At 41.9% G+C, this 60,948-nt stretch overlaps 9 protein-coding genes across 16 annotated transcripts in view; 3 read left to right on the top strand and 6 right to left on the bottom strand.

Annotated features, from left to right (window-relative positions):
- The window catches only part of LOC102707372 (uncharacterized protein At4g37920), a 3,826-nt gene extending 3,535 nt beyond the window's left edge, over nucleotides 1-291 (bottom strand). The window contains exon 1 of the mRNA XM_006647120.3: nucleotides 32-291. Coding sequence (XP_006647183.2) covers nucleotides 32-161 — 130 coding nt within the window. The 5' untranslated portion in view covers nucleotides 162-291. The remainder of the gene's footprint in view (nucleotides 1-31) is intronic.
- Nucleotides 292-5,693: 5,402 nt separating this feature from the next.
- Nucleotides 5,694-6,314, bottom strand: LOC121053478 (exocyst complex component EXO70A1-like). Its single transcript, XM_040520434.1, has one exon. The coding sequence runs from the start codon at nucleotides 6,312-6,314 to the stop codon at nucleotides 5,694-5,696; it is 621 nt and encodes a 206-aa protein (XP_040376368.1).
- Nucleotides 6,315-9,184: 2,870 nt separating this feature from the next.
- On the top strand, nucleotides 9,185-14,130 carry LOC102707647 (GDSL esterase/lipase At2g42990-like). 3 transcript variants are annotated; one of them, XM_015833342.2, is made up of 5 exons: nucleotides 9,185-10,301; nucleotides 11,554-11,780; nucleotides 12,362-12,486; nucleotides 13,045-13,537; nucleotides 13,690-14,130. In XM_015833342.2, exons 2-5 carry the CDS (start codon nucleotides 11,588-11,590, stop codon nucleotides 13,893-13,895), a joined length of 1,017 nt encoding a protein of 338 aa, XP_015688828.1. In that variant the 5' UTR covers nucleotides 9,185-10,301; nucleotides 11,554-11,587; the 3' UTR covers nucleotides 13,896-14,130. The 3 variants fall into 3 exon arrangements, with proteins under 3 accessions (XP_015688828.1, XP_006647184.1, XP_015688827.1); XM_006647121.3 differs by having other exon boundaries at nucleotides 9,186-10,301; nucleotides 11,554-11,849; XM_015833341.2 differs by having other exon boundaries at nucleotides 9,186-10,290; nucleotides 11,554-11,849.
- Nucleotides 14,131-18,293: 4,163 nt separating this feature from the next.
- LOC102707930 (E3 ubiquitin-protein ligase SINAT5) lies at nucleotides 18,294-22,190 on the bottom strand. The gene is made up of 3 exons (XM_006647122.3): nucleotides 21,663-22,190; nucleotides 19,109-19,495; nucleotides 18,294-18,913 (listed from the first exon to the last, which is right to left on the bottom strand). Exons 1-3 carry the CDS (start codon nucleotides 21,948-21,950, stop codon nucleotides 18,551-18,553), a joined length of 1,038 nt encoding a protein of 345 aa, XP_006647185.1. The 5' UTR covers nucleotides 21,951-22,190; the 3' UTR covers nucleotides 18,294-18,550.
- Nucleotides 22,191-24,086: 1,896 nt separating this feature from the next.
- On the bottom strand, nucleotides 24,087-32,966 carry LOC102708211 (CLP protease regulatory subunit CLPX1, mitochondrial). The gene is made up of 15 exons (XM_006647123.3): nucleotides 32,370-32,966; nucleotides 32,088-32,149; nucleotides 31,897-31,997; nucleotides 31,403-31,482; nucleotides 30,873-30,923; nucleotides 29,991-30,065; nucleotides 29,830-29,907; nucleotides 29,064-29,120; nucleotides 28,168-28,238; nucleotides 27,983-28,082; nucleotides 27,774-27,878; nucleotides 27,137-27,199; nucleotides 26,908-27,030; nucleotides 25,125-25,280; nucleotides 24,087-24,368 (listed from the first exon to the last, which is right to left on the bottom strand). Exons 1-15 carry the CDS (start codon nucleotides 32,850-32,852, stop codon nucleotides 24,294-24,296), a joined length of 1,680 nt encoding a protein of 559 aa, XP_006647186.3. The 5' UTR covers nucleotides 32,853-32,966; the 3' UTR covers nucleotides 24,087-24,293.
- An 8,012-nt stretch (nucleotides 32,967-40,978) lies between these two features.
- Nucleotides 40,979-43,585, top strand: LOC102718150 (UV-stimulated scaffold protein A homolog). The gene is made up of 2 exons (XM_015833371.2): nucleotides 40,979-41,306; nucleotides 41,379-43,585. The coding sequence occupies exons 1-2, from the start codon at nucleotides 41,043-41,045 to the stop codon at nucleotides 43,296-43,298; spliced, it is 2,184 nt and encodes a 727-aa protein (XP_015688857.1). The 5' UTR covers nucleotides 40,979-41,042; the 3' UTR covers nucleotides 43,299-43,585.
- A 385-nt stretch (nucleotides 43,586-43,970) lies between these two features.
- Nucleotides 43,971-44,714, bottom strand: LOC102718431 (zinc finger protein ZAT3-like). Its single transcript, XM_006648494.2, has one exon. The coding sequence runs from the start codon at nucleotides 44,712-44,714 to the stop codon at nucleotides 43,971-43,973; it is 744 nt and encodes a 247-aa protein (XP_006648557.2).
- A 1,065-nt stretch (nucleotides 44,715-45,779) lies between these two features.
- On the top strand, nucleotides 45,780-46,834 carry LOC102718714 (microfibrillar-associated protein 1A-like). The gene is made up of 2 exons (XM_006648495.2): nucleotides 45,780-45,876; nucleotides 45,957-46,834. The coding sequence occupies exons 1-2, from the start codon at nucleotides 45,780-45,782 to the stop codon at nucleotides 46,832-46,834; spliced, it is 975 nt and encodes a 324-aa protein (XP_006648558.2).
- Nucleotides 46,835-49,079: 2,245 nt separating this feature from the next.
- Nucleotides 49,080-55,483, bottom strand: LOC102718991. Of its 6 annotated transcripts, none has more exons than XR_005811150.1 (4): nucleotides 54,131-55,483; nucleotides 51,344-51,408; nucleotides 51,129-51,241; nucleotides 49,080-49,316 (listed from the first exon to the last, which is right to left on the bottom strand). XR_005811150.1 is itself a non-coding variant. In XM_015833074.2 (1 exon), exon 1 carries the CDS (start codon nucleotides 55,433-55,435, stop codon nucleotides 54,206-54,208), a length of 1,230 nt encoding a protein of 409 aa, XP_015688560.2. In that variant the 5' UTR covers nucleotides 55,436-55,483; the 3' UTR covers nucleotides 54,058-54,205. The 6 variants fall into 6 exon arrangements, 1 of the variants encoding a protein (XP_015688560.2); XR_005811149.1 differs by lacking the exon at nucleotides 49,080-49,316 and adding an exon at nucleotides 50,615-50,886; XR_005811148.1 differs by lacking the exon at nucleotides 49,080-49,316 and adding an exon at nucleotides 50,615-50,886 and having other exon boundaries at nucleotides 50,998-51,241.
- Nucleotides 55,484-60,948: the final 5,465 nt, after the last annotated feature.

Genomic DNA, 60,948 nt, shown 5'->3' on the forward strand with positions numbered 1-60,948 from the left:
CAGATGAACCCCAAGCTGGGAACACACTAACCTTTGGAGGCGGATTGGGCGGCGGCAGGGAGGCGGAGGCGGCGGGTGAAAGGGAGGAGGGCGGGGGGCGGGGTGAGCAGGGGGAGGCTGGTGGGCGGCGCCTGGCAGGAAGGGGCGGCCGGCATCGCCATTCGCCCGCGGCCGTCTCTCGCTAGGGTTTTGAGCGAGCGAGCGAGCGAACAAGCGGGCGGCGGTGGCGGCGGCGAGGGGCAGCGGCCGCTCGGGGGATAGGACGCGACGAGGCCGCGTGGGGTGTTTCCACCCTCGCCTCAATTTGGTTTCGTTTTGTCATCTTGTCGGGGTTTGGTTCTGCGATATACCACCTCCCTCACTACTCCCCGAAATATGATCATTTTTCGTTTTTCCGTGTCTAACATTTAATCATTCGTCTTATTTGAAAAAAATTTATGGTTAATATTTTTGTTCTTACTAGATAATAAAATATGAATAGTACTTTATGTGTGACTAATTTTTTAAGTTTTTATACAAATTTTTCAAATAAGACGAATGGTCAAACATTAGACACGGAAAAACGAAAAATGATTTTATTTTGGGACGGAGATAGTAGACCCTCAAACTTAGCAAGTTTACCGAGAGAGTCTTCCTCGCAACAAAGAGCATTCTGCACTCCATCCTATGAAAAGATAATTATATCTAGATATAATATATTCTAGGACTGTAAGTTTAGATATATAATTATCCTAATTTGTTCTAATAGAGATGTAGGGTTTATTAAGGACTGTCTATAGAGCAACCGGCTGAAAATTTTATAGGTTTCAGCTGAATTTTGGATCATCAGATCAGACACGTGTCGACCATCCACTGCACTTGCTCAGAGCGCGTGGGGAGCAAACTTGCAAAGCGCGCGTGTTGTCGACTGATATTTTATACGACCCATTTTGATGTTTAGTCCTTTTTACAGGCTGACATGCATGGTATGTTTTAAGCCCAATTTCACATATTTAGACCACTAAAACTAGGGTGTAATAGGCCAGTTAAGTGGGTAACTCGGTAGGCTACCCGGTTAATTGGCCTATAAACGGACTGATGGGCCAGCTCACTTATAAAATGACACATGAACAAAAGCACAGAACTGAATGTAGTACATATCCAAAGCATGAATTATATATTTCATAAAGAATTGATCACTGCATTATGTAGAACTGTTGTTGATACTTGATAGTTCAAATGTAGTGTCATGCTAGGTGAAATTTCGACACAAAATTTAGTGAACTTAAACTAATCATACTAACCGCTAAAGTAAGAACTTCAATTACTGACCAAATACAGGCTAGCTGAAAATTTGACAAAACTAGTCTATGACTGAACTATTCAGCACTTAAATTAACTGTGTTATTCCCAACTTTATTATGGAATACAAGTTCCCCATCCAGAAAGTTTATATGTTAATTGTGGAATAAAAATTTCTCCATTCAGAGATGTTATATGTTAGTTCCTAGTCATCCAGAGAACAATTAGGTCAGATTAGTTCAGAGTGAAAATTATGGTTTAGAATGTTCAGAAAACACAGGAGCTAAGCAAAGAATTGTATGGACAAGTGCCACACTGAAATGCATGAAAGGAGAATGAAATTATGGTTTTCAGAGTGAGAGCACCAAAAGAAAAAAATACTTACAAAATAGTTATACTCACGTTGCTATAAGTTGACTGAGGTAAGGTGAAATTTAGCTCCCCTTTTGCTCACCCTCGGCTGTTCCACGACGTACAATGCTTGCATTCTAAATAAAACACACCAATTAATTGTAAATCTAAGGACATAAAATAATACAAAACAAAACGCAAAACTATGTTGGATGATTTTTTTAACAAAACATCATTAAGTCATCTGACAAAACAAACAAAATTACAAGTGAATTTAAAATAACTACATAATTTAGGAGCCAACAAAAATAACAAAACATCAATAAGTCATCTGAAATAAGTATTATTAGAAGCTGTCATAGATGAATCATTTTTTATTTTCAAAAAACAAGCTCACAAAACTAAGCACTTTTAGAAGTTGTTGGAATATTTCGTTCAAAACATAAAACAAAACTAGTATAATTACCTTCTCGGCTGCCCTATGAACAACCTGTCTTGACTCGCCAACAAAACTGGCGTATATATTTGCAATAGGCACCAGCTAATCTCTCTCTCTTTGTGGGAATGAAGAAAATGGGATCCGATTTTGCACTGTAGCAACAAGGTGTGTTTGGGGTTGGAGACAAGGACACGGAGCATACGTCTGCGCCTCTCTATTGGATCCAGGTGCACGAATCTTTGAGACATATCTAACGAACCTAAATTTGGCTGAAACAAACAAATAAAATAGCCGGCAACCGTATAGAAATTCTCTAATTTAGATTCATGTCATTATAAATTTGTCAGTTTTGAAATATGTCATTACTATTCGATTAATTGTAAGGATGTCATTTTAATTTCTGAACTATTTGAAATATGTCATTTTTGGGCCAAATTGCCATTTGCACATAACAAGGGACAGTGAATAGCAAAGGGGTAATATGGTCTAGATATTTTTTTTTAAAAAAGTACACCGAAAGGGTACGGAGTGGCATATTTCGAATAGTTCTGAAATTATAATGGCATCTTTACGATTAGTCGAATAGTAATGGTATATTTCAAAACTAGCAAATTTATAATGATATGGATCTAATTAACCCTAGAATTATGTATCACATTTAGTACTAGATTAATTTTTTTAAAGGACAGAAAGTACTTAACTTAGCGGAGATTCTCTGTAGTATGATGTTGCACGATAGTACTAATTACCTTTGAAATTTCTGCTCCCCCATCTACTTCCTCCCTCTCAAGATAAAATTTATTTTGCCAAGAAGCAAGGACTTCTCTTTAACAACTCATAGTACCTCGTTTTTAAAACGTACTAAGCGTGTTCGGTTTGCCACCACTTTCAACCATACAAATTTTGGCATTGTCAAATTATGGCGAGTTGGTGATCCAAGCAATTCCTAAATACTCTATCGTGCCTTATCATGCCAAAAATTGATGATTTTATAGAGACTTCTTTTACATAGCACCATACAAGAATAACTGGCAAGGTAACAAATCCCCATAACCAAATTTTGGCACTACCAAACTTGCCAAATTTCAGAAAATGGTTAATTTTGGTATCAAACTGAGGATCAGTCATGTAGTTCTAATAATTTAGCATTTTTAAATAGTTTTTATAAATCCTCTCTTTGTGTTTAAGTAAATGATGTAGTTGACATTTGAACATGATGTTTGAGCATTCCTCCTATTCATAAAAAGCTATACAAGCACTGCTATTTTGTTAGACATGACTAATCTTTTATATTTATATAAAATCTTTAATACAAGATAAGTGGTCAAGCACTATGTCTAAAAGTTAATATTGTTATCTATTTAAAAGTTAATATTGTTACTCCCTCCGTTTCACAATGTAAGACTTTGTAACATTCTTAGGTTCATATATGCTAATGAATTTAGATTCATATATAAATTATATACATCCATCAAGGAATGAATTTAGGCAAAGTTAGAAATTCTTACATTGTGAAACGGAGGTAGTATCTATTAAAAATATAGAGACAGTATGACTCTTCTCATATATATGTTCCTGAGTTTTTATCTTGATCGTCTCTATACCCATTTATATTAGTTGTCCATCAATTGACCGTTAGATATTTCTAAAATAACTATATTATTCGTCTCTCGTACTTATTTGTTACCTGCTCCATATATTTTTATGTAAAAAGTTTTTAACTTATACTAAAGGATATGATCATTTAATGCTAAACTTAAAAAATTAAAATTTTGAATTGTAAAATTATGATTAAATCCATTCATTAGTTTTACCATAAAATTAAGTACTAGAACCATGCATTATTTAGGTTTAAATTTTTGGGAAGACGTATGAAATTCATGAAATTTTATATTAAATTTATTTAAAAAATTTAATATGTTTTGTATTGGTGATAACATGATTTCATCTTTTTTTACAATGAATCTTTTTTCACTACATTTTCATTGAAAAGTAACTTTCAAATTTGATGCGGAGCTACAATAAATCTTTTTCAATGTCAATGAAATTGTGTTTCATTTTTTCTAAAATTCATAACAAATATTTGGTAATTTATCTCTTGTTACTTTTTATAACCCAATAATTATATATCAAACATTTCTAGCTTTTAGCATTATAAGAAGGAACATAAAGTCATTTTCTACATTAACTATGGTCAAACTAATGATCAATTCATGGAAAGAGTTAAAATAAAAACTCAGATGTATATAAGAAATCAAGAAGATCTTAGAGGCTTAGAAATGACGGGGTAAAATTACGTGAGCATGTAGCGAATTGGCTCGTAACTAAACTATGGACACGCTTCAAATGCAAATCCCAACAAACTAAGATTACACGTACGCTTCATGGCTAGTATTCCAGTTCATATTTAAATTCAATAGAAAAAAAAGTCTCATATTTGTTTGTCCATCAGGCGATCAGAGCAATGGAGAACGATAGTGATTAGTGAAAGGCGGAGGACTAGAGCCTGGAGGAGGCCGTCGGCGACCCGCGATGTCGTCAAAGACGGCGACCCGGACTACGCCGACGACGCTGGCCGCTCGGATGGCTGGTATCCGGTAGGAGGTCGATCGCTACGCGCGGGCGGTGAACAAGTTCCGGGACCAATCAGACGAGCTCTGCCTGCGACCAAGTCGGCCAAGTCGAGGATCAGCTCTGGGACCAAGTTGACGACGACGACGGTGACCACCATCGCATCTCCATCAGCATCGAAGACGACGCCGACGCCGAGCTGCTACGATGGGGCCGTCGAAAATATAAGCACGTAGGACCCAATTACAATACCTATGTACGACTGAAATATTACGACCATTGATTAGACAAAAGAGGTCAAGTGAGTGGGACTGTGGTCGTTGAATGGTCGAGTCGTACATAAGTCAGATAATTGAGTCATACACATAGCAATTTCCATGATTTAATCTATCCCTTAAATAAATCATGGTATTGTATAACGAAAGCATGACAACAAATGGATCAACCAATATTAATAGATTAAATACAATAATCGAAACATGTATAAAAAAGTTACACTCAAATGGATTAAATATATACAATATTAGATTAAACATAATTAACTTGTATCGAAGGTTGTTCTGAGAAGGAGGATTGGTTGCAGCACAGACAACTCGCGGCAGAAGATGCAGATGACTGACGAGCTGCAACCAGCGAGGAAGAAGAGCCGCAGTGGATGAACAACAAGTAATCGCGCGGAATACTTCCCAAAAACCTTATTCGTGCTCTCCCAGTGCAATAAGGACAATCGATGGGAACGTAGTAAAGAGAAAAATGCAAACCTTATATTTTTTTTCACCCACCTTGTGAAGAGATAGCATATAAGAGGTGTGATCAGTATGCCTTACGCATCACAATTGAACTGGATAGGCCACGTGTAATTAAATATATATCCACAAGTCATCCGTGTTAAACATCATTAGCCAAAGATAGCACTATTTTAGACTGCGCAAGTTTAGCGCAGTATCTACCAAATTAACTTCAATCTGTAAAACCATACTCAAAATCCATCTGATCGTCTCATCTAATCATCCACGAATGCAAGTTGTCACCGAAAACATGCACGCCCTTGTCACCCTTCATACAGCTCCGACAGCCGCTCCTCCATCTCCTCAGCACTAAACCTGACAAACTCCGGGAGAACCCTCCGGCGGCGCTTCTCCAAGAACTCACGGTAGGCCGGAACGATCGTTCCCGCCACGGCGCGTCGCATGCGGTCGCGGAGCTGGCCGTCTTCCACCTTCCATGCCCTATGGATGCTCCACGTCTCCTCGAATTCCACGTTGAATCTTGTGATCATCGTCCGCGCCGCGGCCGCCGGCGACGGCGACGACGACGTAGCTCGGGCGCCAAAGCAGATCAGAGGAATTCTGGATGTTCCGGCATGGTGGTCTCCGTCGTCGTCGTCGGCGGCTTCTTGGAAGCAGGACAGGAGGGGTTCCCACGACGCGGCGAGGTACCTCGCGATGTGGCCGTCCAGCTGCTCCCGGCGCTCCAGGATCCAGCCATGGCCGAGCAGGAGCCTCATCGTCTCTGAGCTCTCGGCTTGTTTGAGCACGTGGTGCGCGTTGCTCGCCATGAACAGCCACTGCAGCCCTTGCTGCTGCTGCTGGTGCTGCCGCCTCGATTTCTTGTGCAAGGATGCGTCCAAGGAGGAGATGAGGGAGATGACTACGTCCTTCAGGCTCTCCATGCCTCGCTCTGGGTTGTCGCCGACGAGGATCATGCTTAGCAAGCTGCTATGACTGAGCAGCAGCTTGATGTAATCGAGGAGATATCGGGTGATTTCGTCGACGCCGCCGGCGGCGGTTGATCCGGCGTGTTTGGAAGAGCGAGCAGAGATCCTTGCGACGAGCACCGAGAGGGTGGTCTTGATCGTCATCCTCAGCGCCAGCAGCGTGCCATCGAACCGGGCGGAGAAGCTGCCTCCGCGCTCGACGGACAGCTGCTCCAGGAGGCAGGAACGACGCGAGGGAGAGGTCGAACAGGTCGGCAAGCGGGTCGTACATGCGGAGCAGCAGGAGGAGGGTGTCGGGGTGCGGCGTGATGGTGGCGTCGGCGATCTGCGTGATGTACCGCAAGCCGAGATAGGCCGCCACCGCCCTCGGCCGGAAGAACGCGGCGTCGGCCGGAGACGGAGAGCCGCCGCCACCGCCGCACAGGGACGTGATCTCCAGGTGAACCCTGTGGATGGAGTCGCGGAGCTTGATCAGCTTCCAGAACACCACCCTCGGGTCGGGCGAGCCGAGCAGGGAGCGCAGCGGTGCCTCTGGGCTCGTCGTCGTCGACGCGGCCTCGCACGCGCGGCGGAGGCGCTCGTCGACCAGAGCGGCGTAACCATCCGGCGGCGAGGCGGCCGCCGTCCGTGGCGGGGTCAGGTGGAGACAGCGATACTCCAAGAAGGTGACCAAGCTGGAGTAGGTGCTGCGGATGCCCAGGGCGGAGGTGGTGTCGCTGTCGCTGGTGGGGAAGGCGAAGAGCACCGGCGGCGAGTCCTTCCAGGAGATGATGCTCTCGGCGGCGGCCATGCCTGGCTGCTCGATCGGTGCTCGTACTCCACCTACTAACTAAGACTATGACTATCGGTCAAACTCCCATTGCCACCGATGGTGGTTTATCTTCTCAGCACGGCGTGCTTCATCAAAAAGAAAAGCGAAGGGATTGACTATTTGTCAATACCCCTGATTTCCTTTTTAATAAGAAATTGCATCTTTATATCACTAGTGCACTCCTTACAGTTGTCTACGTGCCGTTTAGAATCAATCAATTAAGTATAGGTTTGTACAAGTATATAATCCTCGTCATTTTGGACAACCTTTAAGATTTCTATTAATATATATTTATATATAAAAGTAAACAAATGTTTAATCTTATAAAATATTTTTTATGACTCGTCTAGTGTTTTTAAACTAAATATTTTAAAGTTATTACTGGTCAAAGTTTAAAAAGTTTGACTATACTATATCCAAAACAACTCTTATCTAAAACAATAAAGAATTATGAAACTAATTGGAGGAAGTAAATTGTTTTCTACCGCCATTAAGTTTCCTTCAGCAGCTTTAACCATTTTAAAATTCCGAAAACTGAAAATGATCAAAAGTGCAAAGACATGGTAGCCGAGCTGGTGACAATGGCCGGGCCCAGCACAAATGATCATAAGACCTTGTTCGTGCCGGGCCGGCACAAAGCTCGGTCCAGGCCACAATCGCCACGGGTCGTCGTCGTCGCCCCACTCTGATACTCGCTGCCGTGCCGGCAGTCGCCATGGATCCTCAGCAACTCCGGGCTCTCGCCGCGACGCCATGGGTCGAAGAAACCGCTCTGCCTCCACGAATTGCCGACAAGCAGAGACCGCGCGGCGCCGCGCCGCCCCTCGATCGCGCGTGACGCGCTGCGTGGAGACAGGCGGTCATGGCCGAGCCGAACGCCGGCGACGGACACACGACCCGACGCCATGGCCCCATGGGCTGCTCGTGAGGAAGCCCGACGAGCTCGCTGGTTGGCGGTGGTTGCGCTAAAGTCAAATGCAAATTTGCAATACCAATCGTGTCTCCGTTGTTAAAGGAGTGGTGCTGTAAGCATATCCCAGTGCTATAAATATTTATTGAGAGAATCCGGTGCCACTAAAATTATACATTATACCCGGTTCTTACTATGTCATGCAAAAAATCAAACTTCACTCTATATCATTCACTTAATTTTTTCTTCTTTACGTGCCACTGCGGTTAAGTTTTTCATTCAACTCTATTAACTTTTTTTTGCTTCCGTTACTTCTATGCCACTGCACGTCAAATGACCCAAAACATGAAATTGAAAATTGATATTTTCGAATAAAATTTGAAATTACGACAGTAGAATTGAAAATTGATATTTTCGAATAAAATTTAAAAATTGATTTTTTTCAGATAAATTTAAAATGACCCGCAATATAGAATTGAAAATTTAAAAAATATCAATTTCCCTACTTAGAATTTTTTAGAGATTTTGTGTCACTTTGTTTACTCGTTTATTTTTTTCAGAGATTTAAAACTATTTTAGTTTTTGGAATTTTTCAAAAGGTTTAAAAAAGATACCCAGACTGTGATAGTTAGAGACTGAGGTCAAATATTGCTCTTTAGTACTTTTCAAAGTAGAGAAATTGACATTTTTCAAATTTTCAATTCTATGTTGCGGGTCATTTTAAATTTATCCGAAAATATCAATTTTCAAATTTTATTCAAAAATATTAATTTTCAATTTTGGTGTCTTAATTTCAAATTTTATTTAAAAATACCAATTTTCAATTCTATGTTTGGTATGTATAGAATGAACGTAAGCAAAATAAGTTAATGGAGTTGGATGGAAAACTTAACCGCAGTGGCACGTAAGGAAGAAAAAATTAAGTGAATGACATAGAGGGAAGTTGGATTTTTTGCACGATATAGAAGAAACCAGGGATAATTTTAGTGGGATAGAGGAATTCTCTCTGTATATGATGATATTGAATTCAAGAATATAGACCTTTTGGGGCACAACGGCAAAGCTTAGATGGGCCGGAAGCGTGATACGCTCCGTGTCGCTGTATTTCGGCCCATCCCGCTGGATTTGGAAGCGTGGCCGTGTGGGCCCCGCACGCTCGCCGTCGAGGTTCCTCGTCTTCTCTCGCCACCGTCTTCACCGCCACCGCCGGTGCCGCCGCCGGCCGGGGCGGGGGGCAGGGGTGGCGGTGGGAGCGGCTTCCCTCGCTCTCCTTCTCCCTGCGCCGGCCGGATAACTCCACTCCGCGCCCATCTCCGGCGGTCGTCGCGCGAGATTCCGGCAAGGCGGTAACCGCGCGCCACTGGCTTGGGGTCGGAAGGAGTGGGCGGCAGCGGATGATGCGGCTGCTAGCGTCTTCCACTCCAGGACGCCCTCCTCTGCGAGCGCGCGCGGTGCTTTCTCTCCGGACCAGTACCATGACCCTCGGTGGGTCGCGCGAGATTCCGGCAGGCGGCAACCTTGCGCCACTGGCTTGGGGTCGGAAGGAGTGGGCGGCAGCGGATGATGCGGCTGCTAGCGTCTTCCACTCCAGGACGCCCTCCTCTGCGAGCGCGCGCGGTGCTTTCTCTCCGGACCAGTACCATGACCCTCGGTGGGTCGCGCGAGATTCCGGCAGGCGGCAACCTTGCGCCACTGGCTTGGGGTCGGAAGGAATGGCCGGCAGCGGATGATGCGGCTGCTAGCGTCTTCCACTCCAGGACGCTCTCCTCTGGGAGCCCGCGCGGTGCTTTCTCTCCGGACCAGTACCATGACCCTCGGTGGGTCGCGCGAGATTCCGGCAGGCGGCAACCTTGCGCCACTGGCTTGGGGTCGGAAGGAATGGCCGGCAGCGGATGATGCGGCTGCTAGCGTCTTCCACTCCAGGACGTTCTCCTCTGGGAGCCCGCGCGGTGCTTTCTCTCCGGACCAGTACCATGACCCTCGGTGGGTCGCGCGAGATTCCGATCGGCGGCAACCGCGCGCCACTGGCTTGGGGTCGGAAGGAATGGGCGGCAGCGGATGCTGCTGCTGCTAGCGTCTTCCACTCCAGGACGCCCTCTTCTGCCAGCGCGCGCGGTGCTTTCTCTCCGGACCAGGAACATGACCTCTCCCTGGCATGGCAAGCAGCTGGAGGAGATGATGCCTTGCTGCAATCACCTCTTGGACTCTCGGTGGGTGGCTGGTAGGTTCAGGCGTCTTGCGGTTCGTTCTCTTGTGTGCTCATGTGATCCATGGACGGGCAGCGTGTTACATTTGATTAAAATCTAGGGATTTCAAGCTTTGCTCATTAGATTCTCTGCACAAACTTTTGTGCTCTATGGGAATTATCAGGCTCTTGGCTGAAATACCTGCTCCTGTGTGAATGCTGCTCTTGAATGGTACAGAGGCCAGCTAGTTCTACCTCAATTTGATTTTTCTAATTCTATTATGATTTTTGAAATATTCTATGTAGGCCAAGAGATTGAGGTTAGAGTCATATTCAGCTGTGCACTATGGGAATTATTGAGCTCTTGGTTGACATAGCTCTTATGTGCCTATGCTGTTATTGTAATCTAGTAATGAGGCTGCTAGTTCCACCTCAATTTGATATTCTATTCTGATATCTTGATGAACAATGGGATTTTAAATTTATAATTGATTTATCAAATTTTGTAGCTCCAAATTGATGGTTCAATCTGAAAGTTCAATGTCTGACGCAATGCCCAGTACCCATTTTTTTGGATCAGTAAAAATGCACCTTGCTTCATAGATTTAGCAGTGGGTGTTACCAGTAATAGGGGGTTATTATTTTACTGGTGTTTTTGGTTAACCGAAAAAACTACAACTCCCATGCGGGCTCTTACTGGCTTACACTGTCTTAGGCATTCATTATACGAAAACTACAAATCTCAACTACTACATAAAAGTTCTATTTGAAGGTAGATACACATAGAACTTCATAGTTGGTCTTTCTCTAATGCAATCTCTCCCAGCACTCAACTCCAGCCGTACCTCTGTGGGTTCCTCCACAACTGTAAATGCCTTGCTTCTTTCCGCTGGAAAGACTCAGCTCATAGTGGATGTATTGATCACCCTTAATTTAACTCCCCATGCGCTTACCCTGAATAAATCAACTTCGACTACGTGGGCCAAGAGATTGAAAATATAGCTATACGACTTAGCTTTTAAGGTTTGAGGTTGCCGAATTTTCACTCTGAAGCATGAGCCATGTGATGAGGAGTTACTGAAGAAGTATGTGTCATATCGCCATACTTGACTTTGACTTTCATGCCATCAATTTAATTAAGACCATGAACTTTGAATCTTTGATGATATACTTTACTCTTTGTTTGTGCATATAAATACCTAGCTAGCTGTACATGTACTTCCTATCAATCATCAGTTCAATCATATATGTTTGTTTTACATTAATGTTGTATAACAACATATTGCAGTAGCACTGTGCCTGAGTATTAGTGTGTTCAGTTGATGATGATGATGGAGCACTTCAGGATCAAAGTTCTAAGCCTTGTGATAGTGACATCCTTTCAAATGCCTGGCCCTGTTCAAGGCCACAAGACAGTGGTACCGGCGATCTTTGTGTTCGGGGATGGCATGCTAGACGTTGGCAACAACAACTACGTGCCGTCCGATGCTCAACAGGCTGACTACCCCTACTATGGTATTGACTTCCCTGGCTCCAATCCCACTGGAAGGTTCAGTAATGGATACAACATGGCTGACTTCATTGGTAATTTAAGTGATTTTGATCGATCATACTTCCCTCGTTTCTTTTACACATATGCCGTCATTAAATTGTATTTTGTGTCCCAGTTTTTTCATATAGTGATTTGTCAATTGGATGTGCAATGATGGTTATTATACCTTTTTTTTTTGCTTTATAACAGATTTTTGAAGTGTTTATAATTCAATTCTTTTCAAGCAGTTAGAATTAATGTTAATTTGTAGTGCGGTTGTTGCTTTATACCGCTATTGACTGTCACAAGACAGTAGCAAATTAAAGGTAGTAGTGTTTTTGTGGTGTGTATACATACCATGAATTATGGTACAGAAATACTTTTTGTGGCAAAATGTTTCGTTTTATTTTTTACACATGATGTATTGCTATTACATTGATATGATTCTATATTTTGAGGATGCTAGGAGCACATATAATCAAGTAATTCTTTTATCTAAGAAAAATACCCAAGTTAATTTTTGGTGGATGCATGCAACTTTAATTGGTTTATGCCATACATGCAGCAAGGGATATGGGATTCAAGATGAGCCCTCCAGCCTATCTGTCACTTAACACATCTATAAAAATGAATGCCAATTTCACCGGAGTGAACTATGCTTCAGGAGGTGCTGGGATTCAGACCATCATAGTAAGTTCACAAATACATGCTTACATGCAAATTAAACCGTAACATTAATTGTGAAAGCTACCATGGTATCAAGAAATGTATATTTGCCAATTTAGTAGTGTAGGCATAATGGAATGATTGCATATCATTAATTATCAGAAGCAGGATATTTCCTGATGGCTAATTAATGATAATGGCAAAAAAGAGAGTAGTTTGAGCTCGTCGGGGTTGTACTTTTCACAAATTTTCTGATGGTAACATAAGGAGATATTAACACCAATTAATATCATCTCTGACAGTCAAGTCACTGATAGCTTCATCTTTTGCTGGGCCATGCCATGGGCAATTTACAATTTTCGTTTTGCTAAAGAAAATAAGCTCTTTGCTATCAGGAAGATTCTCAGCATTACTACAAACTGATGAATTTCATGGTTATACTGTACACGCATGATAAGAATTTGGGTTGTCGGATCTGCTAGCAAAAGAGTTTATAAACATTTGGAAGGCCATATAACTGATGAAAAATATTGGGTTCTCCTTGGACATAACCTCAATTGATGCTATAATTTAAATATGCAGAACGATGAAGCAACGATTCCATTCCATTACCAAGTGAGCAACTTCAATGACACGGTAAGCCAGATGGAGGCTAACCTTGGTCACCAGAAGTTGAGCAAGCTGTTGGCCAAATCCTTATTCCTGATCAGCATTGGCACCATGGACCTATCCGTAAATATCTGGATGCTATCAAGACATTCCCCTAGGCCATCACCGTTCAATATTCCGAATACTCTTTCCTCCTACAAGGCCATAATCATGCAGTTGTATGGCCTGGGTGCAAGGAAGTTTGGGATCATCAACATCCAGCCCTTTGGCTGCCAGCCATGGGCGAGGCAGAACTCGAATGACCATGTCCAATGCAATGACACCATGAACAATCTTGCTAGGGAATTTAATGATGGCCTCAAGCCCCTCTTTTCCAATCTTAGCTCTGAGCTGAGTGGTTTATCCTACTCCATTGCCGACTTCTACGCCTTCTCAAATGCCATCTTCATGAACCCATTGGCTTATGGTAAGTCGACCAAAATTAATATTGAATATCTTTATGGGGTTGGGATAGGATCATGAGATGGACTGAATTACCGAGACACCAAACATGATAGTACCGATTGTGATTATACTTTTAACGTGCATATTTATTGTGTTTATATTTTGTACGTGCAGGGTTTGTGAACGTCAACAGCACATGTTGCAACCCTCCCTGCACACCTGAGAATGAACCACCCTGTGAAAACCGTAAACAGTACTGGTTTTGGGATCTCAGTTACACGACGGAGCGAGCTGCTAAGCTAGCCTCCTGTGCATTTTACGACGGCCCTGCCCGGTTCACCATGCCGGTTAACTTCAAGCGATTGATTAAGATTAAATGATTTTGCATCGATCGTATTTTTCTATCTTGCAAGTCCACTGACGAGGAGTTCATCAGGTTGTTTATGTGTGTATGTGCTATATCCTTAATCTTTCATCTTCTACGTATGTTTGGATTGGTGCACATCTTTATCATATGATACATGGTATGAATTTGAGTAGATGTATGCATGCCGTTGATCGAGAAGGATAAACTCGACTATATATGACGAACTTTTATCTTGGTGTTTTGTTTCAGTGAGAGTTGTCTTGGATATTTTGGTTTCAGTAAGTTTGTTCTCATCATGTCATCTGTGGCATTCAAAATGTGATTTGAGACTCCAGAAGGATATGAATGAGCCAACGCTGTCATACTAGTAACATGATCTTTGAGCCAACCATACTGGAGTAGTTACACATTTTTATTATTTTTGGACCATTTTTTAAAAATTTGAAAGTAAAATCTTCCAAAACTTATTTTTAAATCTATAAAAAAAAATTTGCCACACCACCATGCCTAACATGATCTAATAACAACGCGACGCTATGATCATTTGGTGAGGTAAAGAGAACATTTTTGCCACGCAACCGTGTTTGGCATTACCAATTAACACACATTATGATCACAGTGAGTGAGATACAATAGACCATTTTTTTACCATGCTTTCGTACCTGATCAAATAACAATGCCACGCTATGATTAGCTGGTGAGGTGGAAGAGAACATTTTTTTTACCGCACTAGCCTGGCATGATCAAATAACACCGCCACGCTATGATCAGTTGATAAGGTAGAAGAGAACAACTTTTAGCAAGCCACCGTGTCTGGCATAATCAAATAACATTGCCATGTCATGATTAGAAATGGCAACGGATAAATACTCATCGGGTACTGATACCCTAGACCCATACAAAATTTCGTACCATCAAAATATCCATACCCGTCACGGGTACGAAAATTTTTCCATGTCCATACCCGCGTGGGTAAACCTTACCCGTCGGGTTACCCATATACCCACAACAATTTAAAACAATCTAAATTACATAGTTTCCATACAGTATATTACAATAGACGCTAGATACTAAAAACATCACACATTCATATAGTATAGTGGAAAATGTATGAATTGTTTAAATACCTATGGTTTTGGTTAATTTAGCTAAGCTAATTTGATATTGGACCATGACGCGTATTTAAACTTGCAGGTATTTATTATCCATGGATAAACGGGTATAGGGATCATAAGAACGTTTCCATACCCGCGTATCCATCGGGTGAAGGTATTTGCCCGATTACTTACCCACGGGTAATATATTTAGTTCATACCCATATCCTAATAGAGTAAATACCATCGGTCTCGGTTCGCGGGTCCCCGTTGTCATCTCTAGTCATGATGTGTTTGCATGCTTGTATTCTTCTATCAGCCAAACTAGTGTGGCCAATATTTTTCTGTCACGCCACTCTCGCTAGCAGGATGAAATAACGTTATGTTTAGTTTAAATATAAAAAGGTTTAAAATTAAAATTTCAGTGGTTACTAGTAACAGACTCGTTTAGAAGAAAAGTAAAAAAAATATATATGCTCACCCCCGGAGTAGCAAAGTGCAAAGATGAAAGAGAATGACATTCTTTAATTTATAAGTACTAATTAATTATTAAGGAATTCGTCAGTTGCGTGGGGAAAAAAAACCAATCAAATTTTGGATAGCTCAGAATCTCAGATCACGCCAATATTCATCTCTTTCGCCCATGAGTTCATCGTTATCTTCTTAGTTAGGCCTGTTCAAGTCCAGTCCAACCAAAAAAAGCCCGAGCCCATCCTTACCCCCACCATGCACCATCCGGATTTTGAACGGGCCTATTCTCAGTTGCCTAAAACCAAAACGAAAATCAGTCAAAATTTGGATGAGTAACATCGTGCCAATCCTCATGCATCAATGATAAACATCATCTCTTTCACGTCCGCCATCCTCCACACCCTTCGTCCTCTCCTGCACGAGCCATTACAGCCCCAGCGTGCCACCTCCTGGGCTTCCCGCACTAACGACCCTGTCAAGCTGCCCTCCCCTATTCCCATTCCCTTACCAGTCTGACTATAGCACGGCATGTCGTGCGAACAAAAAAGCATAACGGCATGATGGCTGGTCTTCAAAAAAAAAAGAAAAAAAAAGCCACCCGCCCGAGCCTCCAAGCATCGGTGCGCTGCCACATCTCGCATTGTCGTCTCCGACGCACCGCTTCCTCACTGTGATAAATTATAAACTAAATGATACGGATTGGTACCATCCAATATCATCGTCGTTGCGCGACAAAGGCAACACGGATAGCGCGACGGAGTGCTGGGGAGGCACAGATGACAGACGGATATCAACGTTGGCGGTGAGGCGAGCAGAGGGAAGCAACGTGGACGGAGATCAGCACCGGAGGTGTTGCAAGCAAAGATCAGTGCTGACGGGAGTGGCGCGGCGCGGAGATGAGACGCGCGGGGAGCAGTGTTGGCAGCGGCAACACACGAGCACTGGGGAGTGCCGGTGGGGAAGGTGCAAGGAGAAACAGTGTCGGCATGCATTGGAGGAGAGGGGTGTGGCGCAAAGGAGCGACGTCGCCGGCATGAAGACGCTCCTGTCTAAACGGACCGTCGTAAGCTAGTATTTTTGTTCCCTTATCTATGTTATTAAACATAAACATAAAGGGAAGATTTATTAATCTTAGTCAATTACATTAAGATGATATTATTTATAATATCATTTTTACCTTTGAATTACTAGAATATACTCTCTCTGTTTTAGAATAAAGCATTGCTCTTTTCATCCAAAATATAAATGTCCTTAATTACCTTCTTAATCCTCTCCATGGCATACTCACCACCCTGACAAGCTTAGGTACGTAGGAAAAGAAAAAAAAATGAAGTTCTCCTGGATGTCAAAATTTCTGACGTTCTTGCTTTCAAACGCAGGGAAAGGGAACTTTTTCCTTTAGTTCTCCTTTGCTCCATTCCTCCTATCCAAACGGTGCTAAAGTAAAATTTCCTGCGGTTTTCAGATTCTTTGCTTTTCCTCCATTTCTCCCCAAATACAAACAGGTCCTAATAATAATCATTTCTTCCTGGCCATTGCATTTAGAGATGCAGTCATAAATTACAGATAACCATTTAGAGATGCAGTCATAAATTACAGATAACTAAAGGTGTGTTTGGTTGATGGTCAAGGTGAGATAGGATATAGCCATTCATATTTTAGAGATACAATTATCTAAATTTATGTTATGTTTTGTTTAGTTGGATGGATGGGGGACATATTTAATTTCTCATAAATAATAATATTAATTAATCAACATAGATTTTATCCTAATTATTACAAATTAACAATGAAATATATCTATCATCACTAATTAGCACTAATTTAAACAGGGTAATTACTAATTAATAACAAAACATGCTAATTATCCTTAAACAATCACTAATGATCACTGTTAGTGAAGGTGGATGAGCTCATCCAGCTAATTTGGTTGGATATATCCATCTAGCATCTTCATGGAATATTTCCTTCTTGGGCCATCCAATCTAGCTTCACCTATAAACCAAACGCATGAAAAAACTGGACGGTCATCTCTCATCTAGAGATGTTCTCTCCACCAAATATACCCTAAAGTATTCAAAGTATGGTTACTCCCCCTATATGTCACATAGATGAAACCACTACAGAGACTATTTCTTTTACAGTGAAAGCCACTTTAAATAAGACCCACGATAATTTTAAATGGAACCCACAACCTCTCCCTCTCCCCTCGCCGTTCACTCCCTCCTCCCTCTCCCTACCCCTCGCCGCTCCCTCCCTCTCCCAGCCGCTCCCCCCGCTTATCTCTCTTCCCGTTGGTCTCTCATCACCGCGCCCTTCTCTCTCCCCACAACGACGACGCCACCACCGCCGGCGCAGATCTCATGACACCATCGTCATCGGCATGGATCTGGTGGCCCTTGTGACAACGATGACGATGGCAGCCCTTGCGACGACGATGACAATGGCGTGAATCTTACGGGAGGGCAACTGAGATACACAGCGGGGAGACGAGGTCATCCAGTGCACACCCCTAGCGGCTCCCTCACCAAGCTCTAGGCGAGGGTGCCCGTCCCTCCGCCAAGGCGCAAGGGTCTTAGCAAATATGCTCGGTTAGCACTCTCTTTCCTCCGTGGTAGGCTGAGAGCATGCACCAAATCAAATAATCAATGCATTGTGAATGGTCTAAGTAGCAGCAATCCCCAAATCAACAGGGTGCATGTCGGCTGGGGGATGTACATACTATTAGAGACAATGAAACAGCAACCACCTCAGTTTCACCATTTCGTCATGCTCTACTGATCAACGGTTGCAAGTTACAAGGACGAAGACATAATGCCTCACATCTCAAAATGTGCACAATGCAAAGAAACAATCGTGAAATTTCTTATCATGTGAAGATCAATCAGAACCCACAAAGCTCAAGCCGTACTTTTCATGGTCCTCACACGTCAGCCCTAACTAATTTAGGGCAAGGCCACAACAGCGACGTGGAAGAGTGAAAGCAACACAAACAAATTACAGAAGAAGCACAGGGGGAGGGCACGCACAGGTGCACCACCCACACACATCAACCAAATATTTATACACCTAAAACCGAATCCTTCTCTCTTGTTATTTCAGTTCAGCTGAACAGGTTGGGAATGCAGGCTCCCGAGTCAGGATTCTGCTGTTCCTTCCAGATGCGGCCGGTGACCCGCAGTTTCAGCTCTTTCCTCTCCCCACCTGAGAAGAACAGCGCCATGTTCCGTTGGATTATGAGGCCGTCATGGCTGTCCCGAACCTTACGGTGGCTGTCCCGAATGCTGCGGGGAGTGCCCTCCCAGATCATCTTCCGCCCATTCGCGCCGACCTCGAGGCTATAGCTGTAGTTCCTGGCGTCGTTTTCGTCGCCCATAAACCGAAGGAAAGCCATGTAGACTGGCGCAACCCCAAGTTGGAAGGCCTCGAAATGCAAGCAGAAGTACTGCCCAAAACAGTGGAACACCTAAAAAAGGAAGAATGGTAGCATCAAATATTTGCTTAAATATGGATAAAAGTCTTGCAGTTAACTAAAACCGTATCAACCACATCAATATACTGAAGTAAGTTAATAGGACTAGTGCAAGTGATAGAAGGCAATAAAGACAACAAGAACTAGGAAAATAAATACAACAAAGTGCAAACAGAAGTAAACACTTACAGTTAACATCCAAGTAGCATTTTCAACCTCTCTTGGATTCGATTTAACATAGCGATGGTTGAATGTGCACCCTGAGTGCATATCAACTTTATGGTCATCTCTAAGATGAGCAACTAGGAAAGGAATATCCCCGACAACTGAGCATTCAGAACCAGCATAAGGGCAGTTGTATGGCCTGAAATTGCACTGTGATTCATGCTTGAGTTTGCTGTAGTATGGAAAGATTTCTGGGCAGCCTAGTGAATAATATTTGCAGGGTAGCTCAAGCGATTCAGCCACTTTCTCCAATGCTAGGCATCTAATATCACCAAGCTCCTGTCGGCAGGTTGGGCAGCGGTTGTGCACCCGGGTTTTGCATGTTGAACACAGAGTATGACCATTTTGGCACTGTAACATAGCAAAAGTACTAGTCAGTTACCAATGAATTATATTGAATTATAACTTATAAATACTGTATTTAGAAGAATTCACTTCATGCAGTGAACTGCTCACCATGATGTATAGTTCATTAGTTCCATCCACAAATTTCTACAATGAGAGTTATTACTTTCTAAGCAAAGAACTGGAAAAGGCATAGTTATGTATTCTAACAAATTGCTAGCTCTGTTTCACAATATAAGACTTTCCATCATTTGCTAGAATCATAATGAATCTAGACATATATGCAAATAATATACATTGATCAATAGATAAATCTAGATATAGCCAAAACATCATATAATATAAAATGGGGGAAGTATAATTAAACGTAAAGGGACAAGACAACACAGGATGAAAGATATAGAGAAAGTACCAAAAAGATTAAAAAGAAAAACATGTACTATAAATCAATGTTTTTTATTATACCATTGGTACGAAACTTGCATAAAAATGATACAGTTTGGTTTTGTGTCTAATGGCTTCATGATTCATCAAATATTATACAGTTCTGTATAAATTTGTAGGTAGGGCTTGGGATATGATTTTGTATTGTCATTTCCATATGCGATTATTTTTTTGAGAAAGATGGTTCCTTTCTGGCATAATAACATCATATTCCACATCAACTACCTGCTCTATAAGTTGTGACTAGTGAGGATGAGCCACCGAGATGATTCATCAAACACATTGAAAATTGTTCATTGGCATCTGATTATTGTGCCATATGTTTACAAAAGGACTACATGGTCATGCACAAATTATTGAATTTAGCAACAATCTACTGTGTTTGATCCTTGTCAACAGCAAATATAAGAAAGACCATTCGCTGAGATCTGCCCTTGCTAGTAGAAAGATACTTAGCCTAGCATCTAACTGGAACAGAGGAAAAGCACTAGATAATTTCAAAAGGCTCCCACAGCAACCTGGCTAGCAACACAAATGCACAATAGACAACAAATACTGCGTGCAATTGCTTTAAAAAATGGTAATATTAGTGAATAGAATGCTCCATATCCTTAATATAAGGAGTGTAATCTTCAGGTCAGTTAACAGGCTATGCCTTCGTTTAAAAATGTGATATCATATCATTATAGTCCACCAAGCAGCAATACAATTCAGACTGAATGTGGGGAAAAAAATTAATACGTGGTATTCAAGACAATACTAATTAAGAAGCTAATATGATTTCTTGAAAATAAATTTGAATTTAACAAAAAGATAATAAGCTGCACAAGAACCATACAGCAAATGAATAGCAGGTAACAAAAGAACAATTTGATCGCCTTAAACTACATGGCATTTTCCAGGTCCCAGTTCTTACCTTCCAGTTGCATAAGGGCATGCAAGCATGCATACAGCACATCCCCTAGACTACAAATAGAAATGCACTCGTTTATTGTACAAAAAAGGTTGGAAATGAACTGTTCTATAGATTATAGAACCCGAGACTTCTCTGGCATATGTGAGAGTGATCATTCTTGCGCCCTAGTGAGGCGATTTCCACTACCAAGCATCTAATACCATGAAGGGGGCTTCAAAGTAAAGACTCAGGGGATTCGCGAAGTGACGTAGCAAGGCAAAGGTAGACGAATCCCCATCGCCAAATGTTGTGCTGCACATGCTGATTCCAGACACAAGCATATATTCACAAGAGATACCAGATTCCTCTCTCTTGAAAAGAAAAAGGGGAAGAGGAACTAGCTCAGCGTAAATCGTTGGTTTCAATATGTTGTAACCTACACGGTGTTGATTAAACCAATTGCATTAAACTATATAGGAGAATGCAATGATGCCACTAGTCAATCACAACAACAAAATATGTGCTAATAATGCAAAATCGCTCAATCCTGCAAGCCCGTAACTATAACTTTTTTTGTGTAGATAGACTGCGTCGCGAATTGAAATGAGCACGCTGCAGCAACCATCGTATTTCCCTGAAATGGAGCGAGCACGCCACGTCTCGTGGCGGGGAAGGCAGTATCCATGAAACCCCACAGAGACACGCAACGAAAGATCCAGCCTTTACAGCGCCGGATCACGCAATTCCCACCCAACCGACGACGAAGACGACGACGACGACTTAGGGGTGACCGGAGAGATCTTGGAAAAAGGAAGGCAAGAACGTGTGGCGGACCTGGTGGATGGGCGGGTACATGGAGTTGGTGCAGACGGGGCACTCGAGCAGCTCGTGCACGCTCGTCGCCGGGGGCACGGCGGGGGCCCCGAGCGGCGGCGGCGCCCCGGCCCCTCCTCCCGCCGCGCCCCCTCCGCCGCCGGAGGAGACGACGACCACATTGACGGCTGCGGCGGCGGAGGAGGGCTTGACGAGGATGGGACGGGGCAGGTGGGAGACGCCGGCGTCGTCGTCGTCGTCGTCCATGCTGTCCGAGTAGGAGACGCACTCGATGCTGGCCATGTCCATGGCCGCCGCGAGCAGATCGAACCGAATCGCGCCTGGGCTCTCGTCGCCGCCGCCGGCGGGCGATCCGTGATCCGATTAGCGGGCGGCGATTGGGGGAGCTAGCTAACCCAATTGGGATTTGGAGTAGGAGAGGAAGAAGAGGAGGGGATTGTGGGCGTGGGTTTGGTGGTGGATTGCGCTGGGCGAGCTGTGATTGGGGGATTGGCTCGTTATTACGCTTGCTTCTTTTTATTTTAATTGCTTGTGCGCTTTTTTGGGGGCTCGATTTTTATAATTATAACAAAAAAAAAAGAAGAACGTGATGATGCGATGCGACGCGAGCGAGGTGGGGAAGTGGTGGTGGGCCCTACTACTAGTGGTCTGGCTCTGTAGGTTCAAATTTTAAACCGAGAATGGAGGGGGGACTCAGGGGTGTGCTGGTGGTGGCGGCGCAGTAGCAAATGCGACATGTGGCGTGAATTCATAGCCCGCGGGGCGGAGGAGCTAGTACCAGCGACTCAGCGAGTTCGGTTCGCGCGTGTCACTTTTTGACAGACAGTCTTTCTCCGTGGCATACCAACGTGCCGAGAGCCCTACAACAAGCGAGGCCTGGTTTAGTTTGAAAAAAAAATTTACAGAAACATCACATCAAAACTTTATACATATATTTGTCTATTACAAAATAAATTTCAGATTCCGGCTGAAAACCGCGAGACGAATCTTTTGAGTCTAATTAATTTATCATTAGCACATGTTGGTTACTATAGCACTTATGACTAATCACGTCCTAATTAGGCTCAGAAGATTCGTCTCACTATTTCCTTCATAACTATATAATTAGTTTTAATGTTTATATATATTTAACGCTTTATTTAGATGTTTAAAAATTCGATGTGATGTTTTTAGGAAAAGTTTTTGGAAACTAAATACCCCCTGTACCCCCCCTGAAGGTCCTTTCTTTTCTCCTCTCTGGTTGTATTTGCGCTGATAGACCCGTTGTCAGAGCATTCCTAGCGTTACATCCATCGTATCCTCTGTCTTAAAAATAGAAGATGAATAATAAAAAATTAAGCTCCAATAAAACATCTATCTCATACTTCATTTTTAAGAGCAAGTTCAATAGTATAGCTAACTACTAGCTTCAATTGATTTATAGGCAATCTAATAGCCAATTTATACAATAGGTACCTCCAAAACATTAATACATGGTCTCACATGTCATACACATATTTTATCCTGTGTGCAGCTGGCTACAAATTAGTAGCTCACCTCTCTTCTCTATCCGCTCTTATCTCTTTAAAATATGCTTATAACTAACTTATAGTCTACTATTGTACCTGCTCTAAATGTCATCCATGATAGTATATTTTTAAATGTCATCCATATTAAGAGAAAAAACTTCATATTTAGATGTTCTCACTTCATTCTCAAAAGAGATATGGAAGATGTTATATATAGATGATTTACTGAAGTACAAATAGATATGAAGAATAAAATTATTTTAAATAATCATCTGAATAAAGATATGAATAACATGAGTACTCTCACATCCTCCTACTCAACTCACGTTGCTCACACGTCATCGGAGAGCGTGGCAACAAGCCTAGCAGAGAATTACTATGAAGGCATCTAAAACTCATCGGAGAAAAAGGCAAACGATATATTTATACATAAAGTTTTACTATTAACACATAAGTCTATAAAATAAACTTTATAAAAAATTATTCTAAAATCAACTCTAAATTAAATGTTAAAATTTTAATTTTATTTTATAAATATAAGTAGGGACGATTGATCCTACTTTAAAAGCTAAAACACGAAAACATAAGTTACATACAAGCGGATAATTACCAGTACTGCCATTACACGTGGCCATCAAATCGGTACCGTGGTCAAAATTCCCAGGCCAGTAACAACCGGGCAGCCTTTTCAATGATTTTTTTTCCTTCTGGTTCTTCAAATTATAACAACTTTGATCAACATTCCTCAAATGCTTACTGGAGTACCTGCTAAAGCCGCAGTAACCATAGCAACCACAGCTGATCACTGATCAGAGTACCTGCAATATATTGTCATTATTTTGATGTTTCTCTCATCATAATGCATTGCTCGACAGCTTCCTTCCAGGAAATAAACAGGAGACGTAGAACTTCATCATAGCCATGCTAATCTATTCCCCTTTTACTTTTCCTTTTTAAAAAAATGTCACAGAAAAAGGAGGGTTTTGATCGCCAAGATAAATAACATCCCCGACATGAACCTTATACATGATGAATGTATGAGGAGGATGACTTTACATTTGAATTGGCTACAGTCACATGGCCGATAACAAGTTATATACATAATTACGCTTATCAGCAAACCCTACATGCTGGCCACTCTAGAAGGGGCTTCTGTATCAATGTCAGGTTCTCCATCCAACTTCTCCGGCCGTCGTGGCTGCAACATAACAAGTACTATCATTTAGCAGCATACAAACAATTGGAGCTAGAGAGATCACCAGAAGCACATGGGCTCGTCTAAGTAATTCAAACTACTCCTTCCAATTTGATAATTGTTGTCATTTTGGACATCATAGTCTTCTAAATCTATTTTAACTATGATTTTTCTATTAATATATATATATAAACATAAATGTTTAGTACTCTTTATGACTCATTTATACAGTCTTAGTGTCTTCAAACTAAATATTTTAGAAGTTATTAATAGTCAAAGTTTTAAAAGTTTGACCACACCCTCGTCCCGACAAGAATTATGAAATTGGAGGGAATATATAACACTATCATGATTGATGATGCAATTGTTTGCTTGTTCTCCCAAAAAGAACAAAAATGTCAATCATCGCCATTTCTTTACATTACAACTACTTGGTTTTGTCACAACTAGCGTGTAGGGGAAATGTAATGGTTGATTCTTTCTTTTATATTTTGTAATGCATGTTTCTAACAAGGGGTAACTGAAAAATAAACATGCCGATAGAAACTGCTTAATTAGCAGTCATCTCCACCCTATTTCTAGCCATTGAACATAGCAGGATTAGCATGAAATGCTGCATCCTAGAGCTGGTTCACAAATCTCAATAATAGTGCTGAACAGTCAAATCCAGATAAAAAAGGACTTTGAGCCAAGTTAACATTTGGACAAAAGCTTCAGCAGTGGTAGAATGTATAACAAAATGATAATAATGATGCTCACCGTTGATTCTTTATTATGTTCATCCAGGTAAAGGTCCAATGCTCCTTCTCCACAGAGAATCTTGGCTCCAAAACCATGCTGATTTGTTGGTCCAACAGACTCTTCGTCAACAACAACTGCATCTATTTTATCTTTTCCAGTTCGTGTTTCTGGAATCTACAAGAAATGAAGAAATAGCAGCAGAACTTTTATTTAACTTTTTTTGAAGGAGCAAGGATCCTATACAACTGAAGGACTCCATGAGTGAATGGTTTTCATGTTTTTATTTTAATTATATGAGATTGTGCTGCCAGTGTTTATAAACCTGCAAAGATAACCTCAGAGCAATATTCAATAGTTCTAGAATCATTTGGCTTCATTGGACAATCCGTCTTTTGTGTTGATGTTAGTATTACAGAAAATGGCTGCTGGTTCCAATTGCATATGCATCAAATATTGTGTTCAATTGTATTCATCATTGCAGGGTTTTACAATTAGACATATATAGGAATGTCATGTGAGCTGTAAGCTTTATGGTGAAAATCATGCAAATTTGATGGCAAATTGCATTTGTAGCTGTTACTCTGATAGATCTATTGGTCCTTTGTTTCATTTCTACACGGATGAAACTACAGTGCTGCTTGAAGGACTTCGATTACAGATGCATAATCTAGCATATACAGTTATTCTTTTATTAGGAAAAATCATTGGAGAGTATCACTTGGCCATTACTGTTTGAAGCATTTTTGCAGATGCCTGCAATTTTGCATATTGTGCTTTTTACTTGCCATTATACTGGCCTCTGCATGAGCTTGTTTGCTTTTGAACACTTGTATTTTCCATATTACTTGATGTACATGTTTAGATAATTCAGTTTTCTTAATCATAGCATATTACAATAACAAACTAACTGAATGGCATGTTTGCAAGCTCATTTCAGTTTCATGGATTATGTGTGTTGCAGTGGTGTATATATTTCTTGGAATTTTATGGTTGTACTTTTGAGAATGGAATCAATAAATATGAAACTCGCATATCCGTTAATAGATGGTATTTGGTCAACTACTGTGGGTTGTGTAATTTTAGATATTCTAAAGAGCATGTTATAGTATAGATGATATTTCACTACGCAGTTTGAAAATATAAACATAATTATGTGCTTCGTTTTATTTCAGGATCAGAGCGTACCTTGCACATGCACAGTTACTAGTTAGGATAGTTAAAACAACAGAACTTTTGGCATATCAAAGCTGAACAGAACCAATTCAACAATGTAATGGAACAAACTGGCAACCAAAAACGTAACTCAATACAAGATGATTTTGCTACATTTGGTTCCCTGTGTAGTAAAATATATGTGCCACCTAATTTGAAGGTTTACCCTTCTGTAGATTTAACATTCAAACACACAGAGAATCACAAGGCAAGAATTTTAGCTTATGGTGGAAATAATATGGCATTATGGCTACATTTCCTTAATAAATTCGTGGTTGGATATCTAGGGCATTGTGCATTGTTTTTGGTTCCTTTATAGGGTATGTCTCTAAACCAGTCATGACTCATTAATTCAACCAATTAAATACTGCTTGTGATTTGATTTGAATCAAAAACAAATGACTCGCTTTGTATCATTCTTTTTTGTAGATTCAATGGTAGGTTACCCTACAAAGCTAGAACTGAATAATAGTATAATACAAAAAAACAGTATTCCAGGATCACAATGCTGTTCCAAATTGATATTCCTAGAATGCTAGAAAACCCCAATTGAAGATTTTCAGCACAGCAGGAAGGGAAGAATATATACCTCATACATTGCTTCAGTCAATATACTTTCTAATATGGACCTTAAACCTCGAGCTCCGGTGTTCTTCGCTATTGCTCTTTTGGAGATGAGACGTAAAGCCTTCTCAGTAAAATGCAGCTTGACCTACAAAACAATGATGCAATATGAGAAACTACTAAATGGTTATACTTCAGAATATTATGACTGTAAACAGCGTTCTAAAATTTGTGAGAATGCAACATCCACTTACATCATTCATTTCAAACAACTTTGTGTACTGCCTGCCTAGGGCATTCTTTGGTTTTGTAAGAACCTGCAGTGAACAAATATGTTTAGAAAGATCAATTAATCCATCTATCTAGGACCTAGAATGCTTAAAAAAGTACAAGGAAGTAACACTTGAATGTTGCTATGTCTTAGTATACATCGCATTTCATATAGATAATGCCTAATGGAGCATATAAGCAATGTTTTTCAAAATCAACCTGTATGAACAATGTGCAAAGCTTTTGCGGCCATACGACAAACATAAAGTAACCGTATTTTGGTAATACCACATATAACAGAGACCACTGGCTAGTAACATAAGTATGTCTCACCAACTGAAAAATATGGTAGCATGCAAGCCAATTTTTGTTTGTAGCAGATGATGGCACATATTACCCAAAACTTATGGTTGAGTTAATAAAAAAAAATATGCAAGACACCGCAAACCAATTTGAACATACTACTAATAAATGCTTATAATGTATGCAGAAACCTTGAAGAAAATTAGGATAGACAATAAAAATTTGAGTGTGACTGAAACGATAATAAACTGAAGAAACATATGCCCTTTAACAGAAAGAATAATTAAGGAGACAATACATGCAAGAAAAGCAAGTTACCTCAACAAGTTGGTCTTCACTAAGGGAAGATAGACTAACAAGAATGGGAAATCTACCAACAAATTCTGGGATCAATCCATATGCAATGAGATCACCACTTTCAACCTGCATATATTTCGACAAAATAAGAACCTAAAATAGTTTAAAAGGAATCTAACATGCAAGCACACCAAATACAACTACATATATTCTTCTACTTAATCACTCACTGATTCGAGTAACGAAGATGTGATCTCAGCATTTATGACACCCCCAGTTCGCATATTTGAACGAATTGGTGCTTGGAAACCAATGGAAGAATCATGCCTCCTGTCAAAGATTCAGGTGAAACCTAAAGTAAGAAAACTTGAAAAACTTTTCAGGTAAAACATAAATGATGCAGGATATTTGAAACCTTTCAGAAATAGTCTTCTCCAAATCAACAAAAGCACCACCACAAATGAAGAGAATGTTTTTCGTATCAATCTGCAATGCAATACAAAAGAAAACAACATAAGATCATATTGAATAATTAAACAAGAACAAATTAATGGTTCGAGTAGTGCAAAAGCCAACTGGTTGAAACCATGTTAGGTGCATAAATAATATATTGGTTAACATGACACAGCTAAGCCTAAAGCGGCAATTACTATTTTTATTGCTCCTATGGTGGCCAAGGCATTGCTATAAAAGGTGTTTATAGAATTAAAGTGAACAATAGTAATAAAAAATAGTATCTTTGTTTCAAAGTGGAGATCAGGAGGTATCAGAAAACAAATGATCGGTTTTTAGATAACAAATTATTTTTTTGATCAAAGACAACAAATTATTCAACTCAGGGAGTTGACAATCTTCTACTAAATCCATGGAACAAGGCCCTGTTTGTTTCCACTCAAGATTATTATAATCTGGATTATTAAGAATGATCTAAAACAAACAGATAGATTATTGTGATAACTTATTATAATCTATAAGCTAGATTACTATAATCTGATAAGCACCTCCATAGGTGTTTTTTTCAGATTATTGGTTGGATAAAGACCCACTGCCCTTACCCCCAAAATAGTTGAGGGCATTCCAGACTTTAGCCATGCAAACCCAGTAATCTAGCCTATCCAATAATCTGATAAACAAACAGATTATAGCTTATTCTCCTCCAGCTTATTGTAATCCAGCTTATAGTAATCTAGCTTAATAATCTAGCTTACAATAATCCTAAGTGGAAACAAACAGGGCCTAAAACATAGCTGATCTGGTGTCAGACAATTATGAAACAGAAAAGCAAAATGACAAAAATGGCTTATAGGATACCTGGATATTGTCACCCCTTGGATGCCTTCTAGCCCCTTTCTCAGGAACACTAACAACCTATCTTGACAGCATAAAAACAATTGTAAGATCAATAATTAAATATCGTCATGCATCATCAATTTTTTTAAAAAAATACTAGAGAAAATCAAAGCGTACTACCCATGAAAAATTAGCATGGTAGACATTTATTTTTTTTAGGAGATTAATCTATACCTATCAGCACAAATTAAAGGAAAGAGAAGCTTTATGAGCTCTACAAAACAGCCAAAGAGCGCAACAAAACCCTTTAAATAGAATTCAGGTTATTCCATTTGAATTAAAAATATATTGATACTGGCACTCGCAATAGATTTTACATGATCAGAAGTAAATAAGTTACTGTCTCAGTGGTTTGTACAAAATAATGTATTTTGCAGGTCGCAACCATGCATACATGCTGGAAAATCAAAAGGCAGTAGGCTATCAATAAAATATGCAGTACATAGTCCATGATAACAAAAGATTATGAAGCCACCAATAAATTTTAGCAGCTAGGTAGAGCATATAACTAAAAAATAGCCTTGATCAACTCATGCACTACTAGCAAAGCATAGCAACAAACAACTTTGTGCACGTGGTTAAGTTATGTCATTCGCATTCTAAGTTAGCAATCCATCTGAACTAAGATTTGGCATCACCAAGCTGTCAAATGTCCTGACTGACTGTTCCTTGAGTAGAAATTGGGGTGTAGGAACAAATTGGAAACAACAAAGAACAACAAGCTCACCGTTCCCTCAAGCATTTTTAGCAGTGCTTGTTGAACACCTTCACCTGAAACATCTCTACTAAGGTTGATACTTTCAGCCTGCAAGACCCTAAAAACTTCAAAAATACAACCAATAGATATATGATGACTTGACTATAGGTTCATAGTTCCAATATCAGTACCTTCTTTGTTATTTTATCAACTTCATCAATATAGACAATCCCTTGCTGAGCAGCAGATACATCAAAATCAGCAGCCTGGGGATTCAAAGAGAACAAGTTCTATGAATTAAAAGGGTATAGAATGCTACCAGCAGAAATGGTAGAAATAAATTTCAAACTCACTGTCAGTGTTTCTGTAATGAACTTAATGAAGCACTACTAGAAAGAGCATTTAAGATAAATCTAAGCTTCCTCCACATAAAATATCAGAAGATCATCTATGCTTAGTTGCTTACTAAAGAAGTCTTTACCCCAGGTCCAACACATAAGCCCGAATAGATAGTAGCTAGATGTTACAGCACACATGAAATCTTGCTTGGAGCCTCCGAGAACTAAAAGGGCATAAATATCTTATATTCTTATCTGAGTAGTGAAATATTTAGTTCTATGGTCTATAAGAAAACATAGTTAGAATTTTCATGAATGAATGTCATTACAGATCTTCCCAACTATCATAACTGCCAATGTTCAAAAACAGCTCATATCCAAATTTCTTACAGTTCCCAGATTTTTTCAGGTTCAGGGGGGCCTTGTTTAACTCTCTGTGTCCCATAAGAGCTCATGACTTGGAGGCAAATTCAAATGCCACATATGGGTTATCTTCACTTCGAAATATCAAATAGTTATAGTGGCTTTCAAGATGTTGAGTTTTTAATTCTTCGCATATTTAGGCACTCGACTAGAGAACAAGGGAGATACATTATTCTAATGGTTTAACATTTGCACTAATGGTAGAAGAAAAAACATGAGGTTCTCCAAGCAACTATCACCAAATATAGTAAGTATAAAGGAAAGACAATAGGCCACGATGTCAGTGGCTCAGAGCAACGAAATTAACCATACCGCTAGGAGCTTATACAGGATAGATTCAACATCCTCACCAACATATCCAGCCTACAAAATGGAGATATATGGTTAAAGAAAAGGTGAACTCCAGAGCAACAGTATAAGCACTTATTAAATCAAGCTACTATACAGCACTCTCAAACAAAAGCATTGCATTTTTCAGAATATGATAAAGTACTAAATGAAAAATGAGCCACTTAAGAACACATTACCAGTAACAAAAGTAATGGCACAACAAAAATAATATTTAGAACATATATACGGCTATGAGTATACTAAGCACTTTATGGCCAACAAAAATAATCAAAACCTCTACAAGACAAGAGTTATATAAAAAATAAACATTAAGTACATATCACATGGATCCAACTGTCATATGGTCACTGCAGCACCCTTTTTTTTCTAACTTCATGGTATTACTCTCCCTTACAGTAAAGCAGAACAGGAATGGAAAAAATTGGATGCCATATTAGGAAAAGAGAAAAATGCAAAGTTAATGTTTGATAAATAAAGATAATTCATCTAACCTGAGTGAGGGTTGTTGCATCAGCTATAACAAATGGCACATTAACAAACCTTGCAAGGGTTTTTGCCAGCAATGTTTTCCCTGACTTTGGGAAAAGATTTTAGAATCATATAAGTAAAGCATTCATGTCATAAGAAATAAATAATATCTACCATCATTTTATTCATCGCATAAAAAAAAGATCTGCATGAGAGAGAGATAAAGTGCATATATAGTACTATTGCATGGTCTGTAAAATAAAGTGAGAGTTTAAATGGTAAACCAACCATAAATACTGCTATATTAAGAAAATTACAAATGTGAGGCTCATCTGTTGGTAATTTGGTGCGATCAGAAGTGCTTGTACAATACAGTAATGTTTATACGATAGCATTATTAGTAATATGCATGCCTACTATTGATCATCAAAATCATGTTTAGACAAGATTTTTTTTACTCCGTGTTACAAATATTGCAGCATACAGAACTAATATAATGAATGATCAGAGCATGTACCCGAGCCAGTCGGACCCATCACAAGGATGTTGCTTTTCTCAAGCTCCACTCCATCAGTATCACTCGAGCAAGAATCGGTTTCACTACAATCTCCAGCAGACCTACAGTCCACATTTGTAATCGACTTTACCACATGACACTACCCACGCAGCAGCTCTAGCCAAAACTGATATTTACAAAACACCACCAACCTGCTGGAGAGTAAATCGCAATGTATCCTTTTATAGTGGTTATAAACTGCTACGGACAGCACCTGCCAAAAGGCAAAACAAGTTTATTGTTACCGGACAAAGCAAACAAGATCATTACTATCAGATAGGTATAAACAGCAAAAACCTAACTTACAACAACAAAACTAGAGTAAGAAATGCCGTTTGGCACAAACTACTATTGCCCACCCACAAACCTAATCCAGCTCCACTCGGAGACTTGGAATGGAAAGCACCAAAAAACACTCAAACACAAAACTTCACCTTCTTGGCGCGCTCCTGGCCGATGACGAACTTATCGAGCCCGCGGCAAATCTCCTTGGGCGTGGGGAACCGGCGCCCCAAGTTGGAACCACCCCACCCCGCACCACCCCCCTCGTTCCCATCAGACCCATCCCCACCACCGCCACCCGCCGCAACCCTAACCACATCGATCCTCCCAACTTCCGCCCCGCGCGCGCCGGCCTCCCCGGGCTGCCGCCAGATCTCCGGTGGCTCTCCGCCTCCATCCGACGCCCCGGCCCCGCGCTCGGCGATCACGTCCCGCAGCGGAGGCGCCGCGACAGCGCGGGGCAACGACGCCTGCTGCTGCTGCTGCTGCTGGCGCCGGCGGAAGTACGCCCAGGGGCGGCGTAGCCCGGGGCTCTGGCCCTGCTCCTCGGCGGCGGCGGCGCGGCCGGCGTGGATGCGGCGGGCGGCCGTGACCGCGACGGCGGCGGCGCGGGAGCGGGCGGCGGCGGCGGACATGGTGGGCGTTCCGTGCGGGGGAAGAGAAGCCGGGGGTGCGTAGGAAATAAAAATATCTGTGGAACTTTGGAGGAGTGTTTGTTGCTTGTTGGGATGGTTGGCACGGTAGCTATCCTTTTCCTTGCACGTCTGCAACGACCCAACGATGTGTTTATATAGAGTACTGTTAGTAATCACTGTTGACCAAGGTGACTATCATTAATTATTAGAGATAATTGCATATTTGCTGATGGTTTAAAATGTTACTGTAAAATTATTATTGAAAAATTGTAAAATTGTCACTAAAAAACTATAAAAAATATCACTAAAACTGTCATTTAAGTGGCATCCTTACAATTTAGAAAAAAAAACGGTGGCAAATTTATAAAAGCCCCTAATTATTATTAGTGTGCTAAATATAGTGTGGTGCTTCATTGCTGATTATTACTACTCTGGAGTGGGATATAACTGTTGTTCAGCGTCATAGTTCCGCTATTTGTGCTAAGTGTAGTGTTGTACTTTATTACTGTTTATGCCTATTTTAGGGTAGCCAATGACAAAATCTCTATGTCATAAACTTCTCTAAAAACCTGTGAGAATTTACTGTTGTATGATCTATAAAATGGGCTAGAAACTAGAAGATGAGCAACCTAGTTTTTTCGTATTCTAAGAATCTAGTTTTTTGTCAGTCATTTCATAGAATTTTAAACTTCACATACAAGATATATCCTTTTATAGTAATAATAGTAATTAAAATAGTTTATAGGTAAAACTTTTTCCTACATATATTATTATCGTTCTAAAAGCAAATGTTATAAAATAAACTATAATTAAAACCCTAAAATTAACTTCAAAATTAAGATTAAAAATAAAGTTTACCTTATGCTTATATGATGTTGCCAAAACAATGACACCCGTTGTTTGTGCCTCTCTAAATATCTATTTGACTAGCTTAAAAACATTAGTTTGTCTTTCGTTCCAACGGCTTCTCAATTATCCTCTCCAATGTGACATTGTGGGTTCCACTTGTTAGTGTAGGATCAAGATGTCAACTGAAGGGGTGATTCGGTGATCTAATCAAAACTAATCTTAAGTTGTTAGGTTTGGTGAGGAGAAAGAACTAATTATTCCCTCTGTTCCATGTTATAAGACTTTCTTGTATTACCTAGATTCATATGTGTACTAATGAATTTAGACATATATATTTATAGACGGATGAATCTAGATAAACCTAGAAAGTCTTATAATATGAAAAGGATGGAGTAATTAACTAGATTAAGTTTTGTAATCCTAGGGTGACAATGGCTAAGTAATCTCTATGAAAGTAAGTTGCAAAAAAGTAAATGCAATAAGTAAAGCAGATAAGAGATGTTTTTTCACCTGAGGTTCGGAAACTCGTCGGTTTTCTACTCTTCATTGAGGCGAACCCAACTTCACCATTCGAACCGTGCCTCCAACCCCTTCGTCAAGGGATGAGCAACGCGGGAAACATCCTCGAAGTGGCTTTCTGAAGCCTCAATCACTAGTAGTAGGCTGGTAGCTCTTCCTCCACTCTAGAGGTGGTGAACTCCAAACCACACACAAACACACTGGCCTCCTCCACATTCTTCTCAGAGAGGTCACCGGGCTTCTCATCCAAACTGTCTAGAAGGCAGCAATCTCCTAGAGTAACAAATAACAATCCTCGTATGGAGATGATCAAGTGTCACACTAGCTCAATCAATGATAAAATGCATTAGTTCTTGGCTAAAACTACCCTCAATCACCCACAAATGCAAAGTAATGCTAAAATGGTGTTAGAGTGAATGGTAGGGCTCAAGTCAATTGAATGAGATGCCAAGAGGAGTCCCTTGTTGCTGGCATAGGGGTATTTATACTCCCCCCACCCCCCCACACACACAAACTAGTTGTTGGGATAAAAATACCCCAACTCAGTTGCATTCTGATATGACTGTCATGGGATGGCTGGTCAGATCGGGCACTAGTGCAATGGTTCAAAAGATAGAAGTTGACGGGTAGAGTGTTATGGGACAGTCGATCAGACCACCCTTGGTTTCTGTTTGCATGGAGTTGGCTTCGATCAAACCAAAATCCTTATGACAACTTTGTATTGTCAGGCCAGAGGAGGCAGGTCAGCAGACGGTTGGCTAGTCTGACCGACTGTTCCGTGTGTAGTCTTGTTTTTTTAAGACGTGTGTAGTCTTGTAAAAGAAATTGGTGCAGGTGGCAATTAATCTTGCATTCCACCTGCTCCCTCTGTAAAATTTGTAAATTAGTTCTTGAACTTCTTAATAAAAAAACGATCAAGTATAAATAGATAGTTACATATAAAATCAAACTAGTTAGCACCCCACGCTTTACCACAATATATATATATGTTAAAAATCACATGAATAATGGTAAATAAAAGAAATAAATAACTAAATCACATACATTTTGATGTACGTTGGACATCAAATGAAAAGTTGCAAGGTACTAGGCTAGAGGCATATTATAAAAAAAATAACCTGATTGGTGGTTGAAACGAAAAAAGAAAAAAAAGAAATCAATGACCTTGGCAACTCGGTACTGCTCAAAAACCGTCTCTACAGCCGAACCAATAAAAACCTAATGAATCAGATGGTTTTTTGGTGAACCAGTGAACCACGGCAATTTCGAAGAATGGAACCAATTTTAAATTTGTCATATGGCGGTATGACATTATTAATGTATTATGTTACCATTATTATTATTTGATGTTATAATGGCTATGTAATAATAGATATAACAATTTACTTATGCATATTTTTACCAATTTATAATGATTTTATATTAAAAATAATATAAATAAAATATTATATAGATAAATAAATGAGTAATAGTTAACGGGTGAGTCAGTGAATCAACCGATGAAACGTTGAACAGACGACCAAAGCGGATCAACCTCGACCCAATCTAGTTTTTTATACTATAGCTGGAGGCTAGATCAAGATAGAGGACCAATAGCTATTATGCATGGCGATGGACAGATCGTATAGTGAAAATAAACAAACTGTAGTTGCTCCCAGCGGTACTAAGGCTGGGTTTAGATCCCAAAATTTTTTGGATTGAAGGTCACATCGACGCGTATGATTATACATTTGAGGTATTAAATATAGTTTAATTTCAAAACAAATTTTAGATTTCGCTTGGAAACCGTGAAACAAATTTTTTGAGACTAATTAATCCGTCATTAGAATATGTTAGTTACTGTAGCACTTATGGCTAATCATGTACTAGTTAGGCTCAAAAGATTTATATCACGATTTTCTTCATAATTGTGTAATTAGTTTTAATGTTCATATATATTTAATGATTTATTTAGGTGTCCAAATATTCGATGTGATATTTTTGGAAAAACCTAAGAGGTGGCAAGTAACATGTGTAGTAGGGATATAAAGGGAAGTTTTCACCGAGAATAAAGATTCTATAGGATCGAGGTGAATATTGAATAGAACAAAAGGATAGTAGCATATTTTATTTATTTTAGGTAATACTCTGATGTATTATTTATTCGTAGCAAAATTAGGTAGTCTTGTTAAATCACTACATGGTGCTACTAGCTGGATTTATAAACTAAACTAGATGCAATATTCTCAAAATAACCACGGTTTAATCTAACTAGACCCTAGCTTCTTTAATAAGAAAAAGTTACTGATGTTTCAAATTTTTCTTTCACTGAAAATAGTGAAAGGTTTATATTTCTACATCATGGATGGCCCACATAAGTTCTTCTAGACTTAAATCTAGTATTAGTACCTCTTCTTCCAGAAGCACGAGTGTGAGTGTGTAACCATCCATAGTAAAGCACTCTACTCGATTTTCTTTTTCTCATCCACTCGAAACTATTATAACCAGTAGCATCACATCGTAGCCAACTTTCCTCTATGTGGGCTTTGTCACATTCCCGCTTTTATCAAGTCGAGAATATTTATATCCACATCAAGGATATTAGCCATCCGTTTTGAGGAGGTAAGCAATTGGTGGGAGAGAGTGTTTGATCTCATTTTTCAGCTTGTAATCTTAATTATATAGTTTCATCAATTGCTTCTGCTTATTCTTATAAGCTAAAATTTAAATTTTTAACCTTAAATTTGGTATATATATTTTGGGGGTTTTTATCGTAGTTTATTATTCAACCTTAGTTTTTAGACAACTAAGAGCATGTATATAAAAACTTTATTTATAAATTATTATTCATTTACAAATATGACATTTGGTTTATTTTGAAAAAAGCTAAACAATCGCTCCCATAAAATAATCTAAATAAAAAACTAGATTATTGTAACATTCTAGTAATCTGATAAGCTTGTTTAAGAATTTTGCTTCATACTATTGGGTGGCTAAATACTCATTACCCTTGGTTGCTTTAAACTTACTTCAGCCTATATTATGAGCCATATACAACCATGGACTTGTTTGAGGAACTTTAGATTCTGAGAAACAGCTGCTTGGTAGCGAGCTTCTGAGAATCTGGAAAAACTCATAAACCCATCTTTTCCAGATTATGGATTCTTAGTTCATTTTTCATAATCGGTAACTCAGAAGTTGTGGACCGTTTGGGGCAGCTTTTGGCAGAAGCAGCTTCTGGAAAAAACTGCAGCTGAGAGAAGCTCCCCAAAACAGGCCCCATGTAACCGTCCATAATGTGGTTACTACTTATTCGAGGTAAAATAAACCGTAGAGAGATGTTAAAGGCAATCAATCAGTTATCTCTATCATTTTTATTGCTACAGGTACTGAATCTTCTACTGAACTCTTACCAAAATTATCTTAATCATTTGATTTAACTACACAAGAGTTATAAAAGTCAATATATGTACTTCGCAGCATGACATCAATGTTAGCAATAATTTAGTTAGACATATATATTTAGCAAGTATAACCTTTTTCTTAAAATGTGCAACCATTTGTCCTCCTCCCCTACTCTCGTACCAAACCACTAGACCATAAATAAGCGGTTGGTTTAAACTCCACTACTCTTATTTAAAATCAAAAGCAAACTGTTGGTTAAAATTCCTGTATGAACCTTCTATGGATTTGTCCGTAATTATATTGGTCCATTACCATGTAATGGATATATTACTATTAAAGGATAAAGAGCCAGTGTAACAATTGCATGGAGTAACACATTAACCAAAATGATTGTTTATCTTGCTGTTTAGATTGATATACCACATATCCGATCATTAATAAATGATGTTTTGGACGAATAAATTAACTTTGAAGAAATATCGTTATATTTTTTTATAAATGTAGTGAAACGTAAAGAAGTTTAGCTTATAGTAAACTCAAAGCGATTTTATAATATAAAATAGTGGGAGTTTATGTCTTGGCTAAAGTATTTTGTCCAAACGAGATATACTTAAAAAAATAAAAATAGAGGAAGTATATATTATGTAGCCACTCAACCCACACCTTCAATTTGTAATTGATATCACATTTCTTCTCAACGAATAGAGTTCTCCTTTTATTGAAAAAAAGACCATCTAAACTCTTCATATAATGTGGTGTTATGCTAGCCTAAAAGTACCAACCGGCATAGACTAGAGGTCATAGTATTAACTGTGAATATTGTACCAGTGCCATGATACATCATCTAGTACACACAGGATAATTCAAATCAGATTAACAAAACTTTATTACAACGCTAGGGTATGGTTCATAAGTTCTACCGCACATAGAATCAAGATGTTGACTAGAGGATGGTGAATAAACGATTTAAAAATTAAACGACACTTAATCAAAACTAACCTAAGTTGCTAGACTTGATGAAAGACAAGGAACACTAAGCAACTAAGTTTAGTTTTGCAAGCAACTAAGTTTAGTTTTGCAAGCCTATGGTGATATGGGCTCAAGTGTATCTCTATGAAATAAACTAACACTTTTAATTTATGTTTTGTAATCCTGGGGTGATATGAATTCAAGTATGTCTCTATGAAAGTAAATTACATAATAGTAAACGAGACAAGAGACAAGGAATTTTTCACCCGAGGTTCGAAAACTCGTCGGTTTCCTAATCCCCGTTGAGGCGACTCCAATTTCACCACTCAAACCACGAAACCACCACAAGCCCCCTTTGTCAAGGGGTGGGCAAGGTGGGAGTCAACCCTCAAAGTGGACTACCCAAGCCTCGATGACTTGGGATAGTTCTTCCTTCACTGTGAAGGTGGCGAACTCTAAACCACTCACAACCAATGCCGTGTATCCTCCACAAACTTCTTGGAGAGATCACCGGACAATACCTACACAAGCCGTCTAGGAGACGACAACCTCTAAGTGTAACAAGCAACAACCCGACTCGAAGATGATCAAGTGTCACACTAGCTCTAGAATGAAGCAATGCACTTGACTCTTGGCTAAACAACCCTCAAACACACCTAATGGATAAACACAAGCACCAGAGAGTGTACAAGGGGTGTATGCAAATGAAGCAAGTGCCAAGAGAGCTCCTTTAATACTGGTGGGAAAGTATTTATACCCCCACACATCAAAACTAGCCATTGGGAGTGAAATCCCCAATTCAGTGTACTGCCAGTTAGACCGTAGTTACATGGCCGGTCAGACCGGGTAGCTGTGTAACGCCTAGAAAGCTAGCCGTTACCAGCCAATTATTGACCCCCCTGGCTGATTAGACCGCAGTTGGGTGGCTGGTTAGACCGGCTTAGGCTCGGCCAGATCGCCATCAGCTCAGTTTGACCAAAATTGGCTATGGCGACTCTGTATCAGCATTTCTAGGAGAAAAAAATCCCACTGACCATGGGTCGGTCAGACCGGCCTCTAAGCCTCAGTCGGACTGGTAAAGGTCAAAGCAACAGATTTTTTTGTGAAGTTGTTGACGCTGAAAATAATTAACAACGTATCACACACGAAGTCCTGTGAATCACTTCCTAGAACGTTCCAGTGCAGGACCTAAATTCTTAGAAACCGAGCGTGCTAGTCAGTTTGATCATGTAACTGACAAGATATAACATGGAAAAGCTATTAAACCTAAACTGCCATCGGTCGGACATCCGACACCGTTTCAGGACTCTAGCCGATGAGCTAGACGATCGGCTTTACATGAATTTCATGATAACAGATAAAAATTATGCCCTACCAACTGAATTATGAGTAGGGTAATCGCCAAACAACTCAATCAACTAACTGATCTCAAAAGATCGAACTTAACCAAGACAGTTTGAAGATCAATCAACTGATCGGACCGCTCTGGTGCTTATCATACACACAGCCAGCAGCCGATAGGAGACTAATCACGGAGTTCGAAGTAAACTAGACTGCTATGATAATTACTAACACAAAACAATAACAACTAAACACACACATGCTCACGCTAGACTAGAAGATCGGACCAAACCAAGACAGTTCAGATCTAAACATAACCATACACGAACACGGTAAAATATTGCAATGTATGAGCAATCAAATACCAAACTAGTGTAATTCTTCAGTCTATCTACTAATCTTAGCCGATCGGACAAGCTTCTATAGCTAGATCGGACTAAACTTATATAGATCAGACCAAATCGAGGTAGTATGCAGCCAAGTAGCGATATCACCATAGAAAACATGAAGATCGGTACTTTTAATAAATAAACCGATGAATTACTCGAGATAATGTTAGCTAGAACTCCAGTAATAAGCCCTCACGAGTACTTGATCTAATCTAACAATACGAATCCAGTCAACTAAATTGATCGGACCAAAATCAAGTTGAATAAACTCATATTGACAGATCAAATAAAGAACTCCCAAGAGCTTAATCGAGAACTTGTCACTACTGCAAACCAGAATAGAATCAAGTAATAACAAAACTCAGGTAGGCCGTCGACCAGCTAGGCAGGATGAGTAAAGGCTAGGTTATAAAGTTGATGTCCTTTTCCAAGAAAAAGCTAGCTTAAATCACAATGCTATACGTATATGAACTTAAAACAAAATCTTATTAACAAAGTTATCAACCGTGATTCAATTAGTTACAAGCCATACCAAATCGCAGATGAAGAATCAATAGTATGATGTAACACATGATCGAAAGGTTAAAACTAGCCACAAACAAACCGACCTGGACACGATCGATCCATCCTGGCCCCACAGGTCAGAGAGCCAATTAACATGAACCATCGCGGCGACCTCCCCGCCAACAAATCGCAACACGGCACCGGGCACCGCTTCCTCTGCCGTCCGTCGCCGGCGATGCCGCGCCCCACCGCCTCGTCCTCCAGCCGCCCTCCGCCGGCACCGGCGCAGGAAGGGGAGCTAGGCTCGAGCCGCGCCTCCTCCTCCTCCTCGGCGGATTCCTCCATCGCGTCCCTCATCGACCGCGCCACATCCACCACCGACCCCTCCGTCGACCCGGCCCTCCTCCGCGCCATCAAGTCCGCCGCCCGCGCCTCCGACGGCGCCATCCGCGACGCCTTCCGCGTCCTCCTCTCCCTCATGTCCAAGCCCCACGCCCACGTGAGTAAGCTCCCCGACGAATTCATCCCCTCCTTCGCCCAAACCCTAACACCGCTCAACCTCGCTGTGCAGGTGCGGCTTCTCGCCTTCGCCATCACCGACGAGCTCTTCATGCGCTCGAAGCTCTTCCGCTCCCTGCTGGCCGACGTGCTGGACGGCTTCCTCCCGCTCGTCGTCGGCTTCCGCCGCGCCCACCCGCTCCCGCCGCCCGCCGCCTCCGCGAACGTGCTCCGCAAGGCCGCCGTCCAGGCGCTCGAGCGCTGGCACCACCTGTTCGGGGCGCACTACCGCCAGCTCCGCCTCGCCGTCGAGTACCTCAAGGAGTCCGCCCGGGTCCAGTTCCCTGGCCTCCGTCCCGCCGTTGAGGCTCGTGCTGCGCGGGAGGCTCGCACCCAGGAGATCTTAACTGCAAAGGTCGAACAGCTGCGCCAAAACCTGGCCGCAATCAAGGCTGAAATCCGCTCCACGGTTGATGAGATTCGCAATGGGTTAGATATCATCCGCATCGAGAGTGAAAAATTTGACAATCATGCAAACGATGAGAATGAGGAGCAGGAAATTGCCTCTTTGGCGATGCGTACTATCAGGATGGCTTCTTTGATGGCTGGGGAGTGGGTTCATGAGACTCAGGAGAATGAAGCAGTTTTTGATGCATTGAGGGAGTCATATCGGCTCCTTGTGTCAAAGCATTTGGTCACAGTTCAGGAATGGATATCTGTGCTGGTTAGGGTCAATCTTGCAGATAATCGTTTTAGAGATTCTGCTTTGAAGGAACTCATTGATGTTAAGAATGAAATACAGGCGGTGAGAAATCGGTGTAGTGAGATTGGTCTCAATCTTGACAATGTCCATAGGCGGAAGGGTGTTCAGGAGGAAGAGGATGATGGCTTTTGGGTTGAGGGGAATATTGAGGCTCGTAGTCCTGCTAGAGTTGATACCAGCACAGATGTTGCAAGTAGCAGCAAGGATACTAGAAAGGGAAAGATGCCAGTGGGTGGAGCAATTTCTGATAATGGCAAGGCACCTAACGTTGGCAATAGGTCCCGAAAGTTGGATCCAGAGATGGCAAAGCTGCATGCTGAAGCCCCTGTGCTGCCATGGAGCTCTGTCTTGGATCGTTGGGGTTCCAATGGGGATGCACATGTAAACCAAAGGGGGCTTGAGTTCGAGAGCCATTGGGGGAGGGTGGATAATGATGCTGTTATACCTGCTGCAAAGATTGCAGAGTTAAATGTTCATAGTTCAATATATAAAGAAGATCCAGTTGAGATCCTACCTTGTCGCGCACCTCTGAAGAAAGGAGGCCTTTGCCAGAGAAGAGATCTCAAGGTATGCCCATTTCATGGGCCTATTGTCCCACGAGATGCAGAAGGAAATCCAATTGCTCAGAGTGATGGCCATTGTGATGAAGAAGGAAATCCAATTGGCCAAACTTCTGGCTGTTATGATGCAGCAGTAAGTCCTACTGAGCAGAATGAAGACAGTTCTGATGCAAGAGAGAATATGATTAAGCCAGAGGGAAGCAGTGATGGTGAATATATGCATGACTCCTCTCCTTCAAGAATGGCGAACAGAAATAGTGACGTTAGCGACAGCGAGGTAGCTCCTGATCCCAGAAAAATTACAGGGGAGCAGTTGGCGAGACAGGCAGTGCAGAATGTCCGGAAAAGAGATAGGGATGACAAAGCACGGGAAAGAGCCCAACGTGCAAGAATTCGTCAGCATAATCAAGATGTTTTGCGGGAAGCGGCTCTTGCTTCAACCTCGCACTCAGCGGCAGCCTATGACCTCCCTCCATCAACAGTGGCTCGACGAGGACGCCGTGGTAAGACAAAGGCACCAACACTGGCATCAATGCTGAAGAAGAAAGTCACTTCCAAAGATAGGATTGCGGAGAGGCTTCTGAATGCTCGAGCTAGGGATGCGACAATAAGAGAAGTTTCACATAGCGAAGATATGAGCTACAGAGAAGCATTCCCAAATCAATGGTAGTGGAAGAAGCCTTTTTGTTTTTGCTGAATGGTTGCTTATTCGTCACGATAAGAATGAATCAAATATTCTTCATTCACAGTTTTCAGTTGATGACAGGGGTTCTTGAGTTGCCTAGATACAAAATCAAATTGTAGGTATTTGTTGTGAAGTTCAGTTTTTTGTATAGTAGATTGAGTAAGTTTATTGTATTTCTTTGGCACGCTTACTTTCCTCATTTGTAATTATATGTATCACTCCTTGCTACTGGATTACGAACTATATACCGAGGCTGCAGTTCAAACTGTGTTTTTTTTTTCAAAGATCTGAGTAATATGGAGGCTTTATTGGTTCAAGTTGCTGGTGTGTAATTTACCCTTTTGGCACAGAAACAAGCTCATATTATTATTACACTACACATGTAACACGTTATTTTCACACATTAATAATACATACATATCCACTTACATTCATAGGAACACCTACAACATAGTTGCTAGTAAGTACATCTACAGATATAACATGGTTGCTACGTAAGTACATCAGACTCAGAGATAGACAGAAACATGTTCAGAAAGATTAGAAAACGCTCTTTCTGAAGCAGCAAACCATGCAACAAGTGTACATCTACACATCATTACATTCACATTTGTTAACCTATGGTGGTGTGTATATATATATATATATATGCAAGCCCTAAGTGAGCAATCCCAGCTTCAAATCCAGCGTGTCGTTCAGGCCGCAGTCTTGGAGGTTCTTCTGCGGCAATGGCGGCGGCAGGTTGAGGTCCAGCGCGGTGGCGTTCTTCGCCGCCGGCGATGAGGCCGACGTGGTACTGCTGCCGGCGGTAGCCACGGCGCAGGAACGATCCCAGTGGCAGCGCTTGTGCCCGCCCAGCGCCTGGCCGCTCGCGAAGCCGAGGTGGCAGACGGCGCACTTGTGGTCGTCGCAGCTTTGTGGCGGATGATGTGGAGCAGCGGCGGTGGCGGCGAGGCGCCTTTTGGCCTTGCCCTTCCTGGCGCTGGTGGGGGCGGGGCGCGCGCCAGACAGCATGAGGAGGCCGGCGGCGACCTCCCGCTCCTTGAGCGTGAATTGGCTGGACGCGCCGGCGTTAGACGACGGCAACGACGCGCCTCCTCCGCCACCGGGGGGCGTGATCCCGCGCCACTGGCGCTCGGGGTGGCATCGCATGTGGCCGAACAGCGCCTTCCACGAGAGGAACCGCCTCCCGCACTCGGTGCACGGCGGCGCCTCCCCGGTCGGCGAGCACTTGGCCCGCGCCAGCGTCCTCGGCGAGGCGCCGGCCGGCACGACGAGCGGCGGGGGCCGAGCCGCCGCCGGCAGCGCCAGCGTGAGCGTGGTGTCGTCATGCTGCTGCGCCGGTGGCATCGTCGGCGGCGCAGGCCGCGACGGCGGAGGAGGGGAAGGGGAGCACGCCATGGAGGGGAGGAGAGGAGAGGGGGGGGGGGGGGGGGGGGGGGAGGCTTGGGAGTGGAAGTTGTTTGCGCGGGGGGTGGTGGTGGAGGTTAACGGGGCGGGGCGGGGCGGGGGCTCGTGGAGGAGGAACCGCTCTCGCTGTTGCTGCGGCGCGCGCACATGCTCGTTTAGCTTAAAAGGCCGGCCCGGCCCGGCCGAATTTAGTCAGATACTCCCTGTGACGGGCCCTGATGGGCCGTCGCCGAGAGTACTAGGCTCCTTTTAAATAAATACCGTGTTTTTGCAAACGGAAAATAATTTGAAGTTAAAAGTTATAAACTAAACAACAACAAAAAAACACAAAATCATGCCCAAAACTAAATTTTAAAATTCAAATTTTATCTTATTAGCAGTGGGAAACAACTTCTCGTCATTTCGTGCACGTGCAACACGAGGTTTTTGATTATGTTTATAAGCTAAAATTTTAATCTTAAAACTTAAATCTATAGTTGTTTTTGAAGTTTCTTAATTGTAGTTTATATTTCCATGATTTGTCTTTAGATTGGGACAAACATGAATATAAAAGTTTTGATTATAAATTATTCTTTAATCGTTAATGAGTCATTTCACTTGGGTTTAGTCTTAACAAAACAATGAGGTGAGTTGATGTGGGAATTAAACCTGTATGATTTTTCATCGTTTATAGTTTTACATTTTTGCAAAAACTTGTTCATGTTTTTTTATGAAAAATATATTAGGATTTCAGTGCCTTTGGGTTCCAGAATTACCAAACACTACAAACTGTTTCAAATAACATTCAAATCCATTGAAATAAAAGGGAAATTGGGGAAGCCCACTTAAAAGAAAAAAAATGTAAACGTGCACCCTCTATATTTTTCCATACGACGCCGTTGGATTATTCGGCACGCTCCCCATGCCGATGCCGTGCTACACGCACGCATTTCTCGGTGATCTCCAACTCGGACTCGGTTTTCCCGGTTGTACTCCGATTCGAATTGGAGGGCGTCCCCGTGGATTTATAGCTCGCGGCAGCGAGACCATCCAAACCAACCAACTAGTCGGGCGGGCATGGCGGCGCGCAGCAGCGAGACCACCCTGAGCAAGGTGAGGCGCTACTGGACAGGGAGGGCGCCGGACTGGGCCGTCGAGGAGGCAGCACCTGCACGTCTGCAGGTCTCGAGCCCCGAGGAGAAGCGCGCTCGAGGTCGTGCGACCGCCGTCGTGACTCGCGTGCTCCCGGGATAGCGTCGGCGCCGTCGCCGCCGGCGGCCGTGGATCAGGAGAGCACGGGCTGTCACCCCGCTCCGATCGACGAGGAGGAGGATGACGACGCGCGGGAGGAGCGCAGGAGGTGGACGAGGGAGAGGGCCCTGCGCCTGAGCCGGCAGCAGGAGGAGGAGCTGCTTCTTCGCCAGCAGAACGAACAGTCTGATCAGGACGACGAGATGGACTCGGACTCCGGCTCGGGCTCGGGTTCGGACTCCGAGAGCGAGCAGATGGCCAGCGTCGACGGCGATGTGCCGGTGCCGCTGTTCATACCAAGGCCGCAGCGGGGCACCATTGGGCTCAAGGAGGAGGAGCTGCAACGGCGGCGGCTCGAGGAGGAGCTGACCAAGAAGAGGCTCGAGGACAGGAAGGTCCAGACGAGGCAGATCCTGCTACGAGAGATCACCAAAGCGGAGCTCCTCGTCGGCAACACAGCTCCGAACGAAGAAGCCACCAACGCCGGCGTGGTGGACACCGACGACGAGGTGGACCAAGCCGAGGAGCACGAGTCATGGCGCCTCCGGGAGCTGGCGAGGATCAAGAGGAGCAGGCAACAGAGCTGCACCGGTGAGACGGCGACGGAGGAGGACAACCAGGTCGCTGACCATCGACCGAGGAAGAAGAAGAAGAAGACCAAGAAGCAGATGAGGTTCATGCAGAGGTACTACCACAAAGGCTGCTTCTTCCAAGACGACGCCGCCGACGGCACCGCGCAGACGGCCGGAGCATGCGAAATCTACCGGCGGGATTTCTCCGGACCGACTGGGCTGGACAACGAAGTGGACGCATCTCGTCAACGAAGACACCACGTATGTGAGGTCGTCGTGAATACACCGTATGGGCTACTTGTCTTGTGATACCTGCTAAGATCCTGAGAAGATGTGTACGTATCTCCTTAATTATGTAAAGATTCAGGAAAAAAAATATTAGGGCCGGCGGAGCTAGAACAAAATACAGACGAATGACACTCACTTGTTTTCTAGTGCTTTGAACCAGGTTTAGGATATCACGGTTGCATAAATTTAGATTGAGTGAAAATATATAAATTCTAATTAAAAAATTTTCTAAACCAGGTTACTGAGAACCCATGGCATATAGCTCCGCCCCTGATTGGGGGTGAACAGTTCCAACGTTTTTCTTTAACTTTTTTGGCTGTAATGTAATTTTTTTTTGTGAAACACCATATGAACACAAGCAATTATAATGCGCACAAACTGCGCCTCGCTATCGATTAATACGTTATCAATTATTAAAACAACAATCAGCCGTAAATAATAGGACTCGTGTTAAGTCTACGATTTTGAATCTAGGTGGGTTGGTTCTAACATAAGAAATCTAACGGGTTGAGCTAAGCCCACTTAGGATAATGTAAATTGTTTTGGTTTGACTAAATGTTCAGAGTAAGAACCAGAGCCAGTAAAAGTTCTCAACTATACTAGTAGACCTCTAAATAGCTCACTCTAAAACTTTCATGAACACTTCACTTAGTTTAGTATTACCTTAATTAAATTAGTCATTTTGAATGGAATTCAAATAAAACAGCAACTGCACAGAATTTTTCAGAGTCAAACCATTTCATGTAGTGCATAAACGCACAACTAACATTCCATGGGAAAAATTTCCACATGCTTAACTTAAACAACAACCTGAAGCAAAAGAGAATAACTAAATGAAAAAGACTTCCCCTACCTACCAAATCCAAAGTTTGCCCCCCTCCCCCAACCGTCCAACACTAATAATGCAATCCCAAATAGAAGCTCACAGTCTAAAGCTAAATGACAATTATGCAGCCCTTAAAACGTCAACTGAATGATTTCTCATTTACTGCACACACACAGTTTTCTGAATGTAAACTTATAAATATGGCCATGAGAGAAGTCTGGATATCTTGCAATGATTATCATCATCAGTCTAGCTAGCTCCCTCTTTTGGATCATGTGCATTCGACTCTAGGCACCCTGGATTCTGCTGAGTGAAAAGATACATATATGATATATCTATAAGACTCAAATGGTTTAACAAACAAGGAACACTTACAAGGTCATTCGGAGTTTTTTCTGCTACAAACAATTATCTCATTCTGTAGGCTCCTGTAGTATTGTTGTTGAAGTAGAGACATCAAAGTAAAATCTATATATTGTCATAATCCTTTGTTCTTCTAACATTCCCTTCAATTGTAACTTTATCAACCTCTTTTGCAACTCTCGCTAGTCCACTTGCAACCCTCTTCTGTTCTAACTCAAGTAGGGGCGGAGCTATATGGTGGTGTTCCTAGACACCCGGTTCAAAAAATTTTTTAAGTAGAATTTATCTATGTTCACTATATATGCATCCTCTCAGTTCAAATTTAGACACCCGTAGTAATCTAAATCTGATTTAAAACACTAAAAATAAGTGAGTATGGCATCTCCTTATATTTTGGTCTAGCTCCGCCCCTGAACTCGAGCCTATCTACATCTAGCTTATAAGACTGTTCATACCTTTCTTCCTTCTTCTCTTTTTCCACGTCTAATTCTTTTTTTCTCCCGCAATGGTCAATAGCCTCCACACACCCATCACTCCCTCCTATCCTCAATTGCTCTTTTGCCCTCTTTTTACCTATCAATCTCTTGGTCACTTTATTCTGTGTAGTTTAAATTTATCCTACATCATGGAAAGTCCTATCATTAATAATAGTTCTAACTAGACATGCATTTGCTCTAACCTTCTATTTTTTTTGTTTGGAAATAGCCTTTTTAGTTACTGTTTGCTTCATCTTGTTATGCCACTTGGGTTGTGAACACAAAAAACTCCAGCAATGCGAGAATTAAAATTGCTTGTTGTTGTCATTTGTGCCATTGAACAAAGTCATAGCTTGCATAATTTGTAAGACTAAAGTTACATTAATGTAGAAAACATGTAGAAGTTTAGTAAAAGAGCCTATATTACACTAAATTACATTGTCCTCTATGGTAGCCCCGCTTTGTCTTCTTCCCTCAATTTGACTAACACACCCACATTACTTGTTCAGATTTTTTTAAATAGTTCTTTATCGATGCGCAAGTGAACTTAGGCTGCGGTCTATTATGAATTGTTTGTTTTCATAGAAGTAATCATAAATTCTCCTCCAATATGCAGAACGAGTTTGATTTATATCTAGCAATAGATCCATACTTATATTAAACCATGTTGAAACAAGAAGCACGTCTTTCTTCTCAGTAAAATTCTTTGTTCTTTTTTATTAGGTCTAACTAAGGGAGTTCTCTTCACAATTGGTGTATGATACTCCTCATTCTCCTAATGCTGGCTACTCTGAACATCCCAATCAGTTGAATCATTCATCATCCATGTTCAATTGTACTACAAAAGGCAAGAGGAAACTTTTATTGCATAAACAAAGTTCTGCAGTACTCACGACAACAATATACATGGAAAGCATAATAATCTTCAAACAAAGTGGCCTTAATGTATGTATGCTATCTGCAAGCACTTTAGGGCATGAATTTTTCCCGACATTTTGAGCTAATTTTGAAAGGGTGCTCATTTTGATTAGGTTGCAGTTCTGTGTCATAGCGTCTACTCTCTATTGATGGATAGAAGCACACATGCCTAATGGTGCAGCAACCTTAGTAATGCACTTAATAAGGAGTTTAATACTTACTACATACAACTCCTTGCATTTGGTTTTCTAATAATAAATTTATGCTGCTATGGGGTGCATAGTAGTCCATTTATTTCACTGACTACTGTCTCATGGTCCGGTCCTACAGCCCCTTTTGAATAGAAATATAGTGTCGACTACATGTCATGATAGTGCAAGCCTTTCTGGGTATAATATCATCTTGCTAAGCTTATGGATAAAAAAACTATTTGCTATTTAGTTAAAAGGATTTGATCACCGATTCCTTGGTCTTAGATATGCACCCCTGTCAATATGCTTATACTTTATAAGCCAATCTGTTACATATTTTTGAACAAAAAGAACATGGAAGATATTTTTCTGTTTTGATAGATTTTGCTTGCTAGGAACAACATACCTACAGGACCATAGCAGAGAGGGCAGTGTCGGTGGTCTACGGGTGGCGCCAGCGGCCTAGAGTAGAGGGGGCAGAGGAGGCAAGATCGGCTGGTGTAGTGAAGGGGACGGAGGAGGTAGCACTGGAGGAGAAGGTGGGGCCAGAGTTCTAGAGCGCAAAGGCGGTGCCTGCGGCCTAGAGTGGATTGGATGGACAAGGCGAGGTTGCCAAAGGGGGTGTGGCCAATGACCTAGAGCGAAGGCATCAACGCCTGTGACCTGGTCTGGAGCCTAGAGGGGGCGAGGCTAATGGCCTAAAGCGGAGGAGGCATCACTGTCGACCTAGAGTGGAGGGGGCAGGGTTGACACCAACCTAGAGAAGAGGGGGCCACGCCGGCGTCCTGAGGTGCCACCAATGGCCTGGAGTGATGGGCGAAGGAGGTGGCCTGAAGCGGCGGACTTTGGATGGGGTGCAATCGATGGAGTGGAGAGATGGAGAAATTTGGCACAACTAAAAGAAGTGGTCCGACAGACTATACCAGGTACAAAACTTTTCCCGCCGAACGAGGTTCTTGCACCTTTTCCCGCCGAACGGGATTGAGAACGTGGATTGCGTCCCCAAATCTGATCCACTTTTGGGCTCGAATTGGGAGTATGATATTTTATGAATGAGATTGAGTACCTATTGGACAACTGTTTTTAATGAAAATAAATAAAAATGTTTTGGGAACTTGTTCGGCGGTTTGAGCAACGTATTGTTACAAAAATGGCACTTTGGTCATTTACGATTAGATTTTGTCACAAACTACTCCCCTTCCGCACAAGGCAAGATAGCAGTCTCCTCCGGAGATGTTTCTCACTCCCAGCATCGCCCAGTCGTGTTCATCTCCTTCGGCAGCCTCTAGCCTCAACATGCTTCGACGGGTAGTCCAAAGTGAAAGCATTGTTTATGTGGCAGTTCAAAGTGAAAACTTTAGTAAAAGTAATATGTCCAGACTGCGATTTACTCAGAAAAAGAAAAAACACCTTTTGAAGGAGCATTGGTTCACCCAAATAATGCATTGTGCATTGTTGAGGTCTTGAGGACGCATTGCTGCTCCTCCCCCGCCCAAATAACGAAATAAACCGCATTTTCAAGAATACAGTGGAACTGATACCTCGGTTGGATTGAGATCAGTTCTTTCTGCTGCCGCCCCTGGATCTTCTCACTGAAAGTTTACACTGAGATCATGTGCCACTCCATACAAAAAGTGAGCTGAAAGCCTGAAACCTGTCAAGAACCAGAGTAAGTATTGAAAAGGTGAGAGAACAAAAATATTCAGAAAAGGAAGCCTGAATCAGCAAATGCTATGGACTTGACGGGGATGACTACCACTTGATACTAGTAGTGTCACTGATAAAAATTTTCCTTCCCACTCCTCTGGCATGCCCCCTTCCCTGTAAACGTGTAAACGAGTGAAGGCACTGATACATAACATACTCCCTGTAGGTGCAAGACAGCAGGGGGGCATTTAACTTTTAGACACTCTTACAAATATTCATAACAGATTTATCTCTGGACCCATATGTCATAGACTCATGAGGACCCACATGTCATAGACAGCAAGCAACAAATATGTTTTGACCACTCGTAAGAGTGGCAAAAAGTTAAATTTGCCGACAGCAGGAGACAATTATACAGAAGATGTAATAGCAGAAAAATACAACAGAGGCTAGAGAATAACACCTAATCATGATACAGTTTAGAGAAACAAATGATGAATTCTTACAAAATGGTGTTTCAGAAAAGCTCAAAGCTAAAACTGGTAGTCTTGTCATGGTACTTGATTAACTTAACAAGCTAGTTTGTGTACTTCTGTTGTGGTAATTGGCTTGACTCGAGTGATAAAGATAGTATTAGAAACTACCAAGGCCAAATGTCATGAGCATTGGGTCTGAGAGGCTAAAAAATAATGCTGCAGTAAAATCAAGACCTTAAGAAATAATAGAAGAAAGTTGAGTCAAACCTGCTGGAACCAAATACTGTTAGATTTCCTTCGAACACTATGTTGCCAAAATGTAATGTTAAAAGTACTTACGCGATATTATCTTCTGTTAGTAAATGCCCATATATTATAAACATTAAAAAGTAATGCCACATAAAAGGCAAGTATTTAGTATCATAAAATGGTAAATTCACTTTTAATGAAACAATATGTTTGCTCCTCTACTCAGTCATATGGTATTATATAAGCCATAACCCAAGGACAGGGCTAGAATTCATTACACTCCAGATTGAATCAAGATATAAGATAAATTTAAGCTGCAGGTGTCAATACACATCAGGGACCACCAAATGGCCCCTGAACTTCAGGAGATCAAAATTGCCTCCACAAATATGGAAAGCAAATAAATTTTAGTCTCCGGAGCATCAATTAACAAGCTCGTTTCAGCCCCATATGCTGAAATGTTGTGACACCATGGCACTGTCCCTGTACAGAAAGTTTTACATACTTGGCACTGTTAGACGGCCGAATTGCCATCAAGCAATTCACTCTATGGAATTTTTGTGAATTTAGTGAAGATCGGTGGAATTTTGGAATAACCAGTGATGAAATGATGATTGTGATTTAGGAAAATAGAGGCCACACTAGTGTCCTGTACTAAGCATTGGGACACAAGAACCCAATATGAAATTTTTAGGACTACTGTGGGCATTTTAGTAGTTGATGGACCAATTCAAGTCCAGTATGAATGTTCAGGGAATATTTTCACATGAACACTAACACAATTTGTGACATGACAATGGCATATTCTCTATGTTAACTCTTTTTTGCCAATTATTAACTTTATTTACAGACAGTATATAGAAATTAGGAAATAACGAGTACTGTATCTTATCCTTGAATATAGTGTTCTGCTACATGCTTTTCTTTTGCTGCTTGCATACATACTCAGGATTATTAGAAATTGGAAATTTTGAGAATTGGTTTTGGTACAATGTCTTAAATTCTAAAGCACATTCAGGCATATTACATTCTGAATACTCTGACAACTTTCAAGATTTAGGAGCAAACTGAAACTTCATAAGAGTATAAGACAGAGAAAGTTGCAAACTGAAACAAAACTTATTATGGAACACTTATATCAAATTAAGAGTTTAAAGCGATGGATGTCGTTGTCACAGACAGAATCACCTCATCTAGAAAAATTGTGTACAGCATTTTTTAAAGAAAACATTCATGTTAAAGCAGAAGAATTCTAGTGCAATACCATGGAAAACTGTAAGAGGAAACAGGCTTGGAATCCTAGCAGAAAAATGCGTAAACACATCTCATATTTACAACAGTAAATTGCACTTGACCAGCTTCCACAAAAGCATAGAAATAAGAAGCGAAAACAACAATACGATTTGTTTTGGTGGCAAAACGTTTATCGTCCAGATTCATTTCTGAACAAAAAGATTCTTATAACAGCTCATGAGTTCCAATTGTTTAGATTAAAAAGCTGGTTTATGCCCAATAAGAAAACAAAACATTCAACTAGATCCTGTATTTATCAGAAATATGAGTTTATCCCATTAAATTCTCAAATTTATTGACTAAGAGTCAAGAGATGTTTAAAATATACATATATACAAGTTGTCATTTAGTTCTCCTGCAATCATGCTCCAGTTAATTTATAGTATCACCACCATAAGCATGAGAAGTATGCTTTTTTTTTTCTGTAACAATGTTATGACATTGGTGAATAATGAAAAATGCATGAGATTCACTGTAGTGGCTTTAAATACACTAATGCCAAAATAAATTATGTGATGATCGTAACAGACTGTGAAGTATCAAAATCTGATAAAGTCCCTCAAGAACAGGCATTTGTATAGGTGAATTTCACATTTTTATGTAACCAGTTTATTATTCCATATTAGCTAAATAAATGGGATTTTAAACCCACGTCTATTGTTCCATTAGTGTTTGGGGTGGGATGCAAATGTTTCCTACCATCGTTGAAACAGCAGCATGGAGCCATGGACGACAATTACTTGCTTAAGAAAAGATTATATGAGTTATGATTATGGTATCGTATTGAGAAAAAGATCTTTGGTTTAAACAACATGGGCAATCATGTCATAGCTAAACTTTGATATCAAACTTTCCATCATTTTTTTTTTTGCAATTACCTCATTACAGAAGTAGTAGAACAGCATGTATCATCACTTTATTACGCAAATCATCCAGAGAGAAACTTTGTAGAATCACTCTTGATCATGTGTTTTGACCAATGCTGGGAATATGGGTGGCCAAACCATCATGAAGGGGTATATCTCAAACAGAAAATCATCCTTCATTTCCATCTCATACACCTTCTGGACTGTCCTGCTGACAATATGCACGCAAAAGACTTCTCCATCCACCTCCAAGAACACAAACTCAGCATTGTCCCCGGACCCAGGCAGACTAATGCGCAAATCCCCTGACTCCCAACTAGGCTTAACAAGATGACCAAACACCTCGCGTAAACAAATAGTATTTAGAAGAGTCCAATTGCCAGTGATGTTCCCGTCTGTTCCGTGAAGCCAAACACGGATCTTAAACCCCTCCACATGGATCAGATAAAGACCAGATTTCTCTGCTTGTGAGGATTTAACACTCAGCTGAAAGCTCTCAGGGCAGTCGTCTCGCACAGAATCCGGAACCTCAATGACGAACAAGCTCATGGATGCAAATTCCAATCCAAGAACATACCCTGTTGTGCCCAACATATACAGCTTGCCATTGACAAGAAAACCCCGGCTCAATGATCTCCTCCAATGTGCCGGTAGCTCAATGGGCGCCGAGGTTCGGGCGCCGACCCAGACCCCAGTTTGCAAGATTGTTTCCACCTTCGCGAAGGCATCCCGTTCGCTGCTCACCACGGTCACCACAGTGCACGCCACGCCGCCGTTCTCATCGCCATCGCGATCGGGAAGGAGCATATACCGGCTATGGCGCTTGTTGTCCACGAGCGGCGGTGTACGGACGGTCGAGACCGCGATTCTGTCGCCGGCAGGATGCAGCGGGCGGCGCAGCTGGAACGTGGACTCCCAGCCCCTCCTGTTGCACACGAGAAGGCGGCCGTTCCGGCAGTAGTAGATCCCCGTCCCCAGGTGGAAATCGCCGGCGTCCAGGTCGAAGTTGCCGCGGCGGAGGACGGCAGCGAGCTCCGGGGGCTGAGGGAGGGGCACGAACCGCGGGAGAGGGAGGCTGGCGCTGTTGACGTAGAAGCCGAGGAGCCGGGGCGGGTGGAGGCCGCGGAAGCGGCGGAGGAAGGCCGGGTCGGAGGCTTGGCGGAGCCAGCGCCTGCAGACGAGCGCGGCGCGGACGAGGGAGGTGGGGTGGTCGAGGCGGAGGAGGATCTCGCGGAGGAGGTCTCCGCTGTCGAGGACCGAGGAGGCGGCGGCCGCCGCCGGCGACGGCCGGGAAGGGCGCGGCCGCTTGCGATCCATGTCGACCGCGGAAGTCGTTGGGCATGTAAATCGAAATCTAGATTTGTCCTGTCGTTCAACTCCGGGAAAGGATGTCCAAAAAATAGGAAATATGATTTATATCACTCCATAAACATAAATATGTAAGTTTAAATTTAATTTTTATAGTTGTCGCAAAAATAACAAAACAATTAAGTTTCAGTTTCAGTTTTTTTTTTATTTTTTTTCTTCAACTCTGAACTTTATCTAGCGTTTAATTGGCTCAACTTTTCTTTTTCCATCAAAATTTAAGGATGGTGTGGAGTGCCTTAAAATTTTATAGATTTTTGAGCTAAAAGTTTTCAGGCGTAAGCAGGGTGGTGAAAAAGTAAAACCATAGAAGGATGTACTGTTTTAAAACGAGATTGAACTAAGAGCATCTCCAAGAGGATGTTAATATTTTACTTTCTAAAAATTTTGTATTGGGTTCATGAAAAATATTTGGTATAAAAATTACACACTCCTCCAACATAAATCTAAACCTAAATAAGTTGTACTATGAACACAAATTTTTGTCCCAAATTTAGGAATACAAAAGAGCTAATTTAGGAATGTGTAAATATTAGAAATGTATTTGGTAACTTGTTGGAGATATATTTTCTATCCCAATTCCTAAAATTCAGTTTTAGGGATCAATTTTAGACATCTCTTGAAGATACTCTAAGTGTCTCTTTGGTAGGGCTTCTGATTCTTTGATTCAACGATTCTGATTTTGTCCTTATTCTGATTTTGATTTCGTCCTAAATCTGATTCCTCGATTTGATTAGGCGTTTAGCTAGAAACAATAATTTTAGATCCTAATATGAGTTTTCAAGATAAATGCCCTAGCATAACAAGAGATTTGATTATTTTTATATATTTATTCATGTAGTTTAATGTAACTCCAATAATTATTATAAGTAATGATGACTATGTGCAAATGTGTATGCAATTACTTGGGGATAAAACAAGTTTTGAAAGGTGGTTAAACAATGTAAAAGGTGCATTATATTTGCATCAAATTCGATCCATCGTTCATTATAAATTCAAGACACTCATGTCAAATCTAGCAATTAGCATATGTGGGAGCACACGGTAAACGCGGTTATCACGGTGGTTTCACGAACCCCGGTCCTACCTAGTTACTCGTTATTAATCACAACTCATATCAAGAGTTAATCCTTCTTAGGTAGCTGGCATTAATCAACATAATTAATTAGGGGCATAGATGTTACACCATGCAAAACTAGCTTCACCCACCTATTATAAAAAGAGTGAAACTAATCATGACGAAGCTCGATTGATCCCGCATAACCACGAGCTTCACTATTTAAATAGTTTTACTCTACTCTAGCTAGATGTAAACAACTTTACCCACAAGACACATGTTTCAATGCACATACCTATCCACCATCGTGCCAAACATGAGTACATGACCATCCACATAACGCCCTCCTAACCCTCCACACCACGTTGATGTTCCATCCCCAAGCTGGTACCCACTGGTTGGCAAGCTACCCTCTTGCACTACGGTAGGTCTAGAAGTCAGTCAACCCTATCCTAGACCGACCTTGGTGCCTAGGAGAGGAGAGAGCTATACCGTCCAACCATTGTCCACGGTGGCTCGTGGTGAGCACGGGAAGTCTCACAAGGGTTTCGTGCAAACCTGCCCTTAACCACCAGCGATCAACAAAACAATGCACCCACAACCCACTATTTAATCATGTTTTAGTTGACTAATTAAAATAATGAACCAATGCACCTAAATGCAATAATCATCCCATTAAGTGTGCTAAGTTATTCTAAGCATGACTAAGCATATATCCTAAGTCTAGCTGAGGTTGCTAAACCCCACTCTAGTAAATAACCCACAACAACAAGGAAATGATATATGTCGATGATCGGTGTCGGTAATAAAACTATAGGGTGGCTATAAGGCCAAAAACTCGATGGTTAGGATGAAGACGAATGCTTTTTACCCAGGTCCAAGCTCTCGGCTAGCGAGATAATAGCCTAATTCTGTTGATTATATTTGGATGTATGATTATGTCCCTCAAGGGGTGTCCCGTACCCCTTATATAGAGGGTAGGGCTTACAGATATGATATAGTCATAATCTAATAAGACTAATGTCACACCCGGAGTTTAATCCTAAGCCTAATTCGTAAAAGAAATTCGTAAACAATAATTGGCTTTATTAACTCAGGAAAAAATCCTCTAAAGAAATTAATCTAATTAAATCAAAGTCCGCAAATTATTAACTGGATTTAAACTCAAATTGCAGAATATAAAATCTTGCTCCAAAAATTAATTTAAAATTTGGCACAAGTGGGGCTTTCCTTTTTCCCTCATTTTTCTTTCTTTTTCTCTTCCTTCTCAAATTGGGCCGAAGTCCAATTTTCCACCCTCTGTTCTTTTTCCTTTTCCTCTCCCTCCTCCTCCTCCCGGGCCGGCCTAGCCGACCAGCCCATCTCCCCCAGCCGAGCGCGGCCCAGCTCCCTCCTTCCTCCCCGCGGCCTCCTCTCTCCCCGCTTGGACCGGTCGCCCGCTTGGCCCGCCAGCCGGCCCAGCCCACGCACCGCCGCCTCCCCGCCGAAGTCCACTCTCCCTCCCCCGCCTTGGCCGAGTCGGACTCCACGCCGCCGCGGCAACCGCCGCAGCCGAATCCACACCGGGGCCGACTCGGTCTCTCCAACGACCGTCCCCACCCTAGCCTGCGCCGCCGCCCTATAAAATCCCCGCGCCTGTGTCCCGTCGCCACTTTTCCCCTCTTCGCCTGAGCCACCGCCGTGCCTACCCGACTTGCCACCGCGTCCGATCCCATGCCTCGTCACCATTCACCATCGCGGAGCCGCGTCACCACCTCCGCCTCATCCTTGCCGATCTTCCGCCGCCTTTGTCGTCGCCGGTAAGCACCTCTCCTTCCCTCTCCTTCCCTCTTTTCCTTCTCGGACGCCGGCGCCAATCCTGTGCGCCGCCGCCACGCGCTTGCGTCGCCGGTCGCCGTCGACGTGCCATCGCCAGCACGATTCCCCCGCCTCGGCGTCGTCGACGTGCCCGCGACGCCCGTGCCTCCCTTCATCGCCCGTGCGATCACCGTCGGTTGCCGGCCGTCGCCGCTTGCGTCGCCCACGCCGCTCGACCGTGCACCATCTCTAGCCACCACCGCCGGCCATCGCTATTCCCGCTGCCGGTTGTCGTCGTGTGTCGTTTCCCCATTGCCGCCGCCGGTCGCCGGTTGTCGCCGTCGTCCATCGCCCATTGCCACAGTGCGCTACTGCCCCTCCCGGTCGAACGCCGCATCTCCTCTCCCTCCCTCTCTGTTTTCTTTCACCGACCGACGGGTCCCACCCGTCAGCCGGCCATCTTCCCCCTCCCTCTTCCTCTCACGCTGACCAATGGGTTCGACCCGTCAGCCGACCGCCTCTCCCTTCCTCTCTCTCCTTTCCTCGGGCCCGCTTGTCAGTCCCTCTCTCCCTCTCTCTCACCGACAAGTGGCCCCCACCTGTCAGCTCTCTCTCTCCTTGCTGACATCAGCAACCTCATTAATTGTGTAATAATTGATTTAGGATTTTTCTGTTTAGCTAAAAACCCAGTTAAACTTCTAAAATTCATAACTAATTCATGCGGTCTCCGTTTAAGTCCATTCAAATTTCATTAAATTCATATAATTGTCAAGAATCCATTAAAATTACTTTCTTTTACTGTTTTAGTAGAGTTTGTGCTTGTTTTATATATTTTTGTGCTTTGTCATGTAGATTTGAATCCCGCTGAAGCGTCGGTTTATTTCGAGATCATCGCCGAAGTACCCCAGGGACCAGAGCAAGGCAAGTGGCACTCTTCTTTGATCATATTGAACCCATTATTGTAAATTCTCTGCTTTATTTATTCAAACATGCATCGTTTTACTTAAAGTATTTATTGTATTTATTTTACGGGTAACCTATTATTATGCCGCTGTTTATCCAGCTTTATTTCATGATTACCAGGGGTAACTTGAGTAGAGTTATGCCTAGGTTAATGCTTAGCCGTGCTTAGAACAAGTAGCTCATGGGATCACTCGTTAATCATGATTAGTTCAATCATGATTAGTTCCGAATAGCTGTTAATTATGATTCTTTACCCGGTTCGTGTTAATGCCAACTAAAATATTGCTTATGGTGGGTTGTGGATGCTTGGTTTTAAGAGTCGCACCCATGACAATTAAGGACCGGTTCGCAAGAAACCTTGGAAGTTATTTTCGTGCTAACCACAAGCCAGAATGGGCAATTGTGGGATTTGGAGTGTAATTACGAACTATTCGACGTACCCAAGTAAGGGTAAACATGATGGAGTATGGATGTGAGTCGTGGCGTAACGATGGCTTATGATGCTTCTGGATTCACCTAGGCACAAGAGGGGGCTGCCTGATTTGGTGTAAAGGAGAGGGCGAAACCTGAAGTGTGGTGCGATTGAATAAGGATGGTTATGCGACGGGTCCTATCATAGTTCCCTTCTCGGTATGCCATGGTGGTATATCAGCACACATTCAAGTGTAGTGGGACTATGTCTTATGGGTACAGTAGTACACCTCTGATCAGAGTAAATCTATTCAAATAGCCGTGCCCACGGTCAAGGTCGAGCTGCCAGCTTCACTGTGATTAGTTGAACCTTTTAATGACTTGGGCAACTGGCTTTTACTTGGGACTACTGCAACGTGGTGTAACGTTGAGTAGTGGTTGGGCCTGTCGCAGCGTGGTGTAACGTTGGACAGTGTCGTGATATTTTATAATTGTTATTTACTTATTCTTTAATTTACTTAATTACCCTTATTCAGTTAAATCTCTATTATTTATTTAAATACTGCTTTATTGCAACTAACCCTAGCCTGTCCTTGATGATCCTATGCATCATTTATTACCCTCTTTTCCGTGCTGCTTATTGAGTACGGTGCTTTATACTTAGTCTTGCTCAATTTCCTCTTCCGAGTTAGAAGTTGAGTCTGATGGAGGTGACTCTCAGGAGTGAGCTGTTCCGTCGTCGAAGCTTTGCCTGTGGACTAGAGCCGTACCCGCTGAGCTAGTCTGCATTATCTTTTTGCTGCATTACTCGTTAGAATAAGTATTTTTTTAGCTATTTCTAAGAACGATGGTTATGTAATCAACATTGTCTTTTTGTGTACCCTGGCTGGTCCTGGACAGGGATTTTAATGCACAATTAAGTTCAGAAATTCGTGTGAGGAATTTCTGGGCGTGACAACTAAGATCTATCCTAATATAGATACAATCCAGATCCGGTATGTGCGGCATGCAATCCGACAGTTATCAAATTCCCGGTTGATCCAATACAGATACGATTGACTTCCTATTCGGCACCCTTATAACCGCGTGTATTCATGTAGCCTACGGATACGCCTAGTACATGTATACCATAATATACAATAATAAGTAAATAATGCATAAAGCGTAAAGGATACCATAATCATAGGCAATAGCAAAAGAATGCAATATTATTTACTAAAGCAAAATAATTAGCCAT

Source organism: Oryza brachyantha, chromosome 2 (genome assembly GCF_000231095.2).
Source record: "Oryza brachyantha chromosome 2, ObraRS2, whole genome shotgun sequence".
NCBI classification, from domain to species: domain Eukaryota; kingdom Viridiplantae; phylum Streptophyta; class Magnoliopsida; order Poales; family Poaceae; genus Oryza; species Oryza brachyantha.

Excerpts from the sequence above, each read along its gene's own strand:
- LOC121053478 (XM_040520434.1), bottom strand. The coding sequence starts at position 6,314 with ATGGAGAGCCTGAAGGACGTAGTCATCTCCCTCATCTCCTCCTTGGAC.
- LOC102707647 (XM_006647121.3), top strand. The coding sequence starts at position 11,588 with ATGATGATGATGGAGCACTTCAGGATCAAAGTTCTAAGCCTTGTGATA. Across the intron at positions 12,487-13,044 it reads CTGGGATTCAGACCATCATA|AACGATGAAGCAACGATTCC; the intron begins GTAAGTTCACAA and ends TTAAATATGCAG. Across the intron at positions 13,538-13,689 it reads CATGAACCCATTGGCTTATG|GGTTTGTGAACGTCAACAGC; the intron begins GTAAGTCGACCA and ends TTGTACGTGCAG.
- LOC102707930 (XM_006647122.3), bottom strand. The coding sequence starts at position 21,950 with ATGGACATGGCCAGCATCGAGTGCGTCTCCTACTCGGACAGCATGGAC. Across the intron at positions 19,496-21,662 it reads TGTACCCGCCCATCCACCAG|TGCCAAAATGGTCATACTCT; the intron begins GTCCGCCACACG and ends GCTATGTTACAG. Across the intron at positions 18,914-19,108 it reads ATGCTACTTGGATGTTAACT|GTGTTCCACTGTTTTGGGCA; the intron begins GTAAGTGTTTAC and ends TTCCTTTTTTAG.
- LOC102708211 (XM_006647123.3), bottom strand. The coding sequence starts at position 32,852 with ATGTCCGCCGCCGCCGCCCGCTCCCGCGCCGCCGCCGTCGCGGTCACG. Across the intron at positions 31,483-31,896 it reads GATGGGTCCGACTGGCTCGG|GGAAAACATTGCTGGCAAAA; the intron begins GTACATGCTCTG and ends TCCCAAAGTCAG. Across the intron at positions 28,083-28,167 it reads GAGAAGACTATTTCTGAAAG|GAGGCATGATTCTTCCATTG; the intron begins GTTTCAAATATC and ends AATCTTTGACAG.
- LOC102718150 (XM_015833371.2), top strand. The coding sequence starts at position 41,043 with ATGCCGCGCCCCACCGCCTCGTCCTCCAGCCGCCCTCCGCCGGCACCG. Across the intron at positions 41,307-41,378 it reads TGTCCAAGCCCCACGCCCAC|GTGCGGCTTCTCGCCTTCGC; the intron begins GTGAGTAAGCTC and ends CTCGCTGTGCAG.
- LOC102718431 (XM_006648494.2), bottom strand. The coding sequence starts at position 44,714 with ATGGCGTGCTCCCCTTCCCCTCCTCCGCCGTCGCGGCCTGCGCCGCCG.
- LOC102718714 (XM_006648495.2), top strand. The coding sequence starts at position 45,780 with ATGGCGGCGCGCAGCAGCGAGACCACCCTGAGCAAGGTGAGGCGCTAC. Across the intron at positions 45,877-45,956 it reads CGAGGAGGCAGCACCTGCAC|CGTCGGCGCCGTCGCCGCCG; the intron begins GTCTGCAGGTCT and ends CTCCCGGGATAG.
- LOC102718991 (XM_015833074.2), bottom strand. The coding sequence starts at position 55,435 with ATGGATCGCAAGCGGCCGCGCCCTTCCCGGCCGTCGCCGGCGGCGGCC.